This window comes from Haliotis rufescens, unplaced genomic scaffold (assembly GCF_023055435.1).
Source record: "Haliotis rufescens isolate VD_foot unplaced genomic scaffold, xgHalRufe1.0.p SCAF_10, whole genome shotgun sequence".
Taxonomy (NCBI): Eukaryota; Metazoa; Mollusca; class Gastropoda; order Lepetellida; family Haliotidae; genus Haliotis; species Haliotis rufescens.
In genome coordinates this window covers 2,462,398-2,523,345 of record NW_025963780.1, presented here as the reverse complement: position 1 = coordinate 2,523,345, position 60,948 = coordinate 2,462,398, and the positions used below count along the sequence as shown (strand labels likewise).

Genomic DNA, 60,948 nt, shown 5'->3' with positions numbered 1-60,948 from the left:
ACGCTGGACGGCCATGCAGTGGGGACAAGTTCTATTCACCGACGAGTCTCGTTTTCACCTCAGCCACAGCGATGGACGGATTCGAGTGTACCGACGTCGAGGTGAACGTTACGTCAATCATTGTGTCATGGAAGAAGATCGGTTCGGGGGCGGCAGCGTTATGGTGTGGGGTGGGATAAAATAAAGTGGCCTGTGTTCTGAAAAGAAAGTTTGTCAGCTATATTTGTGATTGCGAGAATGCGTATGAAGAAAATGTATGACATTGTATATGTCCGTTCTAGTACCTAGTCAAACGGATTTTACAAACGTGCATGTATTTATTAGTTTAGGGTAGTGTGATACATTACCACGATGTCTAAAGAGACTGAATCAAACCACCGATGATCTCAATCGTCACCTCACTAACAGTACAGATAAGAAAATTAATGGCTTTAAATGTGTTAACATTGAATGATCTAGAACTATTCAGTATATATTTGTACATTTATAAAACATGTTACAGTACGAATTGTAAGGCTTAGAGCATAAAATCAGCTTTCGAAATACCTGCCTGCCCGACCGTCCGAGACGGGTTGATTTCAACTCGGGCTGCCAGATTTTCAAATCCCCCTGCCCGACGGTCGGGTTATATTTCATAGGTGAAAATATTCTAAATATTTCCCGATGATAAGCATTAATTCACATGTAAAGATGAATGATAAAATGTAACCAAAAAGAAACCCCGTTAGCTTTTAGACAACCTAACATTTAGCGATGCGCTTATGCTACAAGCAATCAGTTTTATTATTTTTAATTAAATTAGCCTGAGAAACATATGATTATAGTGGGCAGGCAGGTTTTGGTCAGGGCTGGCAAGTATTTCAGCTAGCCAGTCCTGTGGTCTGGCTGAAACTTTTGGGAATTTCATACCCTGATAAAATACTCTCCTTTACCGTTATTTGTTATGAAAATTTTGTCCCAGAATACGGCGTTCGCTTTTAAGTAATATTTATTCAGACAAAAATGTAAGGAATTGTTATAATTTGACTGGGATTTGTCTATTATTAGCCGCGCATTTCGTTTTGGCGTGCGGAAGCTTAAATACAGTATATTTGAACTACACGCGCGTGCACAACAGGCATACCTCTCGATAAACGTAGCGCTGAGGCCTGGGCCCACTTGCACGAAGCGATCTTAGCGCTAAGATAGGTTTGTGCAAGTGGGCCTAGGTCTGGGAAAGGGACGTAAACTGACGCGACCGCATATATGCCATGCTTGACAACAGCCGAGAGAAAAACCGCGGGGGTCCTCGGTGCATCGCCTACACTCATTACCGCGGCAGTGATCGTTATTGATAATCTACTGCTGAGGCCTGTATCTCGGTATATGGTCTCTGGATTAACAGAAGAGTTTCACCAAGAATTCCCCAACCCTAGACCTGCTTGCTCGGCACGTTCACAGACAATGCATTCCAGTATTCTTACAGCAGCAGCCTTGTCATTGATATATGTCGACTGGGCGGGTGCTTCTGCCGGAGACAGATCATGGATTTATCAGAAGTGTGTGAAAAACTGCAGCACAAGCAACTGTACGGACGTAGAGACGTTTCTCCAAAAACAACCATATCATCTTCAGTTGTTGCAGTGGAACTGTACCGATGAATGTCAATATGAGTGTATGTGGTCAACTGTTGAGGCTTTTAGACGTGATGGAAGTGGAGTTCCACAGTTCCATGGGAAGGTAAGGACGAACCAGTGCTGGATTTAGCTTAATAAAACATACACTAAGGCAAGATATTACGGAAAAATGCAACTCAATAGTTATGTCTACATGAACACAGTGCATGTCAAAATCTTTCACATTTGTGGCTAACCCTTTATGTGTCCACACAACATTGATGATTGTGGACGGCAGACATACCTCTAAGAAAGTTGCAGTTGACCCCTTTCCGTTAATTCTATATTTAAAATTGTCAATCAAAACTTGACGACCACCTCTCTGTGATTGAACATACCCAACCCTCTGAATACCTGCCATTATGAAGAATGATGCACTGATAACCGCTAGTACTTTTATACTATGAATACTAAGAACAATGTTTTGTTATTAAATTAACTTCGTTATCATTACCCGTATACAATGGTATGTGATCAAAGAAATAAAACCAATAATAGTTAATCCTATTGACTAAATACACAATAGGCAAAGAAGCCAGTTATCGACTTTTTTCACACTTTCGCCATCTTGGATCGCAAACAAGGCTTGGAGAGCATGTCAAGGAATCAGAATCGAAATGGCTTCCACCAATTTGAGCGCGAAGACTGTGGACCAAAAATTTAAACTGTGTCACGGTCATAAGACCCAGTTTTGTTGAAACTTGGGTCAACCAAATTGCAAAAGTCCCAGAAAAAGAGCCTATGGCAATTTTTGCAAAGATACGTATTTGATGTTGAAGGTAGGGCCTTGGTTGTGTCGGCAACCCGGAAGTGATTTTTCCGTTAAATATTAACTTATCAAGGTCCTCCAAAAACACACATCTTGCGGTTTTTATAATACATGTGACACCTAGTATTGTTGATGGGATAATCATTACATCGCATTGTTTAGTAAACAATAAACAACACTTTATTTGGCTGTGAAGTTGTTTCGATTTGTTTGCTTATTGATATGAGTCCAAATAAGAACAGCTTTTGAAATGAATAATCAGGTTTTTTTCATTGTTTATGTTCCACCTGAAGTATAAATATTTTCCAAAACAAAAAACGTGGTGAATAGCTTCGTACTGTAGTAGCAATGAAAAATCATTAAAAAATAGTGGGTGTTGTTTTGAACATTAAATGAGTAATAACAGTATGTGTAAAATTGAAATTTAAAGATAAAAAATATATGTTGCTGTGTTGATCTCTGTATGATTTGTATGACTTTCTCATATGTCACATAACTATTGTTAGCCTGAAGCAGATACCATATTTGTTGGTCTCTGGCTGAAATAATACTTTCTTCTGTTATGTGCATGCACCTATCAAAACATGAATTCCAACTCACATTTGTTGTAACCTCAAAGAAAACGTGTTGAACTTGTGAAAAAGCCCCTTCATTATCATAAGCCTAAGAACCAGCAGCAACTCCCCTTAAGTAAAGATTCGTTTCACAGTTTTCCATCAATTTTGTTTTTCACTGTACATAGTGTACCATTCATGTTCAGTGTTAAACATTACCAGGGAGCTCAGATAATGTTCTATCGCCCTCCACATTTGAGTAATACCGTATTCGACGTAATAAGCGCCCAGGGCGCTCTCAAAATTAGAAATAGGGGGCTCTTTTTAGAATATCATTTTGGTGGAGTTACAGGATAAATTTCGTTGTTTATGCTGACAGCCTGAAATGTTTATATACGACAGATATATTTTTCCAGAATTTAATTGCCCATAATTAAAGGTGCATATAACACACGAGTGCCTATTATACGCGAATAAATAAGTCTTGTGTACATTGATCAATCGGAAGGGGTGCTAATTGGGATTGTTCACTAGCTAATATATTAGCAAATATCGCCGTGGGCGCTTATTAGAGCGGGGCGCTTATTACGTCGAATACGGTATGTGTCCATATGATCTGCTGTGTGACCAATAAACATTCACATAAATCCAAAGAAGTATATGTGTAATAACTCACCATTTTATGGTAACATGAGTCAGACTAAAAGTAAACACATACAGGCAAATTAAATACAACAGAATGATATAAATTGTATACAAGGGTTTATTTTACAGACCTGTTGTAAATCAATTATACACATTGATATTTTCATGATTATAACAGGCAGGATATTCAATTATTTTTATCTCCTCAACCTGATGGAGCAGTTTGCAGAGCTCAAAGCTTCAAGTCAATAAAAAAGAATGAAACCCCTTATCACATGAAGGTGAATGAAACCGAAAGGAAATTGTGTTTTTGTACTCAGTCAATTGTTTCATATTTTCTCGCTAAGATACATTTAAAACAATTGTGGCTGTGAAAAAAAAGTACTTTTTGATGGAAAGATAAATAAAATTCTCATTTATTGAAAACCCACACCTTTGAATCAATAGTCTGAAGAACAATCAATTTAGTGAAGAAACCTTTAGTATGCTCATGGCTTAGAAAAGAAAACTGGGTTCCCTGCATAATTATTTTCAAGTCATGGTTATAATTGGACAAGGCCAATTAATCCTCGTAAGAAAAAACACTGAGCAGATATTTCCAGATAAAACAATAATAACAATAGACTACCAATGATATTTTTCTGATCTGGATCAATACAACCGATTCAACTCTCATTGAGCAGACTTCATGTAATTGTGAATCTGGCCAGGGCAAATGTAATCACGTAATTGGTTTACAGTATTTGTTACAACACTATCAATCCCTTGACTTAAAAACAGTGCCACCTGCATTGTCAAAAACATCGCTGCCACAGACATGGCATGTTCCACAAAGAAGTAAAGGCCTTTTTGTCATCTGCTGTCTCTACTCCATCTGCTGCCTCTACTACATCTTCTGCATCTACTACATCTGCTGCCTTTACTACATCTGCTGTCTCTACTACATCTGCTGCCTCTACTACATCTTCTGCATCTACTACATCTGCTGCCTTTACTGCATCTGCTGTCTCTACTACATCTGCTGCCTCTACTACATCTTCTGCATCTACTACATCTGCTGTCTCTACTACATCTACTGCCTTTACTACATCTGCTGTCTCTACTACATCTGCTGCCTCCACTACATCTGCTGCCTCCACTACATCTGCTGCCTCCGCTACATCTGCTGCCTCCACTACATCTGCTGCCTCTACTCCATCTGCTGCCTCCACTACATCTGCTGCCTCTACTACATCTGCTGCCTCTACTACATCTGCTGCCTCCACTACATCTGCTGTCTCCACTACATCTGCTGCCTCTACTACATATGCTGCCTCTACTACATCTGCTGCCTCTACTCCATCTGCTGCCTCCACTACATCTGCTGTCTCCACTACATCTGCTGCCTCCACTACATCTGCTGCCTCCACTACATCTGCTGCCTCTACTACATCTGCTGTCTCTACTTCATCTGCTGTCTCTACTACATCTGCTGCCTCTACTACATCTGCTGCCTCAACTACATCTGCTGTCTCTACTCCATCTGCTGCCTAAACTACATCTGCTGCCTCCACTACATCTGCTGCCTTTACTCCATCTGCTGCCTCAACTACATCTGCTGCCTCCACTACATCTTCTGCATCTACTACATCTGCTGCCTCTACTACATCTGCTGCCTCTACTACATCTGCTGTCTCTACTACATCTGCTGCTGTCTCTACTACATCTGCTGCCTCTACTACATCTGCTGCCTCCACTACATCTGCTGCCTCTACTACATCTGCTGCCTTTACTCCATCTGCTGTCTCTACTACATCTGCTGCCTCTACTCCATCTGCTGCCTCCACTACATCTGCTGCCTCCACTACATCTTCTGCATCTACTACATCTGCTGCCTCTACTCAATCTGCTGCCTCAAATACATCTGCTGCCTCCACTACATCTGCTGCCTCTACTACATCTGCTGCCTCCACTACGTCTGCTGCCTCTACTCAATCTGCTGCCTCAAATACATCTGCTGCCTCAAATACATCTGCTGCCTCTACTACATCTGCTGTCTCTACTACATCTGCTGCCTTTACTCCATCTGCTGCCTCAACTACATCTGCTGCCTCCACTACATCTTCTGCATCTACTACATCTGCTGCCTCCACTACATCTGCTGCCTCAAATACATCTGCTGCCTCCACTACATCTGCTGCCTCTACTACATCTGCTGCCTCCACTACGTCTGCTGCCTCTACTCAATCTGCTGCCTCAAATACATCTGCTGCCTCCACTACATCTGCTGCCTCCACTACATCTGCTGTCTCTACTACATCTGCTGCCTCTACTACATCTGCTGCCTCTACTACAACTGCTGCCTCTACTCCATCTGCTGCCTCAAATACATCTGCTGCCTCCACTACATCTGCTTTCTCTACTCCATCTGCTGCCTCTACTACATCTGCTGCCTCCACTACATCTGCTGCCTCAACTACATCTGCTGCAACCACTACATCTGCTGCCTCCACTACATCTGCTGTCTCAACTACATCTGCTGTCTCTACTCCATCTGCTGCCTCTACTACATCTGCTGCCTCTACTACATCTGCTGCCTCTACTAACACTTCCTCTGCTTCTCCTACACTTACTCACTCATCATCTTCCAATGCGTAACCTGTCCCTTTAAAAAAGAGACGCCTTGATGGTTTGAGGTCTACTCTATACAATACCTTGCCCAAAGACATCAACCATAATGAATTTTCTTCCACTCTAAAAAAACATTTGTGGACAAAATCCTAAGGCTAATCAGTTCTCATCAATCATTCCGAATATGAATGATATAGTTCTTGTACCATCTGCTTTTGGTCGAGTTCCCAAAGGTTCAACCATTTCACTTCAACAGCCTCCTATATCAAACATAAACAAAAGTGATATCATAAACCATTCATACCTCTTTCCCCCACCTTTTGTAACCTGATATTTAAAGCAAACTAAATGGTCCACTTAGCAATTGGGTGCATTTTGGACTCAACTCACACAAAGAAATGTAATAAGTCAATGACAAAAGTCAAGTCAAATAAACAAAGATGGCGGATGCAGTAAAATTTCGAAGTTAAATCAGTACTTTTAAAACATTGGACATAGCTTCCGCGCACCTGGCTACCCGCCAGGTCTGGGAGCCATACTGCCATTATTATAATAATAATATATTTATACATTATTATCATAATAATACATTTACAGTGTCACACACTGGACAGTACATGCACTTGAATAGAAATGAATGATTAAATAAAATATTAATGTCATGACAAATTATGATTACAACTATTTTAGTGAACTGTATATTATATGTAATAATTGATATGATAATAAGAGATAGTCACATGGGCGGATACAGCTTTTTTGAAAAGGGGGGTGCACAATTAAGATCTATTTATTGTCTTTGGTGGTAATTTATACAGAAATAAAGATTGTTTTCGAAATAAAAAGGGGGGGGGGGGGGGGAGTCAAATCAATACCTTCTATCCTGGACCTTGTTGGTTGGTTTACTCTTGGTGGCACTGTTCCATGTAAAAATACATGGAACAGCTCCTCGAACAAGCCTCTTTTTGTGCCCTCCCAGACCTCTTTTAATTTCACATTGCTTGAAGTGGTTAGAGCATACAAAAGGGATATTGCGACCAATCTGAAACAAAAAAATTAACATCAATAAACATATTTAACAATGTTATTAAGTTTCTATTATTCAAAATAGTGAAGCTGTAAAAAAACATATATGTAGATAACCATTATTACAAAATCTATGGTCATAAAATTTTTAAAGTAGCATACATAAGGTAGAAGTTGCCTATATATTACCCTAATGTATGAACATTTTCAGTACAAGGATTACTGAAAATAAACCTGACTTGCAGGACAGCAAAATGACCATAACCATAACATTTCATTAACCTGTAGTATCCTTTAATCAAAATAATATTTATATTTTGTTTCAGGCAGCCAAAGAGACAGACATGCTTAGTCAATATAGATCTATAGGCCTAGGGCCCAAACCACAAATATTTATTACATAACTATTTCTCAAGTATAAGGTCGCCTATTGTGTCAGTGTTACTTACTGGCATTGCATTCAAGTAAATCTTTCCCCAGATTATCAACATTTAAATAAATAATACATTTTTTACATAACATTAGGTTTGCCGACTGTTTATGTCAACCCATTCACTGATCGTGTGATGAAGTTGTCAAGAGCTCATCGGTCAGATGACGAATGGCTCGAAATATGGAAGTCAATTTTGAAATAACATGTAAACAATTATTATTTTACCTAAAACACGATGTTCTTGTCATTTTTTTGTGGTATCATTGTATGCAACAAATTAGTCGGACTTCTTGTGAACATTTTTCGTGATTCGACACATGTACCACTACAGACAGGCTGCTTACCTGGAAGGAGTTGCTCACATCTCGACATATGGCTGCAATCCATATCCTCCTGAGATGTTTGTCTTTAGGAAAATTGAAAAAAGACAAATCCGAAGAAACTGCTTTTCTCCGATCGCTCGTACAGAATGGGACCAAGCATTGAGCAGTGAGCCATTACTTCCTGTGTGTTGACACTACCTGTATAAGCAGCGATGCTCTCCAAGCCTCGCTTTCAAACCGGAAGTACCGAAGTGTGAAAAAGGTCAATATACAATCCTTATGAACATGAGAAAAGGATTAATTAATTGTGAGATAGTTACATTTACCAACTTCACAGAAGAAGCCTGTGTGAAATAACAAGAGCTAATTAGCTCAAACCAAACCATTTTTGTCAATAGGGGTGTAGGTTGTTTAAAATAATCTGTGGTAGGCCAAATGGGAAAGGTCATTTCTGTTTCTTTAGGCCATATGGGACGTAGGCCAATAGGGGATGCACCGATATTTCTAAGCTTTGTTTACAATACTGCTCAAACACTCACAGTGTTATGTTTAATTTGTCATGCTTTTGATGTCTTCAATCTGTGGGTACTACAAGATAATGTGCATGTGTTTCAACTTTGATAAGTTGATGAGACCTGGGTGCAACCTGTTTTTTCTGGGGCAACTTGGTTTTCATGTCAACATGTTTGTTGGTTTGTTTTTGTTTTACGCCGCACTCAGCAATATTCCAGCTATATGATGGCGGTCTGTATATAATCGAGTCTGGACCAGACAATCCAGCTCATCACGCCGAAGACCCATGTTCGATTCCCGACATAGGTATAATGTGTGAAGCCCATTTATGGTGTCCCCCGCTGTGATATTGCTTGAATATTGCTAAAAGCGGTGTAAAACCATTCTCACTCACTCACTCACTCACCCATGTTTACTTTGCCTCTCCATGTCAGAGCTACAGATAAGCTGCGTATTTGCGTAAAATACCCCTAAAAATATTCAAAACTAATTACTTTCAATTAACTTGCGTACGGAAACGCATGTATTTTATGAAAAACTCAAATGTATAAAAACAGCAGGCGTAAATACCCAATGAAGCTAATTTCCGAAACACAATTACGAGCTTATTTACTTTCCAAGTCAAGCCTATATTTAGAACCGTTATATACATTTAAAACATTATTTCATTTCTTTAAATGTTTACTCATTTTGGGAAAATCACAAAAGAGTGATGAATAGATGAGTAACAAAATATTGGTTACCAAATTAAAAATGTAATACACCAATTAAAATAGAAACCATCGAGTAAAACCTCAATTGCTCAAAAAGTTATCTGGAGCTCTGCCACAGGTAGTCTCATTTATCCATACTACCAGGTACCCATCTTACAATCTGAAGTCTGGATTATTGAATGAAGAAGTTGCATTTGAAAAGTACAAATATATATATATAATTTGGGCCCCAATATGTGTTGCAATATGAGGGTTTTATCTTGACCTTCAAAACTAGGGGTCCAGAGGCCCCCCAATTACTAATTTCTAGGGTCCTAACAGGAAATATGAGGGTCCTGTAAATAAATGAAATGGTGTTCTTTACTGTACTATAAGATCTAATAATTACTTTAATTACAGGAAGTAAATATTTCTTGTCAAGAATTTGGTACAATGAACATTATTGTAATCCCTTGGGATGCAAAAATATTTTTTTCTACGTCCATTCTATACATTTGTGCGTAATGGACGCACATTTCTGTGCCAGGTAAACCCTACGATATGTAATATGCAATACAACACTCTGTGCATATATCTTATAATATCTGACAACTAATATTACGATCGATGCTCATGTTGTCAATCACTGGATTGTCTGGTCCAGACTCGATTATTTACAGACTGCCGTCATTTAGCTGGAATATGGCTGAGTGTGGCATTAAACAACAACAAACAACAACAACAACAGAGGTGTTGGAATCACTTGTGCTCTGTGTAGATATACCCTTTTTATGCCCCCAGCATAGAACATGTATAATGTCCGTCTGTCCTTCCATCTGTCCGTCTTATTTCCAGAGCATAACTTGAAAACCTTGCAAGATTTTCATCCAAACTTTGTACATGTACATGTATTAACCAGAGGCTGATTTTGTTGGGATGTCTTCAACTTGTCTAAATAGTTTGAATTATAAATAAATAAAGAAATCATATTTCACACAAAGACATACAGGATAACATAGGGTTTTTACAGTCAAATTTTAATCTTTCTTTTCCAAGTGGCCGTTTGTCCGCTTCTTTGGGGTACAGGAGCCTGCATCCACTCTGTTCTCCATCCTTAATGCCTTGTCCCATCTGGGGCTGATCTGGTTTTGGTCGAAGGTGTCCAAGCCCTGCCCTCTCTACTACGTCTGGCACGGGGCGGCTATGGTAGGTTAACATTTCACTCACCAACATACCCGTGAAGATCCGGGTTAGAATAGGTTTTCACCAATCCATGCTTGCCGTAAAAGTGACAATGCTTGTCGGGATAGGGTGGTCAGACTCACTGACTTGGTTGATGCATGTCATCATATCCAAATTGCGTTGGTCGATGCTAATGATGGCAATCACTGGATTGTATGGTCTTGACTCACTTATTTACAGACCGCTGTCATATAGCTGGAATGTTTCTGAGTGCGGCGTTTATCAACAAACAAAATAAAAAACAAACAAACGTGATGAAGAACTCCACCTCGCCCTACTGAACATGCTAAACATTCATGCTTTATGTACATGATGTACGTCACATCCATCGACAGTTGATGTTCACAGATGTCTTGCACAAAGAATCAAGACTTGTTTGTTTGTTTGTTGTTTTACGCTGCACTCGGCAATATTCTAGCTATATGACGGCAGTCTGTAAATAATCGAGTCTGGACCAGACAATCCAGTGATTGATATCATGAGCATCGATCCACAAAATTGAGATTCGATGACACTCACCAACCAAGTCAGCGAGACTGACCACCCGATCCCATTAGTCGCCTCTTACAACAAGCAGAGTCGCCTTTTACGGCAAGCATGGGTTGCTGAAGACCTATTCTACCTCGGATCTTCACGGGTCGGATAGTTGATGTACACAGATGTCTTGCACAAAGAATCAGATGTCAAGTTTTTAAAAATGTGTATAAAATTAAAGAATTGATTTATTGTTTACAGGTTGGGATTAATGCTTGGACGTGGTCCACTGTCTTCCATACAAGAGAAACCGACTTTACCGAGGTAAGGAACACTTTGGCCAAAACCACCTACCGCTGTTTCAGGGAGCATGGACCAATCAGAGGGGCCTGTAGGCAGGGTTTAGGGTTGTTGGTTTGTTTTTGTAAAATAATGTTTGACACTGATGGCATTTTCAGAAATGTTATTAGTTGCAATTTTCCTTTCATATTAAGATCAGAATAGTAACAGCAATTATAACATGTGGAAACATTCAATGTTTTATCAGAATGAAAATGTGGGATTCTTGACGTCTGTTTCCATAGAACTTTTGGATAGCAAGTGGAACAATGGGTCGGTCAGGTTACCTGAAACACAAGAATGTTTTGGGGGAGAGGCGCTCTGGTCAATAACATACATGTAGCTTCATATGTGTAACCGCTGGTACATATTATCACCATCATAAGTTAAATATAACAAATTCAAAATGTGTTGGTAATCGATCTTATTAAAATCAGATCTTTTTCTCAAATATGATACCTCCTCATTGGTTCAGTTTGGGACACCTCAACCAGGAGCAAATTTTCACCTTCAAAAAAAAAAATTGTGTAGATTCTTTATCCAATCAGACATTCGCTTTCTAAAATGATTCAGCTCTTGCTGGCTTCATTTACATTTGCCTTGATTAAAAAATAATGATTTGTACAGATGGAAACCCACACAGACCACAAATGTTCCCTCGATGGTACTCCATTTTGGGTGTAGAAGCTATGGTGCTCTGAAAGACCGGGTGTGTGAAAATATCTACAAAAATATAATAGCACAGACTTACTTATCTGCATTTGGAACTTGTGGTTTTAGTTTGTTTTTTAGAGATACAGAACTCAGTTATGCTTGTCTGAGAGCTTCACTCCCTACCGAGACTTTAGTTCTTGATGCTGATTGGTGTCCTCAGATCTACAAGCAGAGCAGTATCGTATCAGAGTAAAAGACCTGAGATTGTTTAGGAATGAATTGGAATAAATTACTCACGAGTGGAATGCTGCTTAAAGTTGGTTGGTTGGTTGTTTAACGCCGCACTCAGCAATATTCCAGCTATATGACAGCGGTCTGTAAATAATCGAATCTGGACCAGACAATCCAGTGATTAATATCATGAGCATCGTTGCATGCAACTGGGATCGATGACATGCATCAACCAAGTCAGCGAGCCTGACCACTTGATCCCGTTAGTCGCCTCTTACGACAAGAATAGTCGCCTTTTACGGCAAGCATGGGTTGCTGAAGATCTATTCTACCCCGGATCTTCACGGGTCTGCTGCTTAAAGGATAACGAAATGAACATTCACAATTATATCATGACAATTTAACAATCAGCCATTCATGATTAAAATTAAAAATCCATGGGAATTAATGTGTATGTCCCTTGTAAGCCTGAATGGAGAGGAGAGCTGTTGTCTTTGGGGAATAACATTTCCATGATGAAATTCACATACTTTTCTTGAAGACAGTGTTTTACATCTTCATATGTAACCATGGAAACTGACATACACATGACAAAGATGGTCTCTGTTTCAGAAAATGTACTATTTCTTTGGTTTTTCCATCGTGCTTTACAATGTGTTTATCTTCAGCTGCAGGTGAGTACAGAGAAGAATTGTAAGTGTTCATTATGTTGATTGGTTAGTTGGTTTGTTGTTTTACGCCCCACTCAGCAATATTCCAGCTATATGACGGCGATCAGTAGATATCGAGTATGGACCATCATGAACCATGATCCACGCAATTGGGATCGATGACATGCATCAACCAAGTCAGCATTATCCCGTTATCCCGTTAGTCGCCTCTTACGACAAGCATAATCGCCTTTTACGGCAAGCATGGGTTGCTGAAGACCTATTCTAACCCGGATCTTCACGGGTCTCATTCAGTTGAAACTAATGATAGAGATGATGAAAAGAAAACATGTCAAGATTCTAGTAATACTTTGTTTTTGAGTGAGTGAGTGAGTATGGTTTTACGCCGCTTTGAGTAATATTCCAGCAATATCACAGCGGGGACACCAGAAATGGGCTTCACCCATTGTACCGATGTCGGGAATTGAACCCGGGTCTTCGGCGACCGAATGCTTTAAACCACTAGGCTACCCAACCGCCCCCTTTGTTGATGAACACAACATGACTGCAGTGACAATTTAGTGGTGATGACATTGATGGCTTACAGTCATAATATAGTGATGTAATTATGATGGTGGTGATAATGATGATGTTTATGATAATGATGATGTTTATGATAATGATGATGTTTATGATGGTGATGACGACTATGATAATGATGATGATGATGACTTTGATGGATGGGGATATAGATGGCAATGATTATAATTATTATTGTGATGACTGACTGACGATGTTGATAAGTTGATGGTGATGTTGCTTTTGAATGTGTCTAGGATTCTGGGGACGAAAATAAGATGGCGTCAGTGCCTGGTGGGTGTGATCCTTCTCGTGATCTACGCACAACACATCCACTATCTCACTTTCATAAAGTTTGACTACGGTTATAACATGAAGATGAATTTACTCTTTGGTGAGTTTGAAGTTTTCTTCTCTGCCAAAATATTTCTGACGTTAATGGAGGTTATGGCATGGTGTGTTATCCCCGTCGGCTGTTCATGATCCGTTAATTTAGGATTCTACATCTTAATTTTGGCTGTAAGAATGAAAGTTTCAGAGAATGTCCAGCACTATTGGACTCAAATTTTAAAACAGTTTTAAAATGAAAATTTTACATGAAGTTTTTTATGGTCGTGGAATCACGAGCATTGATTTTATGTGTAGCAGCATCATGGGATGTCCCTCCTAACGACCAATCACATCAGTAAAATAACATAGAGCAACCAATGAAGCAATTAATGTGAACAAGCCCATAGACCACAAGGTGAGAATGATAATGCTCAGTGAAAAGTATGAACAGTAATGAGGCTCATATCCTTGGCCTCATCGGTATGAACACTTTCAAAGAAACAAATTTCTTGCAGGCATGGTGAATATGGTCGGATGGTTGATCTGGTGCGGCGTGAAGTACAAGAAACAACGCTATGTGTGGAAGTGTGCTGCTGTTGTTTTAGGAATCAATGCGTTGTTGTTGCTGGAGGTGTTTGACTTTCCGCCATTCTGGTGGGCGCTGGATGCACATGCACTGTGGCATGCTGGGACGGCTTACCTCGGGTTGCTGTGGTACAGGTGAGTTCATCCCTTTGAACTGCCTCCGTGTTCTTGTGGTAGATATAATGTTGGACGCAACATTAAACCCAATTTCACCACACCTCATCCCTCCGAATTACGCTGCCGTAGTTCCTGTTGTTGCGGTCACAGTACATACTGACTAATTTCGTTTTATAATTCTCCTTTGAATCGTATGTTTTACATGTGAAGGATATGTCTATATCATGTTAATTACAAACATCTGGAGACAAGATACATAATCTTTATGCATTTGTTTATGATTTATGCTGGACATTAACATATTCATTTGAGAAACAATTAATGTCATTAAAATCAGATCTTAGTTCTCGTTACCGCCAAAGAAATGTCATTAAAATCAGATCTTAGTTCCGTTACCGCTAAAAACATGTCATTAAAATCAGATCTTAATTCTCGTTACTGCTAAGCAAATGTCATTAAAATCAGATCTTAGTCCCGTTACCGATAAAAAATTGTAATTAAAATCAGATCTTAGTTCCGTTACCGCTAAACAAATGTCATTAAAACCAGATCTTAGTTCTCTCTACTTTTATGGGGAGGAGGATGTTTTTAAGATAAATTGGCTAATGTCGACTTCTGGTAAGTCATTGGTCAGTCAAAGTTCGCTTCAGGTTGTTGTGATGTAATGGAATATAATGTTATACTGTTATAATGGAATGTCCTGAGATCTTTGTTGAGCAGAAGCAAATGGTGCCTGTTTCGTGAGAATTGGTGTTAGCTTTATAGTCCTTTGTTTCAGTTTTATCATAGACGATTCCCTGTATCTGAAGCAGTGGGAAGAAGACATGGCACTCAAATTGGATTAACAACAACAACAACAACAGCAACAACAACAACTACAGATAGCATCATCATCAACAACACAAAGGAGTTGATGAACAAGGGAGAAGGTTCTATGGATGTACAGCTTCTTTATAACAATGACTGCCACATTTTGGTGTAGATACTAGCACTGTTGTCAATTGACTTATCTCCCTTGATCATCATACCTACTTCTAAATCATTCGTCACCACTCGCCCCTTTTAGTAACCTGCAAGAAGACTCGTCCCTATGGATGAATGTTATGTGTGAAAATAAGACAAACCAATCAGAATGCGTGTATGATTTTAAGTTCTTCGTCAAAGAATCCCTCAGAAATAATTTTTGATTTTACATGTCTTGCATCTAAAAATATACCTAAGACACAGTCAAATGTGTTCAATCATACTGTATAATTACGCATGCCCCGATATGCTTTAAATTGCATATGCAATATATATAATATATGGGGAAATATATGTGAACCAATGAGTAGACAGTTGTTTTAGGTACGTCCGTTTGCACTAAGACAGCCAAAATGGCCATGAGATGGGCATGAGTCGCTATTTGGCTTGTCCCGGAATAACACGAGTTGGTCATGAATGCTTCTAAATGCCACTTGAAGACCTTAAGGTAGTTGATGCACTGAAATATTTTTATCAAGGCACCTTACATTTGTGACTGGTATATGAATGTGTCGCACCTCTCCAACATGGAGTGGTTCACTTTAGCTGCTGATACTGAGCCCAGACTTTTACAAATCCACTGACTCCCCAAAATTGAAAGGTTGGAAAATAAAAAAAAATAAAAAGTGCACTGGGTATATATTTTGCCAACAAGAAAAAAGTAAAATAATGATTAGCCATTTACAGCCACTATCAAAAGAAATAAATTATTTCAGATACTGTAATGAAACCTGTTGAAAGTTTATCTTAAAAACATTCCCAGTCCCCCGTCCCCCCCCCATTGGCTTACAACGGTTGTAGCGCTGAGGTTGTTTTGTACAACGGCACCATAGATTATAATCAGATCAAAGAAATTGTATTCCCGTCAGCAAGGATTATTGAAAAATTTAATGCATTTTTTTTAGATTACCATTTTATAGCTTTTTTTGTGATCATCACTAATCTAAGGGAGAGAATTTATGGATGTCAACTTCTTTGTTATGAGGAACACAACGTTTCAGAGTATATACTTACTCCTTCATCAGTGGACATCCATAAGTTCCTTATGTGTAACACTTCTAAATGCCTTTCAAAGACTTGATCACTAATCTAACGCAATATTTTGAGGAAGCATTATTGATGTTGCCATGCCTTTTTAGAAAGCATTTTCCACAAAACAATCATTCATACACAGTAAAATATCCCTGGCTCGATTCCTACTCGATTTCCTGGCTTCACATCCCAAATAACATGTCACAACCAATCAGAGCGCTGCACACCCACCCACCATGTTGCAATGCATACTCATATTACTTTCAGGAATTCCAAGCTGAGTAACTTGATAGCCAAACTGGGAAAAAACATTTTGTTCAAATTGTTAAAGTTGTCAATTTCTTAAATTCAGATTAAACTTATTGAATTCGATGCAGTAATGTGAAACTGAGAATTAATACTTAGCCTTTATTGGTCCTGCCATAGTGAAATACAAGACACCTCTCCAACATTAGTTACATCATCTTCCAGAGGCAAGGGAGTTAACTGACTGTAAAAAGTTCAGTTCCAACCTTGCCGAACTAGGCTGGAATTTCTGGGCTCAATCGTAGCACCACCAATTATGAGGAGTTACGTCCGTTCTATGTCCCTTCTATTGACCAATCAGATTCCACCTCTCTTATCACTTGCATTTGCTTCAAACAAGACCAGGCAACCAGTCAAGACAATTTGATCGATAATCAAGATCTATATTGTCATAAAATGGGTCATACTTTGCAAAGTGTATCAAATCATGTGAGCACCTTGATTATAAACATGAAAAGATTTGGAAAGTATCTTTTCACGCCGAATTGATGGTACACATGCTTTGCAATCGATCGAAATCTGCACGGCAGTTTACTAACCACATGCCGATTTCATGACACGATTTTGATTGGTCTATACCTGGACTCGTCAGTCCAGCCAAACCGTAACTCCATAATACCAGCGTAGTTCGGCAAGGATGGAATCTTGACTTTTATAGTCAGTTAACTCCCTTGCCTCGGGAAGATGTAATTACAAGTAAATAATGTGAATTGGGACATGTTTTATTCCACTATTGTCATTTTCACTGATATTAGCTGAATGCATTGGGCCATACATGGACCTTGGAGCAGGTCTAGATAAGTTCCCGACTGTTTTCTTGTGATTTCTGCTGCTGATGTTATATTGTAGCGTGACTTTGATATGTGATGTACGTTTATGGTCTGTATGGGGGATGACTGTATTCAAATTGTGTGTATCGTGATGCTAGTGTAATATATTGTATTGGTCATGTTTGAAAATGTTGAAGTGAATGCCAGTTAAGGATTTAATACATTGAATGGAAGTATTGAAACCATTGTATTCAGTTACTGGAATTGGGATATCACAGTTCATGGTATACATGTGTTTTGTAAACTATATCCTCGAAGTATATCTCAGATTGGTCAGGAATTTTCTTACATCAGGCCTTAGTGCATAAACAGAGGCAGTCATGGATGAAAACGTGTCCAGGTTTCCTGTCATATTTCATAAACAGAGATGGGGGCACGGGTGTCGTGATTTGCTGTGCAGAGTTGCGTCCCTTGGGCACGCTAGAAACCTATGAGTGTGGGTAAGAATCCCGGTTCGCCCCTATTATGTTTCTAGGTTTGTCAGCACCATACCCGTGCTCGTGGGTTTCACCGAAGTCGTAAACGTCTCAGACCTGCATCACTTCGGGCCTTCCTCCCACAATAAACTGACACGCCGTGATATAACTGGAATAATGTTAAAAATGGCGTTAAACCCAACTCCCTCACTCGCTCACTAAACAGAGAGGGGGGTGAGGATTTGGAAAACAGTGTGTCCACAAGACCAGTCACAGGACACACTGACATCGCTGTGTCTCATACCTGGATTGGTGCCCCTGTGAAGATCTGAATGACACTTCATCTTACAGCAACCCATGCTCGGCAGCGGTGTCCTCCCATTAGTTAGACGTCCCAATAGTTAGACAGCTTATAACAACACTTTAAACGGTTGAGTGCACACTAATCCTTATGCTTGTTACCTCAGACTTTAAAATGGAATAGTCCAGATAAGATCTGACAAACAAAGCAAAGCAGCTTTAAATAGATACTTTAATATTATACTTAACATTTAATGACACTTTACATTTGATAAATTTTATACAGTTTGTAACAACACTTTGTGCCAGTTTTTGGTAATGTACACTTTACATTGAATAACTTTTACAGTTTATTTATCCCAGACGGAGCAAGTGTGCTAGGTGACAGAGGTCTGTTGAGTCGCTCTTGAACTTCTGTCTTCAGTTGTCGAAAAAGTCGGCCATAGGTTGTTGCTTGGCGATCTGGCAAATGGGCGAACACTAGAGGGAAGGTGTTGGGGCCAACTCTGGCATGAATGATGTATACTTGATCCCATAAACCTGGACATGCTGTGAAGGTACCATCCATGTAAAGGGTGTCAGCTTCCTGGAGGGCTTGTATCTGTTCTGCAGTGGAGAAAGCCAGGATCTTGTCATCGTCGCCGTCGCTGAACAGCAGAAAGGGACGTCCATCTGTTGTCTCTGACCATTTGTCTTCAATGTCTACTGCTGACCGCGACCTGGGTAACGCTGGAATGTAACGCCTGAACAAGAGCAAATGAACAGTTACACATATGTTACATGATATATTGATAATGATTTGATTAACTTGAAATGTTTAAGAGCAAAACAAGTTATGTGGGACCTAAAAAAAAAGTAAATTCTAACCAAGTCAAAATTACGGGATGATATTTACCTGTAAAGTGCACTTTTCACGCTCTGAAATGATGGCATCGCTGGCATGTTGGCTTCATCTACTTGAGTGACTTGCTCCTCGTACAATGCCTGCATCTGTGTGGTTACTTCTCGCGCTCTTTTACGAAGATCGCTGACAAAGTTCACTCTGGTTTCATCTTCAGGCGGATGGTTATGTTCCGACTGATTGCAAAGAAAGTCACCGACAGTTGTACATTTCCCATTGCACGTCTTGACGACACATCTCCAATGTGTGCAGGTTTGCCTCTCGCGGTTTCTGTTGTAAATATATCCATCTAATATCAACTGCTCACTTCCACGCCGAATGAGTAGATAATCTAAACTCAACTCCTTCAACTGATCATACAGTAAGACAATTAAGCTACTCCATAGTTTACATAGTTAATCTCATGCCTATTGAACCTGTGCTGAGAGTAAGGTAATTTAAGTTAATAAAACGAAATTGTAACATATATACTCCCTAAACTGAGTCCCCTATCCCTACTCAGTACTTTAATCTTATTAGGACTGATCCATTACACCTGTAGGTATATTCCCTCTTTGCCTTATTACAAATGTCTAACAATTGGGACGTCTAACTAATGGGATATAACCTCGGCAGCATAGGCAACTAATGGGATCGTCATATAGCTGGATTAGTGCTGAGTGCGACTTTAAGCTAAGAAAATCAAACTGGATTGACTGATGGATGCTCAAATTGATGAATGGTGTAAGTGTGAATTGTGATAAATCTATGCCACAAAGTATTAAGGAACAAAACTGATCATTTCTCCTTATAATTATTATTCTGTAATATTGACAAATCTAAAGAACTTGTAGAAAAGATAGTTTGATTATGTTCTGTCGTGAGGTGAAGTGAATTAGGGTTTAACATCCTGTTCAAGATTACTGCACTGATATAGTGACAAGCATGCACGTGTGTGTGGCTGCTTGAACTAGTCTGTACTTAAGCCGGTTTTATAGTGCTAGCCCACTGAGATACCATGCTACAGTTTTAACATCAGTACTCCGCTCACAGTATCCCGACTCTGAGCTGACCAGTCCTTGTTTCATCTCTTAATACCAATGCCAGGCAGGGTAACAACAAGTACCATCTTTAAACATCTTTTTGTATGACGCGGCGTGGGATCGAACCACCGACCTTTGGCTCTCTGGGCAGACTCTCTATCCTCAAGGCCACGGAGGCATCTATTCTGTAGTTACATGGTGATGGTCTTGTTTCATGTTAATAGAGTTTGTGCTATGCACTTGTACACCACCGATGTGTCTTATGATAATTATCATTGTGTATGTGAAACATTTGTATCTGTTGAGGTGTGAAATCAAGACTTGATGTTAATGTTAAGATGGCCTTGTGTGCAGAATCTAGTGTCTAGTCTCGTGCTACACATCTCTGTCACTGCCTGTTTCTGGGGAGAAATTAGCTTTTGCTGAATTGAACAACAGCAAACTCTTCCTGTCAAATGTAAAACCTGCAAAATAATTCTGTGCCTAACTATGCCTTCTTGACCAGCAGGGAGAATTCCATATTGGAAATGGATTCACTAGTGTGGGCGAGCTCTGTTCTTATTGTTTTGGCTTGCAGATGTTTTGAGCCAATCATTCACGTCGGGAGGTGGTTTTGAGCAGACTCATTAAAATCAGATCTTAGTTCTCGCTTCTGTTATAGTTTAGTAGTAGCGAGAACTAAGATCTGAATTTAATGAGTTTTCACTTTGGAGAAACTTTTGATAATACTAATGATAATGCTAATGATACTACTACTACTACTACTACTAATAATATTTGATTGTGGCCATAGATGGGTGTAATTATTGTTTCTATTGTTTCATAATGATTATGTGTTATGTGTCATTGTGCATATCTTGAACGTATGAAGATTCTTGAAGAGAAATATGTTTCTATGTTCATACTTTTGCAATAAATTTTTGAATGCTTTTTTCAAATTTTTCATTTTTATGAGAATAGCCGAGGTTATTCTGTTCACTTTTTCATACATCCATTTTATTCATGACCGTTTCATTCAGACTGGGACAAGAAGTTGCAGATTAACTTAGGTATGTGAGTGAGTGAGTTGGGTTTAACTTCGCTATTAACATTATTCCAGTTATGTCACCGCGTGTCAGCTTAATGTGGGAGGAAAGCCAGAAGTGATGCAGGTCTTGGACATTTACCACATCGGTGAAACCCACGAGCACAGGAATGGTGCTGACAAACCTAGAAACATAACTGGGGCGAACCAGGATTCAAACCCACAATCATCGGTTTCTGGCGTGCCCAAGGGACGCAACTCTGCACAGTGAATCGACTAGGCCAAGACCGTGGCGACCTGTGTGCCCCCCCCCCCCCAATCTGACTATGACGAGACGAGTAACATCATTGATAAATGGAGGCTGTGTAATACAATAAACAAAATTCAGTTTTATCGAAAGTTTATTTTACACGTACAGTCAGCACTGGATATGACAAACCGAAAGAAACGAAGGAAAGTCACTTTGTTTCAACCATAATTTGATATTTACATAACAAGTAATGTTCACTTTCCCTGCTCAGGAATGAGATTCATTTACCACGCCTTTCAAGTTATCCAGAGAAGACTGCCGATATCACAGTTGTTTCATACAGATGAAGAGGCTCTACCAATATTGATACACACATTACCACAGATGCTGTGACCAGTGTTTCTGACACTTTATAAACAGTCCATTCCCCTCTACACATCCTCTACATCATCAATTAAATAACACAAGTATCTTATAGAGTAAGAAAATATTCTTGCTGCAATGCAAAAAATAGTTTCTTTTAAAAAGGAATCCGCTTGTATTGGTCAACAAAGACACACATTATACATGTAAACTCAACTCATAAAATGTTCCCAATAATTATGATCACAGGAAAGTCTTGAAAGATTCAATATATGTACAAAGCTTTATTAAAAAGCCAGTGGGCTTATGAAGCATAATACATAGCATTTCAACATGTATTCATTCAAATATCCAATTTCCATTCTAGAGACTTTCGCATGGCTCAAAAAAACCTAGAAAATAGTTATTGACTCAATATTGGGAATGTCAAAGACCACTGAGGTACCAAGAAGTAACAACATTAGGCTAAAAATATAATAGTCTTGGTTCTCAGGCACCGCCCACATCATCCTGAAGTCTGCCGTACGTTTCATTTTTATTTCCATTTTTCAAACAAATTAAAAAATCTTTAAATATTCCGCATCTTGAACACACTACCCCGTCAGTGAAATGCAACAATACTAAAGAACAACTTGATTTCGCGAAATTATTGTAACAAAACTTGGTTACGTAATAGCCTTAACAACTAAAAAATGGAAAAAAAACACTGCCTGCCTGCACATTTTCCAAAGCCATTGCCTGAGAACCAATTCTTTTATTTTTTTAAGCCTTTCAAATAACTACATACTGGTGGTGAATGTACATGATTCTAGTGTAAGGCTGTTAGGTTTTATGATATATCAAAACCTATCGAATTGAACATTTTGAAAGAAATTAAAAAATACTTTCCTTTATGACCAAATATGGTCACAATAATTTGAAACAGGTATCAGGGTCCCGTCCCACAAAGTGATTGCAGCGCTAAAATGTTCCGAACTCCAATACACTAACAGACTTACAGTAGTGCTGAGATTACTTTGTGGAATAGGACCAGGGCCCACTTGCACAAAGAGATCTTAGCACTAAGATTATTGTAACTCCCATATTTTTACAGAGGCTTACAAAAGTTGTAGCTAAGATCGCTTTGTGCAAGTGGACACTGGACTTGTTAAATAACTGATCATTATAGCATTCAATTTCAAGTAATCTTTTACAACATTAATTCACAAAAGTTCAAACATTAGAGGGATATAAGGTTACCACACAAATCCCATTCGTTTCTTGGTGTTCCCGTTGGCATTAATGATTTCCTTGGTCTCGTTGGTCGAGTCCCTCTGATAGTGAGGCATCTGGACGCCAGTCTTGTCGCAGGCCATGTAGCTGGGTCGGATTCCTCCTTTCCCTGCAAATATTGGTCCTGCACCACCTCCAGCCCCCTGCTTGGCGGCCTTACGTAGTGGGTACACGTTGCGACCACCCTTCTCGCAGTGGTCAATGACCTTGCCGGCGTACTCCTGGAATTGACGTTCCTCAATGTCCAGTAGGTCCATGTTGGCTTTGTCCAGCGCTAACTGGTCCTGGCGGATCATGGATTCGATGAGGCGGCGGTCATTCTGAAATAATGACCAATTCATGTCAATGATCAGACTTGGATCGTACTTTAGCTCTTCAAGTGTCTGCAGTAATGAACTTCTACCAAGCTGCCATCAACCTCATTGAGAACATGGTAGTCCACAAGGGAAGTCACCAGTCCTGAATTTACGAGTCTCATTTCAAACAAGGATGAGGTGATGTGAAATAGGGTGTTATGTCATTCTCAAATTAAAGTGTCATCCTCTATGTCGCCAGGGCTAGCATTTCAGTAAACCTATACCAACACCATGACCCATCCTGTTGCTTCTTGTAATCTCAAATTACCCGCCCTTGATTTTCATTTTCCAATTTGATTGGCTCACTACAAACCAGCCTCAATGTTGATTGGCCAGTTACGTTGATAATGATCGCATATGCAATCAATTCAACATTGAAAAACTGATAGGCACACACAAGAAACCCAAACAAATCTTTTGGATGGAAAGGATATCGTCATGTCCTTCAAAACTTGCAGTGGCTTTGGTTTCTCGGTAATATGATTTACCTCCCTTACCCTTTCCCTTATGTCAACGTTTGATTGCATGGTCGGTAAAATGTTAATTTAAATCAAGGGTGGGTTCTTCCCGATTGCAAGAACCATGGGAATGGATCAGAGGTAAGTGTAGGTTTACTGAAATGTAAGCCCTGAAAATATAGATGATGAATATGGTGCTAGCCCACTGAGATACCATGCTGCAGTTTAACATGGATAGCCCCCTAAGACACATTATATTGATTATAGTTTGACATAGCATTATTTTTGTATGTTTATGAGTTCAATAATTTTTTCCAACATAAACGGGTGCTCAAATGTACTTTTTAGAAATAAATAATAACAATGAACTGTATTCTATGAACACTTGACCAGAAGAAAAAGGTACATATTTTTTTCCTACAATGCAAGGCATATGTAATACTTTTCAGCAAAACGGAGAAACTCTTTTATTTTTTGGCGAAAAATCCCAGTCCCCCCACCGGAAAATTAAATGGTTGCTCCCTAAAGCAAAATGAAAGCCTTATGAAAGAGACTCACCAGCTGCTTCTCATGGAAGTCCTTCAGCTCGCTGGCGTTGTTCCGCTTCCTTCGCTGCTTTTCCTCCTCATTCCTTTGGAAAATTTCATCGGCAGCTTTCTTCAGATGGACCATTTCAAGTTCCTCACGCCGCTCGTACTTCTTCTTCTCTTCCAACTCCTTCATCTACAGGAAAATACCAGTGGTTAGAGAGTACTTAATGTAACAACTGGTTTGAGAGTAGCAATAACAGTAACCATTAGAAACCATCATAAATGACACAAACGACAGTGTTAATGACTCATACCAACATGCTGTCTGAGATGTGGATTGCATACTATAAAACGGATAGCCTGGCTTGTTACTATATTTTGGGTAAGTCAACATGATTAAGTATTCCATTTCTGCTTGATAACTTGATACCATCAGACATAGAAAGATGACAATCGCATTAAAATCAGATCTTAGTTCTCGCTATCACTAGACAAAGATCTGAGGACATCCCATTACAGGTCACGTCAGAACGACCTTTCATCCAACCAATCAAAGCGCCGCTTACCAGATCATGAAAGTGACAGTCGGAATGTGTTTTCATATCATGCAACCTCGAAAACGTTAACACAGTGTATTCCAAACGACAGTTATGGCCCGTACGACTAATTCCATCAAAATTATCGCCTATCTCTCGCTTCCGTAGGATAAACATTTGAATGGAGTCGGCGTTGCACAGTACGTGGGAAGCACTGCCATACAATCTCCACCATATATTAGACATTCCGGAATGTTCGTTTGTTCAGTTTTCAAAATTTTAATCGAGAACTGTGTCAACATATTTTTCAAGCATAGTCTGAAATGGAAGTCGCCAGGTTGAAACGAGTGCCGTAAAGCTCGAGAAAGCTGCTTTCTAACTGGCTGATGTCGACTTCTTGTTAGTCATTTCAGTGGTCGGTCAAAGTTCGTGAAATGGGATATCCTCAGATCTTTGTTTAGAGGCAGCGAGAACTTAGATCTGATTTTAATGAGATTAAGAAAGATGATGTCCATGAGATTCCATGTCACATTGTTACCAGTGTCTGCCAGTGAAATGCCAGACTTCCGGCTTAATCACACCATGATACAGCAGGGAAAAAACAACAACTCCTAAACAGTAAATCCCCTGCACTGTCACCTGCTTGTTTCTGTGTTCAGCAGACTCCTGAATCATCTTGTGAACCTTCTTGCTCTTCTCTGCTTCCTCGAGGACCTTCTTCTGCTCCATCTCTTCCTCGGCGCGCTGGATGCGGACATCCTCATCGTCAAGCTTCTCCTTCATCTGGGCACCAAGCTTCTCCCGGATCTTCTCCAGGTGCTGTTGCTTCTCTCTGCAACATCAAGTGCCTCGTCACTCGTCAGGAAACGATTTCTCACTGTCAGGTTATTTACAAGAAGTACTGAACTGAGGGTGTGATTGGCTGCAGGCTAAAACATTCTATACCTGTGACACAATAGCATAGTATATGACACCAGACCATGACACCAGACCATGACACCAGACCATGGCACTGGACCATGACACTGGACCATGACACTGGACCATGACACTGGATCATGATTCCAGACCATGACACTGGACATGGCAACAGACCATGATACCAGATGATGGCAACAAGATCATGGCGATAGACCATGATTCCAGACATTAGACCATGGCAATAATAGAGTCTATGAGGTGTCCGGCTGTCACCGACCCAAGAACTCAACTGACAGCACCAAAATATCCGAAACTGACAGAAAGCAGTCATTTTATCTTTTATCTTGTGTCCACAACACTGTCAATCAGCACCAGTGTCTACAAATGACGACAGGAAGGGATGCTCCTACCTGTGAATCTGTTTCTCCTTCTCAGCCCGGAGCTTCATCATCTTCCTCTTGGCTGCAGCGAATATTCTGCACTCCTCATCCTCCTCCTGAACAGGGAAGATTCAAACACTCTTCAGTTGTAATTCAAAGTGAGGGACAATTTGCCATTACCATACCTGAGTCTTAGCTGATCAGGGAATCCTAATTTGCCAAATTTAGCATGGACGGTTCAAAGCAAATAGTTTGCTTTGAGATTAGCATCAGAAGTATTAACTCAAGGATGTCTCATCCCACTTTCAGGCAGTTCTAATCTCTACTCCCAAGCTTGCTGATGTCCCCAATCGTTCCAACCCTACCTCCCCTCCACCATAAGTTCAAACAATCATCCAATTCCTGTAGCATAAACACAACCCTCAACACCCCTTCAAACCCTCTTCCTTTTCCTTTTCCTTTTCCTTTTCCTTCCTCTTCCTTCGGCTCTTTACCAAATATCTTTACAGGTACAAACCCTCTTCCAATAGCCCTCAAAATCTATATATCCCAAGTCTCACAAGTCTCATCTACCTAATGCCCTACCCTATTGCTGAACTGATGCTACTGGTTGATGTCCCTCCTCCCTCCGTCCCCTCTACACGTGGCCCCACCCTACACTGACCTCCTGCTGGTTCATGTGCCTCATCCCTCCCTCCCCTCTACACAAGTCCCCACCCTACACTGACCTCCTCCTCCAGCTGGTTGATGTCCCTCATCCCTCCCTCCCCTCTACACGTGGCCCCACCCTACACTGACCTCCTCCTCCTGCTGGTTCATGTCCCTCATCCCTCCCTCCCCTCTACACGTGGCCCCACCCTACACTGACCTCCTCCTGCTGCTGGTTGATGTCCCTCATCCCTCCCTCCCCTCTACACAAGTCCCCACCCTACACTGCCCCCCTCCTGCTGGTTGATGTCCCTCATCCCTCCCTCCCCTCTACACAAGGCCCCACCCTACACTGACCTCCTCCTCCTGCTGGTTGATGTCCCTCAACCCTCCCTCCCCTCTACACAAGGCCCCACCCTACACTGACCTCCTCCTCCTGCTGCTGGTTGATGTCCCTCACCCCTCCCTCCCCTCTACACGAGGCCCCACCCTACACTGACCTCCTCCTGCTGCTGGTTGATGTCCCTCATCCCTCCCTCCCCTCTAAACAAGGCCCCACCCTACACTGACCTCCTCCTCCTGCTGGTTGATGTCCCTCATCCCTCCCTCCCTCTACATGATGCCCCACCCTACACTGACCTCCTCCTCCTGCTGGTTGATGTCCCTCATCCCTCCCTCCCCTCTACACGAGGCCCCACCCTACACTGACCTCCTCCTGCTGCTGGTTAATGTCCCTCATCCCTCCCTCCCCTCTAAACAAGTCCCCACCCTACACTGACCTCCTCCTGCAGCTGGTTGATGTCCCTCATCCTGATGACGTCCTGCTGCTGCTGCAGGTTGTCCACGATCATCTGCTTCCTCTCATCCCGGCGGATGTTCTCGAGCCTCTCCTTCTCTACCTGGTGCTGCAAGGCCAGGGTCTTCAGCTCTCTGCCCTCAAGGCAATCATCATCCTGTTCCTTCTCAGCCTGAATCATGTGCTCTCTTACTCTGCAATACAGGCAGGAGGTATTATCTGACACAATTTCCAACACCTTCTAGCCAACATCAAGAATGGGGAAACAGAGAATGAACTCCACAAACTGAAGCCTTGATTGCACATGAACCTTTCCAGTCTGTAAAACAAACAACAATTGCTAGCCAACCTCTCCTGTAATATGTGTGAGTTAGGATGTAATCCCACTTTAGAGAGTATTTCAGTTTGTTTGTTAGTTGTTTAACCACGCACTAAGCAATATTCCAGCTATATGACGGCGGTCTGTAAGTAATCGAGTCTGGATCAGACAATCCAGTGACAGTTGACATTATGAGCGAGCCTGACCACCCGATCCCGTTAGTCGCCTCTTAAGACAAGCATAGTCGCCTTTTACGGCAAGCGCGGGTTGCTGAAGACCTATTCTACCCCGGACATACACGGGTCAGTATTTCAGTAAGAGTGAGTGAGTGACTCAACACAACTTTGAACAGTATTCCACTCATATCACAGTGTGTCAGCTAAATGTGGGAGGATTGCTGGAATATTGCTTAAGGAATAGCGGCTTAAAACCATACTCACTCACTCACTAATTTAGGAGGAAAGCCCAAATTGATGCAGGCCACAGATGTTTACCACTATGATGAAACCACGAGCATGGGTATGGTGCTGACAAACCCAGGACATAATCGGGGCGAACCAAGATTCGACCCCCACAATCACAGTTTTCGCACAAGCCCACAGGCAGAACTCAGAACATCGGTGCTTTAGATGAGACGCACTGGGCCACCCCTGCCCCCATTTCAGTTATACAACAGAGTGGTAGCTGAATGAGGAAGGAAAGCCCCAAGTGTTGCAAGTAATAGACATTTATTTGAAAACATTAATCCAAAACAATAAAATAAAAAAAAGGCTTACTGTGCCTTCTGGAAATCGGCTGTTTCTCTTGCAGCAGAGATTCTGTCTGCGGCCTTGGCATGGTCCTTCTGGATCCCTTCCTCATACTCCCTCCGAGTGATCTCAAGCCACTCCTGATCCTTGCCCTCACTGGCTCGCTCTTTCAGCTGCTTAAGTTCCAGCTGAGCCTCGCGTTCCTTCAACACCTCCGTGAGCAGCAGCGCCCCCTGGAGAAGGAAATTGATTCAATTTGGAAAATGGCTGGTCTTCTGCAAATTATTACGCTTCTATTTCTACATAATGTTTGCAAAAAGATGTTTGAATGATATTGAAGATGAGGGGAATAGAGTTGAATCGTGTGGGTATGTTGGGTTCAGTCATTTTATTGTAATATTTTCACTGTTAATTTTAATCCCAATCTTTTGGAATTTGTCATCACTGTTGATGGCAATCTTAAGCTACAAAAGTTTGTAGATGTGTGCATTTTTTTTGAGTGATCGGTGTCCATAACAAAAGGGAGGTAACTCTAAACTACTTTTTCCCCCTTGTTCTCTCCCAACCCCTGCCAATTTCCCACCCCACCCCCCTCCACCCCACTACTTTACATTCATTATAAGAAAATCCAAACATTTTTCTTGACCTACCGACCTTCAATTTTTGGGCAGATGTCTTAAACCAAAAAAGAAAGAAAGGCTGGTTCTAAAATATACAGCTTGGGTCCCATGTCAACTTACATGGAATGCCTTGACTCGATCTGTTTGATAATACTGTTGTGTCTTAGCTTTCTCAATGGCCTCTCTTCTCTGGGCAGCCTGATACTGAGCTTCCTCCAAGTCAACTTTCACTCTTTCTTCCTCCTCTCTCCGTTCACGTATTTTCCGTGCCTCCAATTTCCTCTGCCTTTGACCCTGAAGCAGAACATTAAACATCATCACATTAACCATCTTCCCGAGGCAAGAGAGTTAACTGACTTGAAAAAGTCCAGTTTCCACCCTTGCTGAACTAGGCTGGAATTCCTGGGCTCTATCGTAGCGCCACCAGTGGCTATTACGAGTTATGTCCCTTCTAAGCCTCTCCTTTAGACCAATCAGATTCCACCTCTCGTATCACTTGCATTTACTTCAAACAAAACAGTGGCGCCCAGTCAAGACGATCTGATCGATAATCAAGGTCTGTGATAAAACGGGTCTCACATCGCGAAATGCGTGAGCACCTTGATTAAAAACATGAAAAGATTTGGAAAATATGTGTTGACAACGAGTTGGCGGTGCACATGCTTTGCAAATCCTGCAGTCGACGGAAATCTGCAAGACAGTTTACGAACCGGATTTCGATTTCGTTGCACGCTTTTGATTGGACTATGCATAAACTCGTTAGTCCAGCCAAATTGTAACTCCATAATACTAGCCTAGTTCGGCAAGGGTGGAAACTGAACTTTTATAGTCAGTTAACTCTCTTGCCTTGGGAAGATGCACATTAACTTTGTTGAACAAAAACTAAAACATTCTACTCAGTTATAAAAATACATATGTTGAGAGTCTTTTGTTTGCATTTTCGCAACTTGTAATTTTCTATGCATGAAGATCCGGGGTAGAATAGGTCTTCCGCAACCCATGCTTGCTGTAAAAGCAGTGGCAGCGTCCACTTGTCCTTATAATGATGACAATACATTTTCTTAGGAACTGCCGTCATATAGGGGTGTTGCTGAGTGCGGCGTTAAACCACAAACAAACAAACAACCAAATTTGTATTTCGAGAGTTTATTTTGTTAAATTAGTCATGTTTATGACAAGCTATATTTATTTTTATATATTTGCCTCCCACATCAAAGACCTGAAATCTGAAACCCTGCATGTTTGTTTGTTGTTTAATGCTGCACTCAGCAATATTCCAGCCATATGACGACAGTCTGTAAATAATAAAGTCTCAACCAGACAATCCAGTGATTATCATCATGAGCATCAATTTACACAATTGGGATGCAATGACATGCATCAATCAAGTCAGTGAGCCTGACCACCCAATACCCCCTTGGGCCTATGGAACACTCTGGGACAGCCCGGGGCTCTGAGGAGCGAAAAGTCAAAATCGAAATTGTTTATAGGGAGCAGCACGGAGATACGGGCTGTACCATAAGTGTTTTCCTGAGATTCCAAACTGCTAGAGTCGGTGAGTGTTACAGCAATAGAAACTAACATAGTCCACTAGTCCTCATAATGATAACATATAGCGAAACCCTTAAAAATGGCAAATTTCTACAAGTCCTTATGATACTTCAACTATTGGGCAGTTTGGTAAGGTCAACAGGACTAGTGCCAATTTCTAACGCTGCTGTTACAGTTGCAATATGGTTTGGGCAAAACAGAGCCAGCACTAGCCTTAACAATGTAGCAGAGCTCCAGATAGGTTTTTGAGCAATTGAGTTTTTACTCGAAGTTTTCTATTTTAATTGGGTTATTACACTTTTCATTGAGTAACTTTTTTTTTTTCACTCATCTCTTCATCGCTCTATTGGGTTTTTCTCAAAATGAGCTAACATTTTGAGATTTCAAAAAAAATGAAATAATGTTTTTGATGTATATAAAGGTTCTAAATATAGTCTTGACTTGGAAATTAAATTAGCTTGTAATTGTGTTTCAGAAATTAGCTCTGAAAAAGCTTCATTGGGTATTTACGCATGCTGTTTTTATACATTTTAGTTTTTCCTTTAATGCATGGGTTTCCGACGCAAGTTTAATCAAAGTAATTGGGTTTTAAATATTTGGGGGGGGTATTTTATCAAATACGCAGCTTATCAGTAGCCCCGATGTAGTCAGTCAAGTAACAGAAGACAAGCATACTTACACATACGGTCACATGTTCATAATTCTCTAAATATGATATAATATAAATCAAATTAACTGTTTCAAACAGAGCAAAACATTGCATTAAATGTTTTCAATTTCTATGACTATTCTTTGTATGTGTTGTTGTATTTTTGTGTTTCATTATAATCATGATCTTGTATGTGAATTTGATTTATATTTATGTAAACGTTCTCTTACAGCAATGGTATTGCCCCAGTTTTTGACCATTTCTTTTGATCTGTTTTTCTGTTCTTCGCGTTCTTCCGTGATCCTCCTGATCCGATCCTCCTCAATTTGCCTTCTATTTAGCTCTCGCTGTATCCTTTCCCAGTCTGTTTTGGACAACACTGTGACCTGCCGTAGGTCGGCTCCACTTTGTAATTGTAAGGTGGCATTCTGTATCTCGATGGGCATTTTCTGGCCACCTGAAAAAACATGCATCGTGAATTTACAAATTTGTTTGTAACAATATGATTTTTGGTATAAATCAATATGGCCTAAAAAATTATGAAACCAAAAAACCATGTAGTTGTTTTCCTTTCTTTATATGCTGATGATATGAAGGTTTTAGAAGTCCCCATTAGAAATTTGATTGGAACTTCCTTTATAAAACATAAAATGTCTTTTATCATGAAAAGTGCCACAAATGCAGATGCTTTGGGTTTTTTAAGGTACTGATGATGATTGCAGCAAAGAAGTACAATATTGCAGACGTGGCTTAAAGCGCTATTTACTCACTCATGATAGCCTGGAACTAGGCAAGGCTATATTATTGAAATCAAATTAATTATCATATTTTCTTCTTTAATTTACTTGGTTTGTTTGATTTTTTGTTGTTTGACACCACGCTCAGCAACATCCCAGCTATATGGGGGCGGTTCCTTGGTTAATATATTGTAATACAAAAAACACTAGAGCACTTGGACTTATTTTAGCAGCCCTCACACTGTTTGCTCTGTAGCCTGCACACTCCTAAAGTTTTTTTCTTGGTCGAGAAAAGCAATATATCAGAAACCAACACAATTTGAGGAGCTTATACAAGATGACAGAGTACAACATCTCAGAAAGGCCTTATGTGAAGAGAAATACAACGAAAGTTTCAAATAACCATGGCTGGTAAAGTATCACAATATGCAAATTTACCTTGAGGTTTATAATTTTACAAAATATGATCTAGAGCAAAACTATGAAATATTTGACTGCACTATGCATGCAAGATTTTAAACTAAGTTCCAAAATAGGATGTGCATAGTATACACAAGAAAATATAGTAATTTCACCAATGAGATTTGACAAGAGCTAGTCACTTTGGCAACATCAGTACCAAACATTATGGTGAGAAGTGAGAGGATTTTATGGATGCCATATTTGTTGCCGTGTTGTTATAAACCTGGGGGGAAGGAAAGAAATACAATTTCTAGGTTACACATACGTTGAGTTTTAGAAATAAACTTTTCACTCTTGTTTATATTTAATGTTCTTTGGCCTCTAAAAGAGATCTGATGGAATTGGGCATTCTTGCACATACTTGCTTAGATGGGTTATAGCGAAAACGGCACCTAAGCAAAACGGCACCGATTGGCGAAAACGGCACCTTATTTTTTGTTTTACCTTGGTCAAATAAATGATATTAAACTTACATTGTAACTTGCAAACGCCAAACAAAATTAGAAATTAGCCTCTACTCCAACTATAGGATGGAGACTGAGATCTCTCCCTGACCCAAGTACTCTCACAATGTTCGGTTGTACATGGACCAATATTGTGAAGAGGATGATGATGATGATGATGATGATGATGATGATGATGATGGACATGCCACAAAACTGTATATATGAACATATTTACTTATCTGTGAAAACGGGAAATACAATGTATTACATCAAATGACATGTAAATAAACCCTATATATTACTACAAAAATCGTTGTTATCGTTCTTTAAATAGAGGTGCCGTTTTCGCCCGACACATAGTAGCCGATTTCGCTAACTGCGGTGCCGTTTTCGCCAGAGAAATCGGTGACGTTTTGCTAAGGTGCCGTTTTAGCCTGCACCCGCTTAAATACACACATCTCAGAAAACGATGAAGACGGGAACCCAGTAAAGCAGTTGACTGAAGTTTAATGTTTAAACTGAACTTCCTTCTGATCAAGATTGTTTTCAACAATAAAACATGCTTAAATTAAATACTGGGGGTATGGAGGTAAAACTAATACCTTTGATTTTCTTATCTTTCTTGTCATTGTGGAGTTTGCTAAGTATACATGGAGCATTGCTATTAAGACTATGTTAAAGATCTCCAATGTATGCACATCCTATCAATCGGCCACTGTTAATATGAACTTATTTCTTGATCTACTCGAAAAGCATAAATTACCAATCAAAATACCAGCGTACTACAATAACAATTACATACTGAACGTTTATAAATCGGTTGATTATAAAATTAATTAGATTGCGAGGATATCACTTCTAGTTATTTACTCCCTGTCATTCACAATAATAAACAAAAGAGACGCACTCAAAATATAATTATGGTTGAGCTCATGAAAGATTTACCTCTTTCTTGTCCCTTTCTACGACCGTGCAGTACTTTGGCAGACATGGTGAATTTCAGACTCCTGTTTTTACTTTTTAAAGTCGACTAACACCAACGATTTCCACACAACATTCTACCATAAATGCCTCCTTGTTGGTAGTTAGGCAAACATCCATGTATCCAGTACGTCACTTCCGTTTATTTGACCTTCGACCAAGGGCGAATAACTCTAGTTAGTTATTTACAGTGAAAATAAACTATCCTTTTGTGAGACGTACAAAAATCAGTTATTTTGTGCAAAGAAGTCCAGTGCTTGAAGTCATGCTATTGTTACATCTGTAACCACAATTTTAGCTGACTATAACGTGAGTGTCAATTCCTTCATACTTCGCCGTTACTGATAAGACTAGGCCTGCCCTAAGAGTGCTGAACAGAAAACAGCTAGACATTTTTGAAGTGTTTTGATACCCTCCTAATGTTCTTGGAGTCTTGCATTTACTGAAAACAACTTGTTTGCTCATAAAATCGCATAACTTACATCAGTAACATGCTGCTTTATTTATCTGTGAATAACAATCGAATCTTCACACACAGTGTTGAGGCAGGTATAGGCGTCGATGGGACATCGTTTGCATCCATGCATGAACATAGCGACATGCGACACTCGTTTTTGATACTTGAGACTAAATGACACTTGATACTTTAGATTCTAAGACAGCATACTGTTGAAACGCTGAACACAGTTTCTCTATTGCTCACGTGCATGTTATGTATTTATACACTATTTGTAACTATCATTAATAAATGTATTTTCATCATGTTTCATATGCTCATGTATAATACATCTAAATTTAACAGCTGAATTAAACTACATACTACCGTCAGTTTTTATACTGCCAGAGGTTGACACAGGGAATAGGTGAAGAAAGTGTAACCATGTCACATATTTTTGTGTGTGTTTTTGTGGTAAATTTGTTTTGCATTAGACATGTTAGAAACTTATTTCCTTTTTGGTGGTATGTTTGGTTGAAAAGTTTGTGACAGTAATTTTTACTGTTATGTATCATGACAAAGTTCGAATTGTAGATTTAGAAACATTGTGGAAATGTAGGCACATGTCACATTTTTATTAATACTTTTAACTTTATTTTTTCAGTTTTTACATAATCATTTCAGTAGCAACTTTTGAAAGTGACTGTTTGTTATCATTTTAAGCTACATATACAGGTAACCTACAGTGCTGTGGCGCTGTTTTCATGAAATTTATACAATAGAGAGACAGTGAATTAGAAGCCAATCCCAAATGAATGATAATAATTACTAATAATTCCTGTTTGTGTCTTTCACTTACTTTAACAACAGTTTTTTGACAAGAGGTTCATTTGGTAAGTACAGTAAACTACAGTTATACCGAACTGAAAGGGACCACTAATGTTAGTTTGTTATATATCCATAGTTTATGAGCATTTAGACAGTCAGACATTTTGGATCAAGTCACGTGACCACATCATGTTACTCGATAAATAACAAAGTGTGCACCGTATATGTACTACATTTATTTATCTCATAAATGACATAAAACGCATAACATAAGTAAATACATGTTATAAATATATTATTGATACAGTTTCATTGACATACAAACACAAGAGTCACTTGCTGTCTGTCAGTAGACAAAATATATCCACTTCAAGGGCTATAGCCAAGTCACTGTTAATAGTAAGTTGAGGATGCTCGTACTTAATCCAGTTAATCACTTGCCTTTAATTGTTTATTGTCGCTTTAAACAAGCATATGTGGCCACAGATGTTTTGATAGTTTTGATAAAATATACAGCAAAATGGCTGGGGCCGAAAAAACAGTGTGTTATATCCGTCAGTTTATTATAAGAGTGTTCTTTATAAATGATGTTTGTTTGTTTGTTTGTATGTTGTTTAATGCCGCTCTCAGCAATATTCCAGCTATATGACAGCGGTCTGTAAATAATCGAGTCTGGACCAGACAATCCAATGATTGACATCATGAGCATCGATCCATGCAATTGGGATCGATGACATGCATGAACCAAATCAGCGAGTCTGACCACCAATCCCGTTAGTCGCCTCTTACGATAAGCATAGTCGCCTGTTACGGCAAGCATGGGTGGTTGCTGAAGACCAATTCTACCACGGATCTTCACGGGTCTGTTGGTTGTAAGAGGTGCCCAAATGAATCGGGCAGTCAGGCTCTGGGACTTGGGTGAGTGTCTTCATACCCACAATATCAATCACTGGATTTTCTGGTCCAGACTTTGGATGATAAATAATATACAAGTGTCATGTAATGGGTATGTTTTACCCCTGCAGAATCTTTGGGAATGTGAAAATATAATTGAGAACACAATGATATTTATCGAGTGACAATTAACTCTTTTGAAATTTCTTTCATGAACATGAATGAAATAACTGGATTTTTTTTTCCAGATTGATGATGGGAGAGAAAATTCTGCTCGCTTTAGATTTTGACCATACAGTGATTGATGAAAACAGTGACCTTTTTGTGATTCGTCTTGCTCCAAATGGGGAGCTACCGCAAAAAATCAAAGGCTTCTATAGTGACAATGGCTGGATTGAATATATGGGCGAGATCTTTAAGTTTCTACATATTCACGGGGTAAAACCAGACAACTTCAAGGAATGTCTTTCCTCAATCCCTCTGACTCTGGGAATGGAAGAACTCTTTGCTTTTATCAAAGGCAGCGACAAGTTTGAAACGGTCATCATTTCCGACTCCAATTCCATTTTCATCGATACGATTCTCGAAAGGTTTGGTCTGAAGGACACTGTCACTCAAGTCTTCACGAATCCGGCTATGTTTGACCAGAATGGACTCCTGACAATACAGTACTACCACACCCAAGACTGGTGCTCGCTCAGCACCGTAAATCTCTGTAAAGGACACATCCTTCAAGAATTCATCAAGGAAAGAAAGCAGAAAGGTGTGACCTTCTCGACGGTGATCTACATCGGGGACGGGTCCAATGATCTGTGTCCCGGGTTGTCCTTGAGCCAACAGGACTATCTCTGTCCTCGTGTGGGATTCTCCCTTTGGAGAAAAGTTAATAAACTGATGAAAGAAGATGAGAAGACGAAGTCGCTAAAAGCTCGGATCTACCCCTGGGAATCCGGCAGTGATATTGTGGGACTTATCAAGAATATTTCGCCCTAGAATACAAATTTTCCTACAGAGACATGTGATGCAATTTAGAAAAACAAATTATGAATGCTGAAGTGATGCTGGACGTGTCAAGCCCAAGGATGCAAATGTTTGTACAAAGATATAGATGAATTTTTTAAAATAACAAGTTGCCTGTTATTTCAAATGTGGAATTCATGTTTTCTGTCTTGCAAATTAGAAGAAGAAAGCAAATTGTCTGTCTTAGATGTTGTTGTGCATGTGTTAGTTTTAAGTTCACATGTACTAAAAGTTTGTGTATTTCAGTTTAAAATGATGGGATGCATATAACATGATTTGGGACGAGGCAGACATATTACATGTATTAGATGTATATCATAATATGTGTATGTTTCAGTGTTACTTTTGCATCATGTTTGTGTTTTCTGGATCACAGATGAAAAACACTTGATGAGATTATTTATAATGATCTGTCTGTACATACTATCCTTAGGAAGGGGAAGAAATGTCAGCCTCTTACTCAATCACTTAATGGCTTTAGTTCAGTTAACTGTATATAAAAGTACTCTAGTTGTAGTACTTGTACTTATGTCATAATCATCATTATAATAATTATGATTGTTATATTTCCATATATATTTCCATGGCAATAAGAATGAAACATATCTTGACTGTTGTCTATTATTTAGGATCTTCTTTTCTTCCAGTACATCATTAGATTGAGGTTATCACTCTTGTGTGTTTTGGGATGGTAAATATCCTTTTGAGAGCCTTGGGCTAGTTCAAATGCAGCACAGATATTGAAGCACCAAGTTAAAGATTCTCATGGTTAATGAATGTACGGTATGAAATTCCTTGCAGCATATTTGTATTGTTTTTATTTTCATTTATTTATTTTTACTTTTAAGCTGTATTTGATGACAGTAGTTTGTTCTGTGATGTGCTGACTCGTACATTATTTGTAACGAATATCCAGTTACTTGTGCATTATCCTTAACATAATCAAGAGTGAGATTCTGACATGGAGAAGTCTGACAGACATGGTGCATCATGATGACCAAATATATTCCCAACTCAAGTGATTCCTTTAAAAGATGCCTGTGTTATTGAGCATGTTGAGTATTAGAACCACTAGCCATATCAAGAGGTTTCAAATGATAAAATCCTGGGTGTCAAATTAGGAGGTAAACCTGTGTTTTTAAATTTGAGGCTGTCTAACTGTAACTTAGATACGTCTTACTTTAAATTTGGAACTGAGGGTTTTAACACAGGTTGTAAATGTCATTTTCCTGGGCAAGGGAGGTAACTGTCTATAAGAGTCCAGTTTCCACCCTTGTCGAACTAGGCTCGATTTTCTGGGCTCGATCGTAGCTCCACCAGTGGCAATTACGAGTTATGTCCCTTCTATGTCCCTCCTATTGACCAATCAGATTCCACCTCTCATATCACTTGCATTTGCTTCAAACAAAATGGCGGTGCCCTATCTGATTGATAATCCAATTCTATGTGGGAATCAAATGGGTCTTTCTTTGCGAAGTGCATCATATCATGTGTGCACCTTGATTAAAAACAGGAAAAGATTTGGAAAATATCTGTTGACTTCGAGTTGGCGGTACACATGCTTTACAAATCCTGCAATTGACCAAATCTGGACAATGCAAAGGCTCGTTAGCCCAGCCAAAATATAACTCCATAATACCGGCATAGTTTGGCAAGGGTGGAACTGGACTTTTATAGTCAGTTAACTCCCTTGCCTCGTGAAGATGGTAAATGTATATATAAGAGATTACTCAATAACACCCTCAGTCTATGCAGGCAAAACAATGTAAATACAGAAGTGGTTTTCTCTATTACAAATAATTGTGAGACAAAAAATGTCTTGAAACAGGTTTTATGTGAAGTTTTGGTTTCTGTGTTTGAATTTTCATGTGATGTTTGTTTATCTGTTTTAAATTTTGAATGTCATGAACAATCTTCAACAAGTGACAAATCTAACATGTCATTTTTTTTATGAAATAACAAATGCATATCTGTAATGTGTATTCAGTATATTATTCCTACATTGTCATGTTCAAGGATATTGTATGTAAGACAACTAACGTAGGCAGCACTTTGTTAATTTTGGGATTACAGATTTCTTGCTAACCAATTAGCTTGAAAGTAAGGAGGATTTACAGTAGAACATGGCTACATCAAACAAGGAACCGGAGAAATCGGTTTGCTATATATTGTTTGTTATAATCATTGTTTGTTATATACTGTAAATCCTGAAAATAATGCGAGCTTGAATTAAATGCGAAATATGTGAGTGGTGTTTGCGCGCATTAACTAAACCTTATACTTGCCAGTTAACCGAATAAACACATAAACTGTGCTTTTAGGAAAACACTATATTGTTTTTGCGGATGTGCTCTACTCAGCGCTAATAAGCGGTGTTATTTGCTGTTTGTTTGGATTAAGGTCAGGTTGGATTAAGGTAAGGATATGTACCATTCCACTGGGGATGGGGTGGGTTGAGTCATATTAATATTAACATTTTTGGCTAGAGGTCAGCCGTCGTATTAATTCGGAGACGCATTTATTTCAATATTTACAGTACATGTTCTCTCAGACATGTTTACCATATTTGCTGAAACAATAACTGCAGCATTGTATTAGCTGTGGTCATTCCATAACATTCATTTTATAACATTGCAGCCTGCACAATTTTCATATTTAAGAAAGCTGCGAGATAAATCGCAAAGAACAATGAAGAATGAAGCGTGGTTTATTTCACAATAAAAATTTGCTTCATGACGTCATTTCTGGAGATATGAATAAGCGCTCGCAACTTGTTGACGTCATATATTGGACGACGTTATGTTTTTTTAGGGAAGTGTCTAGTAAGTTGTTCCACATAGAAGTAGCTAGGTTACGCAGATAAACGGGAAATACAGGAAATACCAAACTTAACCCACCTATTCGTAAAGTGTCCAACATTTCCGAGGTCAGATTCTATTCAGTGGGGTCATCATTATTAAAATTTGGGTAAATGTTTTTAAAGCTTGTACATTTTATCAACATCCTTAAAGAGGCTTTGGAGGCCCAGTCGTCTAAGCCGCTGTGATTCGCTGTGCAGAGTTGTGTCCCTTGGGCACGCCAGAAACCTATGATTGTGGGTTCGAATCCTGGTTCGCCCCGATTATGTTTCTAGGTTTATCAGCACGATACCCGTGCTTGTGGGTTTCTCCGAAGTGGTAAACGTTTGAGACCTGCATCACTTCGGGCTTTCCTCCCACAGTAAGCTGACACGCCGTGATATAACTGGAATAATGTTAAAAGCGGTGTTAAACCCAACTCACTCACTCACTAATTTTAAGAGGCTGTACATGATGTTCTTATCTCATATAAGAAATCAACAACTCGTAGCTTATCATACAATAAAACACTGCAGGGAGAATGAACCACTGTGGGCCCTGCCCCTCCTGGTTTATTCTCCCTGCAGTGTTTTATTGTACTTTAACAACTTCCACTCATCATTTTTTTTTAAACCGGAGGATACGTTTCTCAGATTTAAGATAAAGACTTGGATGTCAGCTGATGAAAAAGGCCAGTTTCATCTGAATTGAAAATGTCTTGTTTCTCGTTTGTTTCAAGATACCATGGATGTTGAGAGGTCAATTTATCATTGTGCTGATTCGCTACTGAATTGACACTGAGTGAGATTTCTCAGATCATTTTACATGTCACTAATTAGTGACAATATCCATTGTTCAATATTTTTGCATCTGTTTCGTTGAAATAGTGATCATAATCCTGTATTTAAAGTGCTATTCACCACATGTACATTTACATCTATACTGAACAAAAACGTTCGGAATCATGAATATTTTTTGTAAAATTGTGTGCTCAGTCGACTCTACAAAAAAATATCCCCCAAAATATTCATGATCCCTAAAGTTTTATTTCAGTCTAGGTATTCCTGTCGCTAGTGTAAAAGAAGCCTTGTTACTTTATTAGATGTTGACTGGGGTCAATGATATATGTATATTTATCAAATGTGTTTATTTATTATTTAAAGATTAACTGTTACGTCACAAATCCTAAGGTCCCAAAATATATTACAGGCATGGCACATGTCCGTCCGCCACCTGATGTTCCTCTCTGTAACTCCGGCCTTTCTCCATGTGGCCTGGAGAGTCTGAAACTGTCGGGGTACATCTATTACCGTAGTTATACATGTTCATGTTTACAGCATATAAATCTAAATCTTAGAGTGTCTTTTTTTTAAAACTGAGAAGTGTTAGGAAGCCATAAGACCCAGAGAGCAGTGTGTTGGATAATAATATGATTGGTTTATCATTATCATGGCATATACCGTATTTGACATAATAACAGCCCAGGGCGCTTCAAAATTAGAAATAGGGGCTCTTATTAGAATATTATTTTGGTGAAAAAAACAACAGACAGCCTGAAATGTTTATATACAACAGATATATTTTTCCAGAATTTAATTGGCCATAATTAAGAGACATAACACACGAGTTCATACTAAACGCGAATAAATATGTCGTGTGTACATTGATCAATCGGAAGGGGTGCTAATTGGGATTGTTCACTAGCCAATATATTAGCAAATATCGCCATGGGCGCTTATTAGAGCAGGGCGCTTATTACGTCGAATACGGTACTTGTTATTTCTTACAAATTTAAAAAAATCATCTTCCATTGCTTTATATGTTTATATATAATCTTCTCGTACACCAAAAACTTGAAGTTTTTCGGATAAGTTTTCAATGGGTTTTATTTAAAGTGTTTAAATTAATTTATTGATATGAATAGTGAAGGTAAATGAGTTGGATTTTTTTATATATTTTACTTTCTTCTTTTTTTTCTGGTCAGTGGAATTAAGAACCAAGTGCTGGTAATGTTTTTGACATTTCAATTTTTGGAACCAGCAGGTTAGTAAACCATGTTTTGAGAAGGGCCTCTCGCCTCTACCCCAATATCAAATGGTTGGTCACTTGTGACTGCCCATGTTTTCTTCGATCTGAATGTATTGATTCTAAATGATCTAGCTATATTTGTTCATTCTAGTTTTATGCCATGTTGGTAAGGCCTTTCATGTTTCATTAGTTGGTTTACACAAATTTTGGCCTAACTTGGCCTAATTTAGTGTAGGTGATGGAAAGAAATATAATTCAACTTCCAGATTGGTACTGCTACTAGTGAATAAAATATTAACTTGTAGGACACACCTTAACGAATGTACTATTTCCAAACAATTCTGAAAGGTAATTGATTTTTTTTAATTGATTTTTGTTATTTTGGAAGAACCCAGTGCTGTTAACTTTATTTACATTTAAATTTTTTGAGCCAGCAGGTTCATAACCATGTTCTAAGGGGTGCTTCTCTTCCCAACCCCTCCCCCCACCCCCTCTAAAATTGTTAGATTACAGATTTTGTACGTTTGTACGTATTACACACCATTTCTAAGAACAGCGGTGATATGATCTTGTGTTGTTCCTGTAAACCAGCTAAAAAAAATGTAAGGCCTAAAAACATTATATTGATGACATATTGTCTGTCTGTCCATCCACCGTAAACGTTTACATTTGCATCATCTCCTCTGAAGCGGCATTGTCCGTGATGCTGACAGTGCTGATGATCTCAGCATCTGGAGCTTCTCTTTGATTTACATCAGGTTTGGATTTATTTTTTTATTTTGCATGTGGTGTTTGCCTCAGTATTATGTATTTTGTATCTATTTACTTTTCAAGAAAACTTCCAGGCCGTCCATGGTCTTTCCAACATCTGTAGCTAGCTGGTACTATCAGTTTTATCATGAGGAAGGAGGCCCCTTGTTGAGGTATCAATTAGCCCTGTCTCCTCAAGGCTCGTCACTCCATAATAGAGGAAACAACTAGTCCCATTCTGGATTCTTGCTACCATCAAGAAGCAAGTTTTATGACTTTGTGAATAAATTTCAGCTTAACAACCAGAAATACGACTTCTTAATGGCAAATTTAGTGATATGACTTCTTAATGGCATATTTGATACCACATATATATAGCCTCTATAATCCTAATCTGTATCGGGGCGGTCGGGTAGCCTTGTGGTTAAAGCGTTCGCTCGTCATGCCAGAGACCCGGGTTCGATTCCCGACATGGGTACAATGTGTGAAGCCCATTTCTGGTGTCCCCCGCCGTGATATTGCTGGAATATTGCTAAAAACGGCGTAAAACCAAACTCACTCACTTAATCTCTATCGAACCCTCATTCGACTCCCATACCAATAACCAGTGCAAGACGGGTCCAGCAGTCCAAGAGACTGTGATGACATCCTGAAGAGATATTTACGATCACAGTCAGTAGATGGGAGAAGCCCAATCTGTTTTCCACGACACTCATGGTCGGCCTTTAAGAATCGCTACAGATTTTTTATCCCTTCCCCATGAAGTGTATACACCAGATTGTTTTATACGTGTATCTAAACACATTTTGCCAGGGCTACGGTCAAACTTTTCCCAATTGGACAGTTTTTTGGTTTTGGTTTGGTTTGTTGTTTTAGGCCGCACTCAGCAATATTCCAGCTATATGATGGCGGTCTGTAAATAATCGAGACTGGACCAGACAGTCCAGGGATTTACATCATGAACATCGATCCACACAATTGGGATCAATGACATGCATGAACCAAGTCAGCGAATCTGACCACCCGATCCCGTTAGTTGCCTCTTACGACAAGCATACTTGCCTGGACCTACCTCTTGAGACCTACAGCGGGTACCTGAGTAGGGTCGGGTAACAGAGGGTGGGTACCCGGGTAGTAAATTTGGACTCGTCCCAGCCCTACAGTGCTGAATACTGTTGGTGTGACAACAACTCCAGACAATGACTCATATTCAGCCCCATCTGGAATCCAAGAAATATCTATATCAAAATGTGAGTAGAGTGTTTACAAGCCTTATGACCCAGGGGCGGTCGGGTAGTCTAGTGGTTAAAGCGTTTGCTCGTCATGCGAAGACCCGGGTTAGATTCCCGACATATGGGTACAATGTGTGAAGCCCATATGTGGTGTCCCCTGCCGTGATATTGCTGGAATATTGCTAAAAGTGGCGTAAAACCATACTCACTCACTCACTCACCTACCTTATGACCTAGGATTGGTCGGGTAGTCCAGTGGTTAAAGCATTCGCTCGCCACGACTAACACCCGGGTTCGATTCCTGGTGTCCCCCGCCGTGATATTGCTGGAATATTGCTAAAAGCGGCGTAAAACCATACTCACTCACTCACTCACCTTAAGACCCAAGTGTCTTATTTCACTTATATTGCTCATGCCAAGGTCAAGGTTATGTTAACTTTATGTTTTTCTTTGGGCAGGACAAGAATTTTTTTTGTTATGTTTTATTTATTACGTCTTGTCAATTTTGTATGATGAACGTTCTTGCTTTCAGTTTATTAATTGTATTTTGATTATATAGATATTGATGTTAATTCCAGATTGACTATAGTCAGCTGTTTTAGAAATAAAATTATTAAATTTCGGAAATTATTTGTTGTGTGTGACATGGGTCTTGTTTCAGTTTAGCTCACCTGACTGAAGCTTTTGTCATAGCATGTTACATGTTACAGGTTGTCCGTCCATCAATCATCACATCTGAACCGATGCTGGGCCCTAACCCCTGATGTGTTTTCTGAAAGCAGAAACACTAGTCTTTGGGCTATGTGTTCTTTTTGCAGGTTGTTGTTCTAAGAGCGAGTGAGTAAGGTTTTACGCCGCTTTTAGCAATATTCCAGCAATATCACAGCAGGGGACACCAGAAATGGGCTTCACACATTGTACCCATGTCGGGAATCAAACCTGGGTCTTCAGCGTGACGAGCGAACGCTTTAACCACTAGGCTACCCGACCACCCTGTTGTTCTAAGAAGCGACTAACTAACGGATCGGGAGGTCAGGCTCGCTGAGTTTGTTGATGCATGTTCTCGTATCTCAACTGCATGGATCGATGCTCATAATGTCAGTCACTGGATTGTCTTGTCCAGACTTGAGTATTTACAGACACATAGCTGGCGTATTGGTGAGTGTGGCGTAAACAAAAAACAAACAAACAAACAAGCCACAGACAATGCTTGAATGTATACTTTGTATTTAGTTCTAATTGTCATGCATGTGTTACAAATTTTCAGAGTAACATTTTTTGCAAATATAAATAAATTACAAGTGATTCCATCAACCAAAACAAAATAGGCCACGCCCACTAACGGACTTCTGTTCCCTGGTTGGCTGAAAATAGATGGGTGGGCGGTGAAAAATGTCATCGTTTTGTTGTCTGCAGTTTTATTGTGTTCATGATAAACTAAACTGTCTGGGAAGTTCTTATTGTTGTGTTAGGATCATCTTCCCGAGGCAAGAGAGTTAACTGACTATGAAAGTCCAGTGGAAACGATGACGTGCATAAACCAAGACAGCGAGCCTGACACCCGATCCGGTTAGTCGCCTAGCTCTTAGGACAAGAATAGTCACCTTGTTTTACAAGCATGGGTTACTGAAGACCTATTCTAACCCAGATCTTCACCGTTCTAGTCTATGGCATGCAGACAGGTGGCTATCTTTTACAGTTGGAATTTTTACAGGTGCGCTAGTTCACAAGGAAAAGTACCGTGAGTTGGTGACCGCTGCAAAACCAGCGAGTGGAAAAGTTATCTGTCGACCTTGACTTGTGTGACTCTAGATCACGACCTCGGTGTCACCGGCGGTTCGAGATATGAACTGCCCCATGGTGATGAAAGCGTGACACAGTTGAATGGAAAATAAAATATATATATCATTTCGTTGCTGATGTTTACAGATTTAAATTGATAATAGTGTCCTGATAGAGATTATCTGAAAATCGTTACTGAAATTAATCCTTAATAGCTAGTAGGCTTGGGACGGGTCACTCGGGCACCCGGGTCGGGTGGGTACTGAATAGGGTACCCGCAGAACTACCCGGACCCGTGGTTAGTCACGTGATATATTGTTTAATGAAAATATTATCTAGAACTCTTCGGTTACACTACAAGTCACTAATGTTCGCATTTTTTCTGACTATGCACCCATTCCTTCTGATTTTTCATATGGTTGAATAAAAATATTACTAAATTCAACTTCAGTGTATGAATGACCAGATTGTTTAAAACATGTATCTCAATACATTTTGCCAGGCTATCTCCTCAGAGTGAGTGAGTGAGTGAGTATGGTTTTACGCCGCTTTTAGCAGTATTCCAGCAATATCACGGCGGGGGACACCAGAAATGGGCTTCACACATTGTACCCATGTCGGGAATCGAACCCGGGTCTTCGGCGTGACGGGCGAACGCTTTAACCACTAGGCTACCCGACCGCCCCCTATCTCATCAGACCTACAGTGGGTAACCGGGTAGGATCGGGTAATAGGGGGGTGGGTACCCGGGTAGTAAATTTGGACTCGTCCCAGCCCTAATAGCTAGACTATTTTTAAAACTCGGTTTACGAATCTGCCAAACTATTGAAATATGAAAAAATATTATATGTCGTGTTGTTTTTATCCACCGGTCATAAATAGAGTACAATGTAAACAAAACCCCAACCAGACACTAATTTATGTTCAAATTTAACTTTTTTTTAATTTGAAAAATAATGTCATTTCTTCATGACCCCCCCCCCCCCCACCCCCCCCCACCCCCCCCCCCCCCCCCCTCGTCTTTTTTTTATGATCACCCCCTTAATTTAACCACCCCAAGTCCCTGAGCAAACATGTATCTACAGCAAGTATGCACAGACGTACATACAATGAAAAAATAACATGTGCCCAACCAAAAAGGCTGACTTGATTGATGCATGTCATCGTATCCCAATTGCGTGGATCGATGCTCATGAGGTCAATCGCTGGATTGTCTGGTCCAGACTCGATTATCTACAGACCGCCGTCATATTGCTGGAATATTGCTGCGCGGCGTTAAACAAACAAATAAACAAATAAAAGGCTCATGAAACACTTAAAACATTTCACATTAAATATGTGTGAGAACATTAAAAAACTAATATTATAAAGTCTGCTCCTTTGCATTTAAATATTTCACAGAGGTCAAATATGTTACACAACCCGGGTCTCAATCTGGCTTTGCATCTCATCGAACAAGCAAGTCATTGTAATATCCTTGTTGGGGTGGCTTATCAGTGGCTGTCGAGTTATGATGATTTACCACGTAGAACGGACTGGACTGGGCTTCTACCAACAAGAAGTTTGCGCTGGGGGTAAAGGTAAAGATTATCAACTCCTGGAGATAAGGTGTGCACTGTGTCTGGAGATAATTGATAAATGGTCTGAGATTGGGATATTGTAAGTTGACTCAGAAACATCTCCATAATCTACTGAAACAGTGTACTTTGAAACATGAAGATCCGGGTAGAATAGGTCTTCAGAAACCCATGCTTGTCGTAAAAGGCGACTATGCATGTCGTAAGAAGCGACTAACGGGATCGGGTGGTCAGACTCGCGGACTTGGTTTATGTATGGCATCGTATCCCAATTGCGTGGATCGATGCTCATGATGTCAACCACTAGATTATCTGGTCCAGACGCGATTATTTGCAGACCGACGTCACATAGCTGGAATATTGCTGAGTGCGGCGTTAAACAACAAACAGACTGTGAAATCCAGATTGATATAAATAATGTGTTGACGTCCCTGACAGTACCTGTTTCAAATTGAGCACCTTCGCCTCTGGTTTGGTTGTAGTGATCTCGGTGCCCACAAAATTCTGAAGCTTCAAATAATCCTGCGTGTTCCTGCTGCGACCCTTATGATGCACACAGCAATACTGTAAATCTGGAAATTAATGCGTCTACAAGTTAATACGACTGCTGACCTCTAGCCAGCTTTATGACGGCGGTCTGTAAATAATCGAGTCTGGACCAGATAATCCAGTGATTGACACCACGAGCATCGATCCACGCAATTGGGATCGATGACATGCATCAGTCAGCGAGTCTGACCACCAGATCCCGTTAGTCGTCTCTTACGACAAGCATGGGTTGCTTAAGACCGAAATTCGGATCTTCACGGTCCTACCCTTATGAGTGAGTGAGTGAGTTGGGTTTAACGCCGCTTTTAACATTATTCCAGTTATATCACGGCGTGTCAGCTTAATGTGGGAGGAAAGCCCGAAATGATGCAGGTCTAAGACGTTTACCACTTCGGTGAAACCCACGAGCACGGGTATGGTGCTGACAAACCTAGAAACATAATCGGGGCGAACCGGGATTCGAACCCACAATCATAGGTTTCTGGCGTGCCCAAGGGACGCAACTCTGCACAGCGAATCGCGGCGCCTTAGACGACTGGGCCACCCGTGCCCCCCCTACCCATATGAAGATTTACTGCACTTCTAATTTCGTCGCTATATGGCTGAAATTATGCCGATGCGGCGTTAAATTTTAACTCACTTTAATTACTTGTCTTGTATCATTTACATCAATATCAGAAACAACGTGCAGTCCAACAATAGAAATTTGGACTTGAATTTTTTATGGACATTTAGAAAGATCTGAAATATTTGGTATCAAAATTTTAAAATCTACCAATTACGATCTATTCATCTAAGAATAGTAGACATATTCACCTTAAGTTCAGTGTAGTATTCTCAGAATTTCTGCAAATAATGAGTAAGTCAGTTGGGTTCAACACATCTTTGAACAGTATTCCAGTCATTTCATAGCGTGTTTGCCCGGAGAAAGCCCGAAGTGATACTTTTGCATAATTATAAGTATAATGAGTGAGTGAGTATTATTTTACGCCGTTTTTGCAATATTCGAGCAATATCATGGCGGGAGAAACCGGAAATATGGGCTTCACACATAACCCATTTGGGGAATCGAACCAGGGTCTTCTGCGTGACGAGCTAGCTAACACTTTAACCACGAGGCTACCCCCACCACACACACACACACACACACACACACCACACTGCATGGAAATAGTCGAATGTATACATATTCTATGAGCCACCAGGAAATTAATAATCTACTCAAGTGCTATATATATGTTAGTATATATTAATTACTAATATGTGAGGCTGGTAACGTAGCAGATCATTATGTTGCCGTGCTATTCCTGGAATATTGCTAAAAACGGCGTAAAAACATACTCACTCGCCAATTTGTACGACAGTTGTAAATTCTGTACCGTGCGTTTTAAAGCTATACACTATTCAGGGCATGTACTACTATTGTAAAATATAAAACGTTCATAAGAGATATATAGAACATCGATCGTCAGATACCAGAACTAGTCACTCGTTTCATAAAATTGGTATTACACGGGAGCAAGTTTAGTATTTTATTTATTACTTGCCGTTTGTAGCTTTTTTAGAATTTTCGTGTTTGAATATAGGCATGCTTATACGCGATCCACAGCATAATCCAATTGAGTTTAAAAAAACAATACTGAAACACGTATTATTTTAATACCACACAGGGACCCACTTTCAGAATTCGGGGTGCCGTGTGGCTTAAGCGGTTAACACAGCGAATATTGTACTCGAAACTCAGAATTACGCATTATAATTATTACATCTGTATGAATTTTTATCTGTGAATGAATGAGAGACCTGCTAAGTGCTCGAAGCTTACATTCATTCAAGCATTATATATAAGTAATAAATATCAGAGACCAATATTATTTTTGTAAGATCTCTGCAATTCTTTGTCAATAGTGCATGTATTAATATTCTGTGTTCTCTTCGTATCTATACATAGTCCATACGGGGTTCGATACACATTTTTTATAAGATGATGGGTAGGTATGTTGAAAACCTCAAGATGATTTTACATGGAATTGCCACCATCTTCTGTGGTACGTTTGTGTAGGGTCACGTGACACTGTCAATAAATACGCCATGAATATAGTCCATGCATAAACAATGTGAAAATGATGTGTCTTTCATTCAACTTTAAATGCCTTTCATGTATCAAGTGAGAGTTGCATACATAGTAAACATATTTCAATGAAGTATTTTCGTTAATAAATTGTTTTATCCTAACCCCTTAATTCAATATCGCTCCGCGCTGACTATATAAACCGCTGAACCCTTATTTCGACGTCTGTTGGAAAACTTGTCTCCACGCTGTCAAACACGCGCACCTGTTACGTTGACAGAGCACCGACACAAGCAAAATGGTTATTGCACTACGCAAAGTTCTCATAAGCGATGAAGTTGACCCAAAATGTGTGCAGATCTTGCAAAATAATGGAATTGAAGTGCTTAAAAATACCAAGTTGTCAAAAGAGGAATTACTCGCAGAAATACCGGTGAGTGGACACGATTACAGTGGAAGTTTACACTGACAATGACCTAAATATAATTTTATAGTGTTAGACGGACAACTATTTATATTTGCTTTTTCCTAACACGTTTGTTGAATTTTGGATGATAGATTTGCTTGATTTATCATGAATACGTTATTTTCTCTTCGTACCTATGAACGTATACAGAGACTATATACTGTATATCAAACATGTGAAACTATCATGGTCTAGGTTAATATATTTATCACTGAATTTAAGCCTGCTAATTATTATGCGTGATAATACACAAGCACAATGTGTTTAATTAGTATCCAACACTTTACAGTTGTTTTCTTTTAACTTTTCTTTTCTTGTGTAGTAGTTAGGATTGTATAAAAATTGCTATGATTCTTATGTAATGTTCTTTGAAGGGGTCAGACTCAGAGTATGTGGAGCATATTAAATATTGTGCTTGTTTTGCAAACTTGTTGAAGTGTAAATAAACTTTATTTCATTTTGTCATTGTTAGTAATTATGTTTATGTTCAAACGTACGCGTTTGAGAAAATGGATTCACCAAATTAATTTCACACTACTTTTCACAATATGTATAACTTCTTTTTTTATAGAGAAATATTGTTTAATTTTGATGCCAAGAAACGCATAGATGCACTTTACAAGTCTACCGATAGATGCTTTGAGTTCGATGAGAATAGTTATCTGGATAATAGTACACAGAAAACAGCCTGGAAAGATTTCATCACCAATCAGCTGATTTTTAGGTCAAGTCTCGGCGAAGGCAAAACCGCGGTTAACTGGGCACCGGTCTACACTAGAGATGCGCGCAAGATATCCCCGCATTGTTTGAGATAACATTAGTTCAGGCACAGCCGTGGGGTTATTGTCCTGTACGGAATTTGTCCACGACGTGTCTACCGAAAATAATGTCAGCCCGCCCCGCGCTGTTTTATCGACTATGTTCACGGCGGAGATTTCATCATCTTTACGTGTTTTTTTTGTGAGACATAATGTCTGTTTTTGCCAGATGACCTTCTCAGTCTAAATACAACAGAAACTGCTGACACAACAGCTTTGGGCTGACGCAACCGGCCGAGGCTTTGTTGGAAATGAAATTAAAGTATGCAAAACATTGAAAAATGCCTCGTAAATAAATGAATTTCTACTTCTTCATTTTTTTTATCTGTGAATATTTATTTCAAGTGTATGTTTTATGCCATTGATCATAATAGAATATTAAATATTTTTACAACTAGAGTCTAATGATAATAATAAATAAATACATGTCCACTTTTTTCATCTTTCATTGTTAATTTCAAGGGTATAATTTATGCCACTAATCATAGTGTAATAGTAATAATTATAATGTGCATATTTATAATGTGCCAAATCCACAACCTAAAGCATAAACAAAGCACTACAATATTTACCCCGGTCTCTGGATCAGAGTGCACTCGATTTTCATTCTCAGCTCCCTAAGGAGTATGCAAATAATATTGGGTCATGTTCTGAAAAAAAAAATCTTGTATGATTATGCATAATAGATCTACATTACACATACAAGTTGGTTTAGTTATAAGTTCCAAACATTCCTGATTTCCTTCATTCCAGATTGATGAGTGAGTGTATTTGGGACCATTGTGTATGTCCCAGTATATTTGGGGCAGCGTTTTCACAAACTATTTGCTATTTTATTTAAAGGAACATGAATATGTTGAATAAAAATTACTTAACTTGTATACCATGGCTGGGACGAGTCCGGATTGACTACCTGGGTATCCACACCCCTATTACCCAACCCTACCCGGGTACCCGCTGTTGGTATCAAGATGTCCGATTGGGAATAGTTTGACAGTAGCCCTGGCAGAATGTATTTAGATACACGTATAAAACGATGTGGTCATTCATCCACTGAAATTGACTGAAGTTCTAGGAACGTGTTCATAGTCATGAAGAAATGCGAACATGAGAGACTTAAAATTGTCATGTAACCATGTAGTTATATAGTGAATTTCTGTCATTAAACAACATATCACGTCACTAACCACGGGTCCGGGTAGTCCTGTGGGTACCCGGGTCCTACTCAGTACCCACCCGACCCGAGTACCTGAGTTAGCCGTCCCAGCCCTGTTATCATGGTTATATACAGAAAATTGAATTGTAATCTGATTTGTTCATGTGTCAGGAAGTGGTCTTATGGAGTGGTCGAATTAATGTTGCTGTATATTGTACACTGTTTTGAAGTATTTAAGAAAAGCCAGTGTACAAGTAGTGTTAAAATCTTGATAATATGATTTACCTAAGTGAAATTGTGACAGTTTGCAGTGAGGACTGTTACCATGGTTACTAGATGTGTCATAGTGGACCATTAAAAATTAATATTCTTATATATTCTTATAAAAATGTAGTTCTGGAAGTCCTTAAGTAAATTCATTCTAGTGTTTATAATATTGTCATAGTGCATTGGATGTGTAACAATGTTGCAGAGTGAGGACTATTGTTAGATTTGGCATCATGGACCATTCTATGACAATACATCTGTGACAACAAACTCATCCCACAGAGAGGGCACACGGTTGGCCCAGTCGTCCAAGGCGCCGCGATTCGCGGTGCAGAGTTGCGTCCCTTGGGCACGCCAGAAACCTATGATTGTGGATTGAATCCCGGTTCGCCCCGATTATGTTTCTAGGTTTGTTTTCATCATACCCGTGATCATGGGTTTCACCGAAGTCGTAAACATCTGAGACCTGCATCACTTCGGGCTTTCCTCCCACATTAACAATGATTAAGCTGACAGTGACACCCCGTGATATAACTGGAATACTGTTAAAAGCGGTGTTAAACCTAACTCACTCACTCATCCCACAGAACACAACCCTGAAGCGGGGTGTGTGTGTGTGTGTGTGTGTGTGTGTGTGTGGACTTCTCCTGTTATTGCTACATCAAATCCACAGCTGCTCTATTAAGTGCTGCTATTACTGCACACATTTACAGGGCACGTCTTTTGACTTTTTCTGTAATATATACATGAAACAGTCATGATATTTATTCATTAAAGCGACAACCAGCTGTGTCTGAAATAACCTAAACTAACAGCACTCGTGACCTGGTGTTTGGAGAGTTATTACAAGCTGTACAGCTGTAGATTGCTCAATATAATTGGAAACGCTTTTTCATGGACATGATGCAACCAACAGCTGTGGACACCTTTTCAAACTTAATTATTCCATGTGAAATAGAATAGAATATAAAAGAATATTTGATGCATTTAAAATTAACTTCGAAAGTATTTGTTTTAAAAAATACAGCTGATTAAAATATAAATGTGACAATATTGATTACTTTGTCTCCATGCTATTTACTTAAATTTTCATTGTATTTCAACAATAGACAGGTTGATTTTTTTCGTTATGTCATTGGTATGCAAATATTATGTAGAAGCCACAATAGCATATGTTTGCCATTATGTTTATTTAAGTACCCTAGAGGTAGGGGTAGAGTTGGGGGTAACTTATCTTGACTCTAGCACAACTAGCTGTGAGGATGCAAGAGGCACGCAGAAATATGTTTATTCCAATACTAAATAATTTTTCTTGATATTTTTTATAGTTTTTATGATACTATTGGACTGTTTTGGACAAAAAGAATAAGAAGTTAGTGAGGTGTGACCAATATTGCTGACAAATGTGCTTAGTTTGAAATTGAACGTCTTATTTTTTTATCATGTTTATTAGGCTAAAAACCATTATGGTAGTGTTGGTGATGCCTCTAAGCACCCAGCCTGAACCAAGCTATGGGTGAAACCGGACATCTTTCCATTTGTGTTTGTCCCCATAGTCAAGGTCACATGACTAGGATTTTCTTTGCATTGTTTTATTGAGCACAATTGGCATGTTAAATGTCACAACTAAATTAACTCATCGATTTATGTTTCAGAAATATGATGGCTTGATAGTAAGGTCAGCGACCAAAGTCACAGCCGATGTGATAAATGCTGCGACAAATTTGAAGATCATTGGTCGAGCAGGGACTGGCGTAGACAACATAGACTGTCAAGCTGCAACCCGGAGAGGGGTCATTGTCATGAAGTAAGTGTGGTCACAATTTGTGACCACAATCATGATATCTAAGCACAATCATGTTCATGAGGAAATCTAAGCATGATCATGTTCATGAAGATATGTAAGCACAATCATGATCATGAAGATATGTAAGCACAATCATGTTCATGAGGAAGTCGAAGCACAATCATGTTCATGAGGAAGTCGAAGCACAATCATGTTCATGAAGATATGTAAGCACAATCATGTTCATGAAAATATGTAAGCATGATCATGTTCATGAGGATATATAAGCACAATCATGTTCATGAAAATATGTAAGCATGATCATGTTCATGAGGATATGTAAGCACAATCATGTTCATGAAAATATGTAAGCACAATCATGTTCATAAAGATATATAAGCACAATCATGTTCATGAAAATATGTAAGCATGATCATGTTCATGAGGATATTTAAGCATGATCATGTTCAAGAGGAAATCTAAGCACAATCATATTCATGAGGATATTTAAGCATGATCATGTTCAAGAGGATATGTAAGCACAATCATGTTCATGAGGATATTTAAGCATGGTCATGTTCATGAGGATATTTAAGCACAATTGTGTTTATGAGGATATTTAAGCACAATCATGTTCATGAAAATATGTAAGCATGATCATGTTCATGAGGATATTTAAGCACAATCATGTTCATGAGGATATTTAAGCATGGTCATGTTCAAGAGGATATTTAAGCACAATCGTGTTCATGAGGATATTTAAGCACAATCATGTACAAGAGGAAATCTAAGCATGATCATGTTCATAATATGAAAGCACATGATTTGTGGACATTTTGATACTATGTAGTAACATCAGGCTTTCCATCAACATTAAGGGGACACATGATAGGACTGACATACTGTCCCAAGTGGCTGGCTGTTTTCTGACAATAGTTTCTCTGTTTTAGCACACCTGGCGGGAACACGTTGAGCGCTGCTGAACACACCTGTGCCTTGATTATAGCTATGACAAGGTGAGCCTCTGAATTAGGAGTGATGGTGGTGAAAATGGGTCTCAAGACTATCGCACTTGTATAGTGATGTGCATGCTTGTGTGTGAGAGTGTCTGAGTGTCTTCTTTTCCTAGTCTGGATTACAGTGCCAGCCTACTGAGATACCATGCCACAGTTTTACATGAATACCCCACTCAGACAAATTATACGGACTCAAAGTCGACCAGTCTGTTTCTTCCCCTTCATGCTGAGCGCCAGGCTGAGTAACAAGCACCATCTTTTCTTTGGTATGACGCTCCAGGGATTGAACCACCAACTTACGCTCTCTGGGCAGGTGCTCTATCCGCTTGGCTACGGAGGCGTCCTCTATTATGAAGATTCTGGGATGTGTGCCTTGTGTTGCCTACTGTGTAATTTTGGGTACTTTATGACTGTTAGTCATGCCTCTTGGATTGGTTATTCCACTGGCTTTGATGTGGTTAGTCTAACACCATCTTCCTGGGGCAAGGGTGTTAACTTACACTTTCCAGTAGACTAACATTTAGTCTCTGAAATCTTATATTACACAATATCCTTCTTGACTCTAAAAATAAAAATAAAATTCCCTATGCTGATTTCAGATTTGTGGAATAGAGCTAGCTTGAGCTGGCTAGAGTTGCTTTTGTATGCATTTCTAGATTATGTTTTTTTGATAAAATAAATATATTCCACGGTCATGGTGCAGGACTAACTTTCCAGTTTCCTCCATTGCAGAACTAGGCTGGAATTTATTGGGCTTGATCGTATTGCCACCAGGGGCGATTACGAGTTATGACCCTTCTTTGTCCCTCCTATTGACCAATAAGATTCCATCTCTCATATCACATACATTTGTCAAGATGATCTGGTCAATAATCAAGACCTTTATTGTGAAAAAAACCTGTCTTATCTCACGAAGTGCATCAAATCGCTTGAACTCCTTTGTTAAAAACATGAAAAGATTTGAAAAATATCTGTCGACGCCCAGTTGACTGCACACATGCTCTGCAAATCCTGCAATCAACCCAAATCTGCATGGCAGTCGCCATGTTGTTTAATCACGCGATTTTGATTGGACTATGCATAGACTCGTTAGTCCAGCCAAAACATAACTCCATAATTGACGCCTAGTTAGGGAAGGGTGGAAGCTGGACTTTTACTGTTAATTAACTCCCTTGCCCTGAGAGATGATCGAACACTTTGAGCTAACTAAAGTGGTGAACAGAATGCTTGTTTCCTAAATTTCACATGGAGACACTCAATTTGTTTCAGGGGCGGTCGGGTAGCCTAGTGGTTAAAGCGTTCGCTCGTCACGCCGAAGACCCGGGTTCGAGTCCCGACATGGGTACATTGTGTGAAGCCCATTTCTGGTGTCCCCCGCCGTGATATGGCTGGAATATTGCTAAAAGCGGCGTAAAATCATACTCACTCAATTTGTTTCAGAACAACTTTTTCCACATTTGCCAAAATAATTTTAAAAACATTTCTATAAGTGTTAATTCTTTTATTAAAAGTCAAGTGGTTATAGCTCCTATACTGTGCCACTTGTCAGATTTCCTTTATCAGGAACCTAGCAACCATTTGGGGAACAGGAAAAGCCTGATTTAGATGAAATTTAATATCATTCCACATTTCAAACATTTGGGGTTGGCAGATACATAAACCACTAATTAAGAAAACTGGTCCGTTTTTGAAAAAGAAGTATGATGTGGATGTTTCAGGGAGCTGTCTTTAGCCGCTCAGTCCATGAAAGAAGGAAAGTGGGACCGGAAGAAGTTCATGGGATCGGAACTCAACGGCAAAACACTGGGAATTATTGGTCTGGGAAGAATAGGGAAAGAAGTGGCTCAAAGAATGCAGTCTTTTGGAATGAGGGTAACGACCTGACTCATACTGTTGTAGGGCTCGGGTGGCCCAGTCGTCTAAGTGCAGAGTTGCGTCCCTTGGGCACGCCAGGAACCTGTGATTGTGGTTCACCCCGATTATGTTTCTCGGTTTGTCAGCACCATACCCGTGCTCGGGATTTGACCAAAGTGTTAAATGTCTAAGATCTGCATCACTTCGGGCTTTCCTCCCACAATAAGCTGACACACTGTGATATAACTGGAATCCTGTTTAACCCACTCACTCACAGTTTTTAATAAGAGACTTGGCCTCGTTTACATCACATTGTCATGTAGATAATCTCATTTAATTCAGAACTTTTGCTTCAATGTGATCTCTCTGTGGCTGACGATTTGAATACACTTTCACAGAATGTCGAACCTGGTGAACTTTTTAATCAGCGAGATTGTAGTTTGCTGAAACTTCAAGTGCGCTTTAAATATTTGGTATAGTGGGAGTAAACTATCACAGTTTCTCTTTGATGATGTGAGACTTGACACCAAGATAGATATACAGCTGTCAATACTTTGTTGTATAGGGGCGGTGGGGTAGCCTAGTGGTCAAAGTGTTCGCTTTTCATGCCGAACACCGAGGTTTGATTCCCCTCATGGGTATAATGTGTGAAGCCCACTTGTGGTGTCACCTGACGAGACATTGCTGGAATATTGCTAAAAGTGGCGTAAAACCACATTCACTCACTCTTAGATGTGCTACGTATCAATACACATGGACACGTTCTGGGTACCTTGTTGCTATTTTTAACCACAGCCTGGCCCTAGAAAGAGAGTATTAAGTCAGTGAGCTCCGAGACCAATGAGTGCTCAGAATACATCGCACAACCAGCGATATTTCTTGGCAAAAGTGCCTCAGCCTGTCATCTGTTTACACACTGGTTCAGTGTCCGGCAGTGATAGTGTTTGCATGGAGGCGTAGCGCTCATGTGCCTTGTGTGAATTATACGTGGCCTTATTTCATTAGCTGACTTAAAATAGACATTGATGATGCTAACAGGTGTTTGCTCCTTGCCCTGAAGACTTGGGTTTGATAGGTGAAATATGTGACGATCATTTGAGGTATTCCCATGCTGTGATATGGCTGGAATATTGGTGGAAGATTGCTGTGATATTGCTGTGATATGGCTGGAATATTGGTGGAATATTGCTGTGATATGGCTGGAATATTGCTATGATATGGCTGGAATATTGGTGGAATATTGCTGTGATATGGCTGTAATATTGGTGGAATATTGCTGTGATATGGCTGGAATATTGCTGTGATATGGCTTTAATATTGGTGGAATATTGCTGTGATATGGCTGTAATATTGGTGGAATATTGCTGTGATATTGCTGTAATATTGGTGGAGTATTGCTGTGATATGGCTGGAATATTGTTAGAAATATTGCTGTGATATGGCTGTAATATTGGTGGAATATTGCTGTGATATGGTGGGAATATTGGTGAAATATTGCTGTGATATGGCTGGAATATTGGTGGAATATTGCTGTGATATGGCTGGAATATTAGTGGAATGTTGCTGTGATATGGCTGGAATATTGCTGTGATATGGCTGTAATATTGGTGGAATATTGCTGTAATATTGCTGTGATATGGCTGTAATATTGGTGGAATATTGCTGTGATATGGCTGTGATATGGCTGGAATATTGGTGGAAGTGACATTAGGCCCACCCACTCATTAGGATAGCTGTATTTCCGTCTTTGTAGATGCTACAATGACATTTTTTCTGCACAGACAATAGGATATGACCCCATTATCGGAGGTGATGTCAGTTCCGAGTGGAACGTTGAATGGCTGCCCATGGAACAAATCTGGCCTCAAGTCGACTACATCACTGTTCATACCCCACTCATCCCACAGACAAAAAGTAGGTCAAACATAAATATTTAAATTACCGTATGTGCCTAAATAACCACCCAGCACTTAAAGATTTGACGAAGGGGAGCATTTATTTTAACCATATACAACAATTTCAGATAGAGCGGGATCCTGACAGAAAGCGCAGATAAAGCTTTTTGGAAAAGCGGGGATCCACTTAAAAAATGCTCGCACATAATTCGGGAAACAATTCCTTTTGTTAGGCATAAAGCAGGCCAGAATTGAAATTTGTTTTGTAAACCTGGCACCAAATGAATTAGTTATGTACCGTATTTTCTTCAGTATAGTGCACACTTTTTTCCAAAAAACACAGAGGTGTAGAAGGGGGTGCGCATTATACAGGCATTATGAGTTTTGATGTTTTTTTCCCCCCATGGAAAGACATTACCGTGAGCACGTAACACCAAAATATTGAATCCGCTAGAGGGGGGTGCGCATTATACATGGGTGCGCACTATACTCAAGAAAATACGGTAGTTTTCCTACCTCACCGTGATAAGAGTGCTTTGAAAAAAGAGTGTGCAGCTTTAGAAATTGGCACTAGTCCTGTAGTCCTTGCCAGACTGCCCAATAGTTAAGGTATCGTAAGGACTGGTCAAAATTTGCCATTATTAAAGGTTTTACTGTATGTTACCATTATAAGGACTAGTGGACTAAAACAGTTAGTTTCTAACACTGGGTGCGCTCATCCTGTCCCCCACCCTCTCCCTAACTTTTGGATCAACATCTGGACAGTGACAGGTGGTGTCTTATAAGTTGCCCTGTTGCTGTTTCAGACTTGATCAATGACACAGTGTTCAGTGTGTGTAAGAAGGGCGTGCGGGTGGTCAACTGTGCCCGAGGCGGCATCATTGATGAGGAGGCGTTGCTGCGGGCACTGGAATCAGGACAGTGTGCCGGTGCTGGTCTGGATGTATTTGTGGAGGTAAAAATGAAATTTCATTACATTTGCATTTGACACGACAAGATTTTTCTGTGTTGTATCACTTTAGTTTGTTCATATTATGGGGGACCGCCTCCGTGGTCTAGTGTAGAGCGTCCGCCCGGAGAGCCGAAGGTTCGGGGTTCGATCCCGACCGCGTCATGCCAAAAGACGTTAAAATATGGTACTTGTTGTTACCCTGTCTGGCGCTCGGCATTAAGGGGCTAAAACAAGGACTGGTCGGCTCGGAGTCAGTATACTGTGTCTGAGTGGGGTATTCATGTTAAACTGTGGCATGGTATCTCAGTGAGCTAGCACTATAAATCGGCATCAGTCCGGACTAGTACAAGCAGCCACACAAACACGAACACGTACATGCACGTCGCTATATAAGTGCAATAATCTTGGATGTGACGTTAAACCCCATTTCACCTT

At 39.7% G+C, this 60,948-nt stretch overlaps 5 protein-coding genes across 6 annotated transcripts in view; 3 read left to right on the top strand and 2 right to left on the bottom strand.

Annotated features, from left to right (window-relative positions):
* The first annotated feature begins 1,141 nt into the window (after positions 1–1,141).
* LOC124145452 (post-GPI attachment to proteins factor 3-like) lies at positions 1,142–15,535 on the top strand. 2 transcript variants are annotated; one of them, XM_048386399.1, is made up of 7 exons: positions 1,142–1,719; positions 10,277–10,426; positions 11,198–11,260; positions 12,773–12,834; positions 13,647–13,783; positions 14,235–14,439; positions 15,200–15,535. In XM_048386399.1, exons 1-7 carry the CDS (start codon positions 1,246–1,248, stop codon positions 15,264–15,266), a joined length of 1,158 nt encoding a protein of 385 aa, XP_048242356.1. In that variant the 5' UTR covers positions 1,142–1,245; the 3' UTR covers positions 15,267–15,535. The 2 variants fall into 2 exon arrangements, with proteins under 2 accessions (XP_048242356.1, XP_048242357.1); XM_048386400.1 differs by lacking the exon at positions 10,277–10,426.
* A 2,709-nt stretch (positions 15,536–18,244) lies between these two features.
* On the bottom strand, positions 18,245–19,330 carry LOC125374790. The gene is made up of 2 exons (XM_048386396.1): positions 19,224–19,330; positions 18,245–19,071 (listed from the first exon to the last, which is right to left on the bottom strand). The coding sequence occupies exons 1-2, from the start codon at positions 19,316–19,318 to the stop codon at positions 18,672–18,674; spliced, it is 495 nt and encodes a 164-aa protein (XP_048242353.1). The 5' UTR covers positions 19,319–19,330; the 3' UTR covers positions 18,245–18,671.
* Positions 19,331–21,658: 2,328 nt separating this feature from the next.
* On the bottom strand, positions 21,659–34,429 carry LOC124145457 (protein CFAP210-like). Its single transcript, XM_046515223.2, has 9 exons — positions 34,264–34,429; positions 31,904–32,130; positions 29,594–29,767; positions 28,881–29,086; positions 27,769–27,979; positions 26,372–26,457; positions 25,680–25,872; positions 24,533–24,697; positions 21,659–23,480 (listed from the first exon to the last, which is right to left on the bottom strand). Exons 1-9 carry the CDS (start codon positions 34,307–34,309, stop codon positions 23,124–23,126), a joined length of 1,665 nt encoding a protein of 554 aa, XP_046371179.2. The 5' UTR covers positions 34,310–34,429; the 3' UTR covers positions 21,659–23,123.
* Positions 34,430–34,468: 39 nt separating this feature from the next.
* Positions 34,469–40,541, top strand: LOC124145458 (pyridoxal phosphate phosphatase PHOSPHO2-like). Its single transcript, XM_046515224.2, has 2 exons — positions 34,469–34,608; positions 36,706–40,541. The coding sequence occupies exon 2, from the start codon at positions 36,710–36,712 to the stop codon at positions 37,448–37,450; it is 741 nt and encodes a 246-aa protein (XP_046371180.2). The 5' UTR covers positions 34,469–34,608; positions 36,706–36,709; the 3' UTR covers positions 37,451–40,541.
* A 9,974-nt stretch (positions 40,542–50,515) lies between these two features.
* The window catches only part of LOC124145459 (D-3-phosphoglycerate dehydrogenase-like), a 17,767-nt gene continuing 7,334 nt past the window's right edge, over positions 50,516–60,948 (top strand). Inside the window, exons 1-6 of the mRNA XM_048386387.1 lie at positions 50,516–50,736; positions 54,666–54,817; positions 55,747–55,812; positions 57,531–57,684; positions 59,448–59,580; positions 60,368–60,516. Of these exons, the coding sequence (XP_048242344.1) occupies positions 50,602–50,736; positions 54,666–54,817; positions 55,747–55,812; positions 57,531–57,684; positions 59,448–59,580; positions 60,368–60,516 (789 nt within the window). The 5' untranslated portion in view covers positions 50,516–50,601. The remainder of the gene's footprint in view (positions 50,737–54,665; positions 54,818–55,746; positions 55,813–57,530; positions 57,685–59,447; positions 59,581–60,367; positions 60,517–60,948) is intronic.

Coding starts and splice junctions, on each gene's coding strand:
- LOC124145452 (XM_048386399.1), top strand. CDS start 1,246: ATGCCATGCTTGACAACAGCCGAGAGAAAAACCGCGGGGGTCCTCGGT. Junction 12,835..13,646: donor GTGTTTATCTTCAGCTGCAG/GTGAGTACAGAG, acceptor GAATGTGTCTAG/GATTCTGGGGACGAAAATAA. Junction 14,440..15,199: donor CTCGGGTTGCTGTGGTACAG/GTGAGTTCATCC, acceptor CCTTTGTTTCAG/TTTTATCATAGACGATTCCC.
- LOC125374790 (XM_048386396.1), bottom strand. CDS start 19,318: ATGCAGGCATTGTACGAGGAGCAAGTCACTCAAGTAGATGAAGCCAAC. Junction 19,072..19,223: donor GTGAAAAGTGCACTTTACAG/GTAAATATCATC, acceptor GCTCTTGTTCAG/GCGTTACATTCCAGCGTTAC.
- LOC124145457 (XM_046515223.2), bottom strand. CDS start 34,309: ATGTCTGCCAAAGTACTGCACGGTCGTAGAAAGGGACAAGAAAGAG. Junction 29,768..31,903: donor ACTGGGGCAATACCATTGCT/GTAAGAGAACGT, acceptor GTTCTGCTTCAG/GGTCAAAGGCAGAGGAAATT. Junction 23,481..24,532: donor ACTTCCATGAGAAGCAGCTG/GTGAGTCTCTTT, acceptor TCATTATTTCAG/AATGACCGCCGCCTCATCGA.
- LOC124145458 (XM_046515224.2), top strand. CDS start 36,710: ATGATGGGAGAGAAAATTCTGCTCGCTTTAGATTTTGACCATACAGTG.